The sequence below is a fragment of the Camelus bactrianus genome, chromosome 36, assembly GCF_048773025.1.
Source record: "Camelus bactrianus isolate YW-2024 breed Bactrian camel chromosome 36, ASM4877302v1, whole genome shotgun sequence".
Taxonomy (NCBI): Eukaryota; Metazoa; Chordata; class Mammalia; order Artiodactyla; family Camelidae; genus Camelus; species Camelus bactrianus.
The window spans coordinates 5,249,846-5,321,934 of record NC_133574.1 but is presented as its reverse complement, the minus strand read 5'-3'; the positions used below and the strand labels follow the sequence as shown (position 1 = coordinate 5,321,934).

The 72,089-nt window shown below is 41.3% G+C and overlaps 1 protein-coding gene across 1 annotated transcript; it reads right to left on the bottom strand.

Annotated features, from left to right (window-relative positions):
* Positions 1-41,862: 41,862 nt before the first annotated feature.
* On the bottom strand, positions 41,863-69,549 carry LOC141576070 (trafficking protein particle complex subunit 9-like). Its single transcript, XM_074358555.1, has 3 exons — positions 69,080-69,549; positions 68,654-68,777; positions 41,863-46,084 (listed from the first exon to the last, which is right to left on the bottom strand). The coding sequence occupies exons 2-3, from the start codon at positions 68,768-68,770 to the stop codon at positions 45,836-45,838; spliced, it is 366 nt and encodes a 121-aa protein (XP_074214656.1). The 5' UTR covers positions 68,771-68,777; positions 69,080-69,549; the 3' UTR covers positions 41,863-45,835.
* Positions 69,550-72,089: the final 2,540 nt, after the last annotated feature.

The window sequence follows — 72,089 nt, the reverse complement described above, 5'->3', positions numbered from 1 at the left end:
AAACCAGAGTAAAAGTTTCTCCTGCAACCCGTTCCCTTGGTGCTAGATGAACGAACGTCTCTAAACATGCTCAGTTCTGAGAGATATGTGTGTGTGAAAGTCGTCCTTCATCTAGCTTTTTGGGAACACAAAGCTACTTTTCAGTTGCAAACTCCACTCCATACATATATATGGGGAGGTACTAGCTCCAACTCGGTTTTACAGTGAAAACTGCAGGAAATTCAAACCGCACTAGGAAACAGACTGAGAAACCAGAGTAAATGTTTCTCCTGCAACCCGTTCCCTTGGTGCTAGATGATCGAACGTCTCTCCACATGCTCAGTTCTGAGAGATAAGTGTGTGTCAAAGCCGTCTTTCACCTAGCTTGTTGGGAACACAAAGTTTCTTTTCAGTTGCAAACTCCATTCCATTCATATATATGGGGATGTACTAACTCCAACTCGGATTTTCTCTGAAACCTGCAGGAAATTCAAACCGGCACTAGGAAACAGACTGAGAAACCAGAGTAAAATTTTTTCCTGCAACCCATTCCTTGGTGCTACATGAACGAACGTCTCTCCACATGCTAAGTTCTGTGAGATATTTGTGTGTGGAAGCCGTCCTTCACCTAGCTTGTTGGGAACACAAAGTTTCTTTTCAGTTGCAAACTCCACTCCATACATATATATGGGGAGATACTAGCTCCAACTCGGTTTTACAGTGAAAACTGCAGGAACTTCAAACCGGCACTAGGAAACAGACTGAGAAACCAGAGTAAAAGTTTCTCCGGCAACCCATTCCCTTGGTGCTAGATGAACGAACGTCTCTCCACTTGCTCAGTTCTGAGAGATAATTGTGTGTGGAAGCCGTCCTTCACCTAGCTTGTTGGGAACACCAAGTTCCTTTTCAGTTGCAAACCCCTCTCCATACATATATATGGGGAGGTACTAGCTCCAACTCGGTTTTACAGTGAAAACTGCAGGAACCTCAAACGGGCACTAGGAAACAGACTGAGAAACCAGAGTAAAAGTTTCTTCTGCAACCGGTTCCCTTGGTGCTAGATGAACGAACGTCTCTCCACAAGCTCAGTTCTGAGAGATAATTGTGAGTGAAAGCCATCCTTCACCTAGCTTGTTGGGAACACAAAGTTTCTTTTCAGTTGCAATCTCCAATCCATACATATATATCGGGAGGTACTAGCTCCAACTCGGTTTTACAGTGAAAACTGCAGGAACTTCAAACCGGCACTAGGAAACAGACTGAGAAACCAGAGTAAAAGTTTCTCCTGCAACCCGTTCCCTTGGTGCTAGATGAACGAACGTCTCTCCACATGGTCAGTTCTGAGAGATAAGTGTGTGTGAAAGCCGTCCTTCACCTAGCTTGTTGGGAACACAAAGTTTCTTTTCAGTTGCAAACTCCACTCCATACATATATATGGGGAGGTACTAGCTCCAACTCGGTTTTACAGTGAAAACTGCAGGAAATTAAACCGGCACTAGGAAACAGACTGAGAAACCAGAGTAAAATTTTCTCCTGCAACCCGTTCCCTTGGTGCTACATGAACGAAAGTCTCTCCACATGTTAAGTTCTGAGAGATATGTGAGTTTGAAAGCCGTCCTTCACTTAGCTTGTTGGGAACACAAAGTTTCTTTTCAGTTGCAAACTCCACTCCATACTTATATATATAGGGAGGTCCTAGCTCCAAATCGTTTTTACAGTGAAAACTGCAGGAACTTCAAACCGGCACTAGGAAACAGACTGAGAAACCAGAGTAAACGTTTCCCTGCAACCCGTTCCCTTGGTGCTAGATGAACGAACGTCTCTCCAAATGCTCAGTTCTGAGAGATAAGTGTGTGTGAAAGCCGTCCTCCACCTAGCTTGTTGGGAACACAAAGTTTTTTTCAGTTGCAAACTCCACTCCATACATATATATGGGGAGGTACTATCTCCAACTCTATTTTACAGTGAATACTGCAGGAAATTCAAACCGCACTAGGAAACAGACTGAGAAACCAGAGTAAATGTTTCTCCTGCAACCCGTTCCCATGGTGCTAGATGAACGAGCGTCTCTCCACATGCTCAGTTCTGAGAGATAAGTGTGTGTGAAAGCCGTCCTTCACCTAGCTTGTTGGGAACACAAAGTTTCTTTTCAGTTGCAAACTCCACTCCATACATATATATGGGGAGGTACTAGCTCCAACTCGGTTTTACAATGAAAACTGCAGGAAATTCAAACCGGCACTAGGAAACAGACTGAGAAACCAGAGTAAAAGTTTCCCCTGCAACCCGTTCCCTTGGTGCTAGATGAACGAACGTCTCTCCACATGCTCAGTTCTGAGAGATAATTGTGTGTGAAGGCCGTCCTTCACCTAGCTTGTTTGGAAAACAAAGTTTCTTTTTAGTTGCACACTCCACTCCATACATATATATGGGGAGGTACTAGCTCCAACTCGGTTTTACAGTGAAAACTGCAGGAACTTCAAACCGGCACTAGGAAACAGACTGAGAAAGCAGAGTAAAAGTTTCTCCGACAACCCGTTCCCTTGGTGCTAGATGAACGAACGTCTCTCCACTTGCTCAGTTCTGAGTGAGAAGTGTGTGTGAAAGCCGTCCTTCACCTAGGTTGGTGGGAACACAAAGTTTCTTTTCTGTTGCAAACTGCACTCCATACATATATATCGGAAAGTACTAGCTCCAACAATGTTTTACATTGAAAATTGTATTAGCTTCAAAACGGTACTATAAAACAGACTGAGAGACCAGTGTAAAAGATTCTCCTGCAACCCGTTCCATTTGTGCTAGATGAAGGAACGTCTCGCCACAGGCTCAGTTCTGAGAGATAATTGAGTGTGAAAGCCGTCCATCACATAGCTTGTTGGAAACACAAAGTTTATTTTCTGTTGCATACTACAATCCATACATATATATGGGGAGGTATGACATCAAACTAGGTTTTACAGTGAAAACTGCAGAAGTTTCAAATCGACACTAGGAAACAGACTGAGAAACCAGAGTGAAATTTCTCCTGCAACCCGTTCCCTTTGTGCAAGATGAACGAACGTCTCTCCACATGCTCACTTCTGAGAGATAAGTGTGTGTGAAAGCCGTCATTCAACTAGCTTGTTGGGAACACAATGTTTCTTTTCTGTTGCATACGACAATCTATATATATATATGGGGGGGTACTAGCTCCAACTCGGTTTTACAGTGAACACTGCAGGAACTTCAAACCGGCAATAGGAAACAGACTGAGAAACCAGAGTAAAAGTTTCTCCTGCAAACCGTTTCCTTTGTGCTAGATGAACGAACGTCTCTCCACATGCTCAGTTCTGAGAGATAAGTGTGTGTTAAAGCCGTTCTTCACATAGTATGGTGGGAACACAAAGTTTCTTTCCAGGTGCAAACTACACGGCATACATATATATAGTAAAGTACTAGCTCCAACTCGGTTTTACAGTGAAATCTTCAGGAATTTCAAACTGGCACTAGAAGACAGACTGACAAATCTGAGTATAAGTTTTTCCTGCAACCCGTTCCCTTTTTGCTAGATGAACGAACGTCTCTCCACTGGCTTAGTTCTGAGAGAACAGTGTGTGTTAAAACCTTCCTTCAACTAGCTTGTTGGGAACACAAAGTTTCTTTCCATTTGCGAACTACAATCCATACATATATATGGAAGGAACTAGCTCCTACTCGGTTTTACAATGAAAACTGCAGGTACTTCAAAACGGCACTAGGAATCAGACTGAGAAACCAGAGTAAAAGTTTCACCTGCAAGCTGTTCCCTTTGTGCTAGATGAACGAACGTCTCTAAACATGCTCAGATCTGAGAGATAAGTGTATGTGAAAGCCGTCCTTCATGTAGCTTGTTGGGAACACAGAGTTTCTTTTAGGTTGCATAATGCTATTCATATATATATATGGGGAAGTACTAGCTGCAACTCGGTTTTCCAGTGAAAACTGCATGAACTTCAAACAGGCACTAGGAAACTGACTGAGATACCAGAGTAACAGTTTTCCTGCAACCTGTTCCCTTTGTGCTAGATGACGGAAATTCTATCCACATGTTCAGTTCTGAGAGTTAATCTGTGTGAAAGCCTTCTTTCACCTAGCTGTTTGGGAACCCAAAGTTTGTTTTGGTTGCAAACTGTACTCCATAAGTATATATATGGGGAGGTACAAGCTCCAACTCGGTTTTACAGTGAAAACTGCAGGAACTTCAAACCGGCACTAGGAAACAGAGTGAGAAACAACAGTAAAATTTTCTCCTGCAACCTGTTCCCTTTGTGCTTGATGAACGAACGTCTCTCCACATGCTCAGTTCTGAGAGATAATTTTGTGTGAAAGCCGTCCTTCACCTAGCTTGTTGGGAACACAAAGTTTCTTTTCAGTTGCAAACTTCACTCCATACATATATATGGGGAGGTACTAGCTCCAACTCGGTTTTACAGTGAAAACTGCAGGAACTTCAAACCGGCACTAGGAAACAGACTGAGAAACCAGAGTAAAAGTTTCCCCTGCAACCCTTTCCCTTGGTGCTTGATGAACGAACGTCTCTCCACATGCTCAGTTCTGAGAGATATGTGTGGGTGAAAGCCATCCTTCACCTAAGTTGTTGGGAACACAGTTTCTTTTCAGTTGCAATCTCCACTCCATACATATATTCGTGGAGGTACTAGCTCCAACTCGGTTTTACAGTGAAAACTGCAGGAACTTCAAACCGGCACTGGGAAACAGACTGAGAAACCAGAGTAAAAGTTTCTTCTGCAACCCGTTCCCTTGGTGCTAGATGAAGGAACGTCTCTCCACATGCTCAGTTCTGAGAGATAAGTGTGTGTGAAAGCCGTCCTTCACCTAGCTTGTTGGGAACACAAAGTTTCTTTTCAGTTGCAAACTCCACTCCATACATATATATGGGGAGGTACTAGCTCCAACTCGGTTTTACAGTGAAAACTGCAGGAACTTCAAACCGGCACTAGGAAACAGACTGAGAAACCAGAGTGAAATTTCTCCTGCAATCCGTTCCCTTTGTGCAAGATGAACGAACGTCTCTCCACATGCTCACTTCTGAGAGATAAGTGTGTGTGAAAGCCGTCCTTCACCTAGCTTTTTGGGAACACATAGTTTCTTTTAGGTTGCAAACTGCAGTCCATAAGTATATATATGGGCATGTACAATCTCCAACTCGGTTTTACAGTGAAAACTGCAGGAACTTCAAACCGGCACTAGGAAACACACTGAGAAACCAGTGTAAAAATTTGTCTTGCAAACCGTTCCGCTTCTGCTAAATGTACGAACGCCTCTACATGCTCAGTTCTTAGAAATATATCTGTGTGAAAGCTCTCCTTCACCCAGCTTGTTGGGAACACAAAGTTTATATTCAGTTGCCTACTACACTCCATACATATACATGGGGAGGTACTACTTCCAACCGATATTACAGTGAAAACTGCAGGAGCTTAATACCGGTACTATTAAACAGACTGAGAAACCAGAGTAAAAGTTTAGCCTGCAAACATTTCCCTTTGTGCTAGATGAACGAACGTCTCTCCACATGCTCAGTTCTGAGAGATAAGTGTGTGTGAAAGCCGTCCTTTACCTATGTTGTTGGGAACACAATGTTTCTTTTCAGTTGCAAACTGCACTCCACGCATATATAATGGGTGTTACTAGCTCCAACTTGGTTTTTACCGTGAAAACTGCAGGAGCTTCAAACCGGCACTAGGAAACAGACTGAGAAACCAGAGTAAAAGTTACTCCTGCAAACTTTTCCCTTCATGCTACATGAACGAATGTCTCTCCACATGCTCAGTTCTGAGAGATAAGTGTGCGTGAAATCCGTCGTTCAAATATCTTGTTGGGAACACAAAGTTTATTTTAACTTGCAAACTACATTCCATATATATATATGGGGAGGTACTAACTTCAACTCGGTTTTACAGTGAAAACTGCAGGAACTTCAAACCAGCACTAGGAAACAGACTGAGAAACCACAGTAAAAGTTTCTCCTGCAACACGTTCCATTTGTGCTAGATGAACGAATGTCTCTCCACAGGATTAGTACTGAGAAATAAATGGGTATGAAAGCCGTTCTTCACATAGCATGTTGGGAACACAAAGTTTCTTTCCGGGTGCAAACTACACTGCATATATATATATGGGGAGGTACTAGCTCCAACAAGGTGTTACAGTGAAAAATGCAGGAATATCAAACAGGCACTAGGAGACAGACTCACAAACCAGAGTAAAAATTTCTCTTGCAACCTTTTCCCTTTGCTAGATGTACGAACTTCTCTCCACATGCTCAGTTCTGTGAGATAAGTGAGTGTGAAATCCGTCCTTCACATATCTTGTTGGGAACACAAAGTTATTTTCACTTGCATACTACAATCCATATATATGTATGGAGAGGAACTAGTTTCAACTCGGTTTTACAGTGAAAACTGCAGGAACTTCAAACTGGCACTAGGAAACAGACTAGAAACAAGAGTAAAAGATTCTCCTGCATACTGTTCCCTTTGTGCTTGATGAAGGAACGTCTCTCCACATGCTCAGTTCTGAGAGATAAGTGTGTGTTAAAGCCGTCCTTCACCTAGGTTGTTGGGAACACAAAGGTTCTTTTCAGTTGCAAACTGCACTCCATATATATATATGGAGAGGTACTAGCTCAAATTCAGTTGTACTGTGAATACTGCAGGAAATTCAAACCGGCACTTGAATACAGATTCAGAAACCAGAGTAAAAGATTGTCCTGCAAAATTTTCCCTTTGTGCTACATGAAGGAACGTCTCTCCACATGCTCAGTTCTGAGAGATAATGTGTGTGAAAGCCTTCCTTCACATAGCTTGTTGGGAACACAAAGTATATTTTCAGTTGCATACTACTATCCGTATATATATATGGGGAGGTACTAGCTCCAACTCGGTTTTACATTGAAAATAGTTTTAGCTTCAAAACCGTACTATTAAACAGACTGTGAAACCAGAGTAAAATTTTCTCCTGCAAAAATTTCCCTTTGTGCTAGATGAACGAATACTCTCCACATGCTCAGTTCTGAGAGAAAAGTGTCTGTGAAAGCCGTCCTTCACCTAGGTTGCTGGGAAGAAAAATTTTCTTTTCTGTTGCAAACTGCTCTCCATACATATATATGGGAAGGTACAAGCTCAAACTAGGTTTTACAGTGAAAAATGCAGGAATTTCAAACAGGCACTAGGAGACAGACTGACAAATCTGAGTAAAAGTTTCCCTTGCAACCCGTATCCTTTTTGCTAGATGAACGAACGTCTCTCCACATGCTCAGATCTGAGAGATAATTGTATGTGAAAGCCGTCCTTCACCTAGCATGTTGGGAACACAAATTTTCTTTTGAGTTGCCAACAACACTGCATACATTTATATGGCGAGGTTCTAGCTACAACTCGGTTTTTCAGAGAAAACTACAGGAACTTCAAACCGGCACTAGGGAACAGACTGAGAGACCAGAGAAAAAGTTTCTCCTGCAACCCGTTCCATTTTTGCTAGATGAACGAACGTATCTCCACATGCTCAGTTCTGAGAGATATGTGTGGGTGAAAGCCGTCCTTCCCCTAGGTTGTAGTTAACACAAAGTTTCTTTTCCGTTGCATACTACAATCCATATATATATATGGGGAGGTACTAGCTCCAACTCGGTTTTACATGGAAAATTGTATTAGCTTCAAAACGGTACTATTAAACAGACTGAGAAACCAGAGAAATAGTTTCTCCTGCAAAAACTTCCCTTTCTGCTAGATGAACGAATTCTCTCCACATGCTCAGTTCTGAGATAAAAGGGTGTGTTAAAGCCGTCCTTCACCTAGGTTGCTAGGGAGACAAAGATTCTTTTCTGTTGCAAACTGCCCTCCATACATATATATCGGAAGGTACTAGCTCCAACAGGATTTTACACAGAAAACTGCAGGAATTTCAAACAGGCACTATGAGACAGACTTACAAACCTGAGTAAAATTTTCTCTTGCAACCCGTATACCTTTTGCTAGATGAACGAACGTCTCTCCACATGCTCAGGTCTGAGAGATAATTGTATGTGAAAGCCGTCCTTCACCTAGCATGTTGGGAACAACAAGTTTCTTTTCAGTTGCAAACAACAGTCCATAAATTTATATGGGGAGGTTCTAGTTACAACACGGTTTTACAGAGAAAACTGCAGGAACTTCAAACCGGCACTAGGAAACAGACTGAGAGACCAGAGGAAAAATTTCTCCTAAAACCTGTTCCATTTGTGCTAGATAAACGAACGTCTCACCACATGCTCAGTCCTAAGACATATGTTTGTGTGAAAGCCGTCCTTCCCGTAGGTTGTTCGGAACACAAAGATTCTTGTCAGTTGCAAACTACACCCCATAAATATATATGGGGACGTACTAGCCCCAACTCTCTATTACAGTGAATACTGCAGGAACAGCAAACCGGCACTATTAAACCAACTGAGAAACCAGAGTAAAAGTTATTCCTGCAAACCGTTCCCTTCCTGCTTCATGAACGAAAGTCTCTCCACATGCTCAGTTCTGAGAGATAAGTGTGTGTGAAATCCGTACTTCACATATCTTGTTGGGAACACAAAGTTTATTTTCACTTGCATACTACAATCCATAAATATATATGGAGAGGTACTAGCTTCAACTCGGTTTTAAGGTGAAACTGCAGGAACTTCAAAACGGCACTAGGAAATAGACTGAGAAACCCGAGTAAAAGTTTCTCCTGCAACCCGTTCCCTTTGTGCTAGATGAACGAACGTCTCACCAATAGCTCAGTTCGGAGAGATAATTGTGTGTGATTGCCGTCCTTCACCTAGGTTTTTGGGAACACAAAGTTTCTTTCCAGTTCCCAACTGCTCTCTGTACATATATATTTGGAGGTACTAGCTCAAACTCTGTTTTACAGTGAAAACTACAGAAAATTCAAACCGACACTAGGAAACAGACTGAGAAACCAGAGTAAAAGTTTCTCCTGCAAATTGTTCCCTTGTTTCTAGATGAAAGAAAGTCTATCCACATGCTCAGTTCAGAGACATAAGTGTGTGTGAAAGCCGTCCTTCACATAGCTTGTTGGGAACACAAAGTATATTTTCAGTTGCATACCACAATCCATATATATATATGGGGAGGTACTAGCTACAACTCGGTTTTACTGTGAAAACTGCAGTAAATTCAAACCGGCACTAAGAAACAGACTGAGAGACCAGAGTAAAAGTTTCTCCTGCAACATATTCCCTTTGTGCTTGATGAACGAACGTCTCTCCACATGCTCAGTTCTGAGAGATAAGTGTGTGTGAAAGCCGTCCTTCACCTAGGTTGTTGGGAAAACAAAGTTACTTTTCAGTTGCAAACTAGTCTCCATACATATATAAGTGGAGGTACTAGTTCCAACGCTGTTTTACATTGAAAAATGCAGGAATTGCAAAACGGCCCTAGGAAATTGACTGAGAACCAGAGAAAAAATTTCTCCTGCATGAAGTTCCCTTGGTGCTAGATGAACGAACGTCCCTCCACATGCTCAGTTCTGGGAGATAAGTGTGTGTGAAAGCCGTCCTTCACATAGCTTGTTGGGAACACAAAGTATATTTTCAGTTGCATACTACAATCCATATATATATATGGGAAGGTACTAGCTCCAACTCAGTTTTACTGTGAAAACTGCAGTAAATTCAAACCGGCACTAGGAAACAGACTGAGAAACCAGAGTAAACGTTTCTTCTGCAACCCGTTCCCTTTGTGCTAGATGAATGATGGTCTCTCCACATGCTCAGTTCTGAGTGATAAGTGTGTGTGAAAGCCGTCCTTCACCTAGGTTGCTGGGAACACAAAGTTTCTTTTCTGTTGCAAACTGCACTCCATACATATATATCGGAAAGTACTAGCACCAACAAGGTTTGACATTGAAAATTGTATTAGCTTCAAAACGGTACTATAAAACAGACTGAGAGACCAGAGTAAAAGTTTCTCCTGCAACCCGTTCCATTTGTGCTAGATGAAGGAACGTCTCGCCACAGGCTCAGTTCTGAGAGATAATTGAGTGTGAAAGCCGTCCATCACATAGCTTGTTGGAAACACAAAGTTTATTTTCTGTTGCATACTACAATTCATACATATATATGGTGAGGTATGAGATCAAACTAGGTTTTACAGTGAAAACTGCAGAAGTTTCAAACCGGCACTAGGAAACAGACTGAGAAACCAGAGTGAAATTCCTCCTGCAACCCGTTCTCTTTGTGCAAGATGAACGGACGTCTCACCAATAGCTCAGTTCGGAGAGATAATTGTGTGTGATTGCCGTCCTTCACCTAGGTTTTTGGGAACACAAAGTTTCTTTCCATTTCCCAACTGCTCTCTGTACATATATATTTGGAGGTACTAGCTCAAACTCTGTTTTACAGTGAAAACTACAGAAAATTCAAACCGACACTAGGAAACAAACTGAGAAACCAGAGTAAAAGTTTCTTCTGCAAATTGTTCCCTTGTTTCTAGATGAAAGAAAGTCTATCCACATGCTCAGTTCAGAGACATAAGTGTGTGTGAAAGCCGTCCTTCACCTAGGTTGTTGGGAACACAAAGTTTCTTTTCACTTGCAAACTGCACTCCATAAATATATATGGAGAGGTACTAGCTCAAACTCTGTTTTAGTGTGAAAACTGCAGGAAATTCAAACCGGCACTTGGAAACAGATTGAGAAACCAGAGTAAAAGTTTCTCCTGCAACCCGTTCCTTTGGTCTAGATGAACAAACGTCTCTCCACATGCTCACTTCTGAGAGATAAGTGTGTGTGAAAGCCGTCCTTCACCTAGCTTTTTGGGAACACATAGTTTCTTTTAGGTTGCAAACTGCAGTCCATAAGTATATATATGGGCATGTACAATCTCCAACTCGGTTTTACAGTGAAAACTGCAGGAACTTCAAACCGGCACTAGGAAACACACTGAGAAACCAGTGTAAAAATTTGTCTTGCAAACCGTTCCGCTTCTGCTAAATGTACGAACGCCTCTACATGCTCAGTTCTTAGAAATATATCTGTGTGAAAGCTCTCCTTCACCCAGCTTGTTGGGAACACAAAGTTTATATTCAGTTGCCTACTACACTCCATACATATACATGGGGAGGTACTACTTCCAACCGATATTACAGTGAAAACTGCAGGAGCTTAATACCGGTACTATTAAACAGACTGAGAAACCAGAGTAAAAGTTTAGCCTGCAAACATTTCCCTTTGTGCTAGATGAACGAACGTCTCTCCACATGCTCAGTTCTGAGAGATAAGTGTGTGTGAAAGCCGTCCTTTACCTATGTTGTTGGGAACACAATGTTTCTTTTCAGTTGCAAACTGCACTCCACGCATATATAATGGGTGTTACTAGCTCCAACTTGGTTTTTACCGTGAAAACTGCAGGAGCTTCAAACCGGCACTAGGAAACAGACTGAGAAACCAGAGTAAAAGTTACTCCTGCAAACTTTTCCCTTCATGCTACATGAACGAATGTCTCTCCACATGCTCAGTTCTGAGAGATAAGTGTGCGTGAAATCCGTCGTTCAAATATCTTGTTGGGAACACAAAGTTTATTTTAACTTGCAAACTACATTCCATATATATATATGGGGAGGTACTAACTTCAACTCGGTTTTACAGTGAAAACTGCAGGAACTTCAAACCAGCACTAGGAAACAGACTGAGAAACCACAGTAAAAGTTTCTCCTGCAACACGTTCCATTTGTGCTAGATGAACGAATGTCTCTCCACAGGATTAGTACTGAGAAATAAATGGGTATGAAAGCCGTTCTTCACATAGCATGTTGGGAACACAAAGTTTCTTTCCGGGTGCAAACTACACTGCATATATATATATGGGGAGGTACTAGCTCCAACAAGGTGTTACAGTGAAAAATGCAGGAATATCAAACAGGCACTAGGAGACAGACTCACAAACCAGAGTAAAAATTTCTCTTGCAACCTTTTCCCTTTGCTAGATGTACGAACTTCTCTCCACATGCTCAGTTCTGTGAGATAAGTGAGTGTGAAATCCGTCCTTCACATATCTTGTTGGGAACACAAAGTTATTTTCACTTGCATACTACAATCCATATATATGTATGGAGAGGAACTAGTTTCAACTCGGTTTTACAGTGAAAACTGCAGGAACTTCAAACTGGCACTAGGAAACAGACTAGAAACAAGAGTAAAAGATTCTCCTGCATACTGTTCCCTTTGTGCTTGATGAAGGAACGTCTCTCCACATGCTCAGTTCTGAGAGATAAGTGTGTGTTAAAGCCGTCCTTCACCTAGGTTGTTGGGAACACAAAGGTTCTTTTCAGTTGCAAACTGCACTCCATATATATATATGGAGAGGTACTAGCTCAAATTCAGTTGTACTGTGAATACTGCAGGAAATTCAAACCGGCACTTGAATACAGATTCAGAAACCAGAGTAAAAGATTGTCCTGCAAAATTTTCCCTTTGTGCTACATGAAGGAACGTCTCTCCACATGCTCAGTTCTGAGAGATAATGTGTGTGAAAGCCTTCCTTCACATAGCTTGTTGGGAACACAAAGTATATTTTCAGTTGCATACTACTATCCGTATATATATATGGGGAGGTACTAGCTCCAACTCGGTTTTACATTGAAAATAGTTTTAGCTTCAAAACCGTACTATTAAACAGACTGTGAAACCAGAGTAAAATTTTCTCCTGCAAAAATTTCCCTTTGTGCTAGATGAACGAATACTCTCCACATGCTCAGTTCTGAGAGAAAAGTGTCTGTGAAAGCCGTCCTTCACCTAGGTTGCTGGGAAGAAAAATTTTCTTTTCTGTTGCAAACTGCTCTCCATACATATATATGGGAAGGTACAAGCTCAAACTAGGTTTTACAGTGAAAAATGCAGGAATTTCAAACAGGCACTAGGAGACAGACTGACAAATCTGAGTAAAAGTTTCCCTTGCAACCCGTATCCTTTTTGCTAGATGAACGAACGTCTCTCCACATGCTCAGATCTGAGAGATAATTGTATGTGAAAGCCGTCCTTCACCTAGCATGTTGGGAACACAAATTTTCTTTTGAGTTGCCAACAACACTGCATACATTTATATGGCGAGGTTCTAGCTACAACTCGGTTTTTCAGAGAAAACTACAGGAACTTCAAACCGGCACTAGGGAACAGACTGAGAGACCAGAGAAAAAGTTTCTCCTGCAACCCGTTCCATTTTTGCTAGATGAACGAACGTATCTCCACATGCTCAGTTCTGAGAGATATGTGTGGGTGAAAGCCGTCCTTCCCCTAGGTTGTAGTTAACACAAAGTTTCTTTTCCGTTGCATACTACAATCCATATATATATATGGGGAGGTACTAGCTCCAACTCGGTTTTACATGGAAAATTGTATTAGCTTCAAAACGGTACTATTAAACAGACTGAGAAACCAGAGAAATAGTTTCTCCTGCAAAAACTTCCCTTTCTGCTAGATGAACGAATTCTCTCCACATGCTCAGTTCTGAGATAAAAGGGTGTGTTAAAGCCGTCCTTCACCTAGGTTGCTAGGGAGACAAAGATTCTTTTCTGTTGCAAACTGCCCTCCATACATATATATCGGAAGGTACTAGCTCCAACAGGATTTTACACAGAAAACTGCAGGAATTTCAAACAGGCACTATGAGACAGACTTACAAACCTGAGTAAAATTTTCTCTTGCAACCCGTATACCTTTTGCTAGATGAACGAACGTCTCTCCACATGCTCAGGTCTGAGAGATAATTGTATGTGAAAGCCGTCCTTCACCTAGCATGTTGGGAACAACAAGTTTCTTTTCAGTTGCAAACAACAGTCCATAAATTTATATGGGGAGGTTCTAGTTACAACACGGTTTTACAGAGAAAACTGCAGGAACTTCAAACCGGCACTAGGAAACAGACTGAGAGACCAGAGGAAAAATTTCTCCTAAAACCTGTTCCATTTGTGCTAGATAAACGAACGTCTCACCACATGCTCAGTCCTAAGACATATGTTTGTGTGAAAGCCGTCCTTCCCGTAGGTTGTTCGGAACACAAAGATTCTTGTCAGTTGCAAACTACACCCCATAAATATATATGGGGACGTACTAGCCCCAACTCTCTATTACAGTGAATACTGCAGGAACAGCAAACCGGCACTATTAAACCAACTGAGAAACCAGAGTAAAAGTTATTCCTGCAAACCGTTCCCTTCCTGCTTCATGAACGAAAGTCTCTCCACATGCTCAGTTCTGAGAGATAAGTGTGTGTGAAATCCGTACTTCACATATCTTGTTGGGAACACAAAGTTTATTTTCACTTGCATACTACAATCCATAAATATATATGGAGAGGTACTAGCTTCAACTCGGTTTTAAGGTGAAACTGCAGGAACTTCAAAACGGCACTAGGAAATAGACTGAGAAACCCGAGTAAAAGTTTCTCCTGCAACCCGTTCCCTTTGTGCTAGATGAACGAACGTCTCACCAATAGCTCAGTTCGGAGAGATAATTGTGTGTGATTGCCGTCCTTCACCTAGGTTTTTGGGAACACAAAGTTTCTTTCCAGTTCCCAACTGCTCTCTGTACATATATATTTGGAGGTACTAGCTCAAACTCTGTTTTACAGTGAAAACTACAGAAAATTCAAACCGACACTAGGAAACAGACTGAGAAACCAGAGTAAAAGTTTCTCCTGCAAATTGTTCCCTTGTTTCTAGATGAAAGAAAGTCTATCCACATGCTCAGTTCAGAGACATAAGTGTGTGTGAAAGCCGTCCTTCACATAGCTTGTTGGGAACACAAAGTATATTTTCAGTTGCATACCACAATCCATATATATATATGGGGAGGTACTAGCTACAACTCGGTTTTACTGTGAAAACTGCAGTAAATTCAAACCGGCACTAAGAAACAGACTGAGAGACCAGAGTAAAAGTTTCTCCTGCAACATATTCCCTTTGTGCTTGATGAACGAACGTCTCTCCACATGCTCAGTTCTGAGAGATAAGTGTGTGTGAAAGCCGTCCTTCACCTAGGTTGTTGGGAACACAAAGTTTCTTTTCACTTGCAAACTGCACTCCATAAATATATATGGAGAGGTACTAGCTCAAACTCCGTTTTAGTGTGAAAACTGCAGGAACTTCAAACCGGCACTTGGAAACAGATTGAGAAACCAGTGTAAAAGTTTCTCCTGCAACCCGTTCTCTTTTTTGCTAGATGAATGACTGTCTCTCCACATGCTCACTTCTGAGAGACAATTTTGTGTGAAATCTGTCCTTAACCTAGCTTGTTGGGAACACAAAGTATATTTTCAGTTGCATACTACAATCCATATATATATATGGGAAGGTACTAGCTCCAACTCAGTTTTACTGTGAAAACTGCAGTAAATTCAAACCGGCACTAGGAAACAGAGTGAGAAACAACAGTAAAATTTTCTCCTGCAACCTGTTCCCTTTGTGCTTGATCAACGAACGTCTCTCCACATGCTCAGTTCTGAGAGATAATTTTGTGTGAACGCCGTCCTTCCCCTAGGTTGTTGGGAACACAAAGTTTCTTTTCAGTTGTAAACTGCAATCCATACATATATATGGAGAGGTACTAGCTCAAAGTCCGTTTTAGTGTGAAAACTACAGGAAATTCAAACCGGCACTTGGAAACAGATTGAGAAACCAGAGTAAAAGTTTCTCCTGCAAATTGTTCCCTTGTTTCTAGATGAACGAAATTCTATCCACATGCTCAGTTCAGAGACATAAGTGTGTGTGAAAGCCGTACTTCAACTAGGTTGGTGGGAAAACAAAGTTACTTTTCAGTTGCAAACTAGTCTCCATACATATATAAGTGGAGGTACTAGTTCCAACGCTGTTTTACATTGAAAAATGCAGGAATTGCAAAACGGCCCTAGGAAATTGACTGAGAACCAGAGAAAAAATTTCTCCTGCATGAAGTTCCCTTGGTGCTAGATGAACGAACGTCCCTCCACATGCTCAGTTCTGGGAGATAAGTGTGTGTGAAAGCCGTCCTTCACATAGCTTGTTGGGAACACAAAGTATATTTTCAGTTGCATACTACAATCCATATATATATATGGGAAGGTACTAGCTCCAACTCAGTTTTACTGTGAAAACTGCAGTAAATTCAAACCGGCACTAGGAAACAGACTGAGAAACCAGAGTAAACGTTTCTTCTGCAACCCGTTCCCTTTGTGCTAGATGAATGATGGTCTCTCCACATGCTCAGTTCTGAGTGATAAGTGTGTGTGAAAGCCGTCCTTCACCTAGGTTGCTGGGAACACAAAGTTTCTTTTCTGTTGCAAACTGCACTCCATACATATATATCGGAAAGTACTAGCACCAACAAGGTTTTACATTGAAAATTGTATTAGCTTCAAAACGGTACTATAAAACAGACTGAGAGACCAGAGTAAAAGTTTCACTGCAGCCCGTTCCATTTGTACTAGATGAAGGAACGTCTCGCCACAGGCTCAGTTCTGAGAGATAATTGAGTGTGAAAGCCGTCCATCACATAGCTTGTTGGAAACACAAAGTTTATTTTCTGTTGCATACTACAATTCATACATATATATGGTGAGGTATGAGATCAAACTAGGTTTTACAGTGAAAACTGCAGAAGTTTCAAACCGGCACTAGGAAACAGACTGAGAAACCAGAGTGAAATTCCTCCTGCAACCCGTTCTCTTTGTGCAAGATGAACGGACGTCTCACCAATAGCTCAGTTCGGAGAGATAATTGTGTGTGATTGCCGTCCTTCACCTAGGTTTTTGGGAACACAAAGTTTCTTTCCATTTCCCAACTGCTCTCTGTACATATATATTTGGAGGTACTAGCTCAAACTCTGTTTTACAGTGAAAACTACAGAAAATTCAAACCGACACTAGGAAACAAACTGAGAAACCAGAGTAAAAGTTTCTTCTGCAAATTGTTCCCTTGTTTCTATATGAAAGAAAGTCTATCCACATGCTCAGTTCAGAGACATAAGTGTGTGTGAAAGCCGTCCTTCACCTAGGTTGTTGGGAACACAAAGTTTCTTTTCACTTGCAAACTGCACTCCATAAATATATATGGAGAGGTACTAGCTCAAACTCCGTTTTAGTGTGAAAACTGCAGGAAATTCAAACCGGCACTTGGAAACAGATTGAGAAACCAGAGTAAAAGTTTCTCCTGCAACCCGTTCTCTTTTTTGCTAGATGAATGACTGTCTCTCCACATGCTCACTTCTGAGAGAAAATTTTGTGTGAAATCTGTCCTTCACATAGCTTGTTGGGAACACAAAGTTTCTTTTCAGTTGCAAACTACACTCCATATATGTATATGGGGAGGTACAAGCTCCAACTCGGTTTTACAGTGAAAACTGCAGGAACTTCAAACCGGCACTAGGAAACAGAGTGAGAAACAACAGTAAAATTTTCTCCTGCAACCTGTTCCCTTTGTGCTTGATCAACGAACGTCTCTCCACATGCTCAGTTCTGAGAGATAATTTTGTGTGAAAGCCGTCCTTCCCCTAAGTTGTTGGGAACACAAAGATTCTTTTCAGTTGTAAACTGCAATCCATACATATATATGGAGATGTACTAGCTCAAAGTCCGTTTTAGTGTGAAAACTGCAGGAAATTCAAACCGGCACTTGGAAACAGATTGAGAAACCAGAGTAAAAGTTTCTCCTGCAAATTGTTCCCTTGTTTCTAGATGAACGAAATTCTATCCACATGCTCAGTTCAGAGACATAAGTGTGTGTGAAAGCCGTACTTCAACTAGGTTGGTGGGAAAACAAAGTTACTTTTCAGTTGCAAACTAGTCTCCATACATATATAAGTGGAGGTACTAGTTCCAACGCTGTTTTACATTGAAAAATGCAGGAATTGCAAAACGGCCCTAGGAAATTGACTGAGAACCAGAGAAAAAATTTCTCCTGCATGAAGTTCCCTTGGTGCTAGATGAACGAACGTCCCTCCACATGCTCAGTTCTGGGAGATAAGTGTGTGTGAAAGCCGTCCTTCACATAGCTTGTTGGGAACACAAAGTATATTTTCAGTTGCATACTACAATCCATATATATATATGGGAAGGTACTAGCTCCAACTCAGTTTTACTGTGAAAACTGCAGTAAATTCAAACCGGCACTAGGAAACAGACTGAGAAACCAGAGTAAACGTTTCTTCTGCAACCCGTTCCCTTTGTGCTAGATGAATGATGGTCTCTCCACATGCTCAGTTCTGAGTGATAAGTGTGTGTGAAAGCCGTCCTTCACCTAGGTTGCTGGGAACACAAAGTTTCTTTTCTGTTGCAAACTGCACTCCATACATATATATCGGAAAGTACTAGCACCAACAAGGTTTTACATTGAAAATTGTATTAGCTTCAAAACGGTACTATAAAACAGACTGAGAGACCAGAGTAAAAGTTTCTCCTGCAACCCGTTCCATTTGTGCTAGATGAAGGAACGTCTCGCCACAGGCTCAGTTCTGAGAGATAATTGAGTGTGAAAGCCGTCCATCACATAGCTTGTTGGAAACACAAAGTTTATTTTCTGTTGCATACTACAATTCATACATATATATGGTGAGGTATGAGATCAAACTAGGTTTTACAGTGAAAACTGCAGAAGTTTCAAACCGGCACTAGGAAACAGACTGAGAAACCAGAGTGAAATTCCTCCTGCAACCCGTTCTCTTTGTGCAAGATGAACGGACGTCTCACCAATAGCTCAGTTCGGAGAGATAATTGTGTGTGATTGCCGTCCTTCACCTAGGTTTTTGGGAACACAAAGTTTCTTTCCATTTCCCAACTGCTCTCTGTACATATATATTTGGAGGTACTAGCTCAAACTCTGTTTTACAGTGAAAACTACAGAAAATTCAAACCGACACTAGGAAACAAACTGAGAAACCAGAGTAAAAGTTTCTTCTGCAAATTGTTCCCTTGTTTCTAGATGAAAGAAAGTCTATCCACATGCTCAGTTCAGAGACATAAGTGTGTGTGAAAGCCGTCCTTCACCTAGGTTGTTGGGAACACAAAGTTTCTTTTCACTTGCAAACTGCACTCCATAAATATATATGGAGAGGTACTAGCTCAAACTCTGTTTTAGTGTGAAAACTGCAGGAAATTCAAACCGGCACTTGGAAACAGATTGAGAAACCAGAGTAAAAGTTTCTCCTGCAACCCGTTCTCTTTTTTGCTAGATGAATGACTGTCTCTCCACATGCTCACTTCTGAGAGACAATTTTTTGTGAAATCTGTCCTTCACATAGCTTGTTGGGAACACAAAGTTTCTTTTCAGTTGCAAACTACACTCCATATATATATATGGGGAGGTACTAGCTCCAACTCGGTTTTACAGTGAAAACTGCAGGAACTTCAAACCCGCACTAGGAAACACACTGAGAAACCAGAGTAAAAATTTGTCCTGCAAACCGTTCCGCTTCTGCTAGATGAACGAATGCCTCTACATGCCCAATTCTGAGAAATATATGTGTGTGAAAGCTGTCCTTCTACCAGCTTGTTGGGAACACAAAGTTTCTTTTCAGTTGCATACTACACTCCATACATATACATGGGGAGGTACTACCTGAAACCGATATTACAGTGAAAACTGCAGGAACTTCAAACCGGCACTAGGAAACAGAGTGAGAAACCAGAGTGAAATTTCTCCTGCAACCCGTTCCCTTTGTGCAAGTTGAACGAACGTCTCTCCACATGCTCACTTCTGAGGGATAAGTGTGTTTGAAAGCCGTCATTCAACTAGCTTGTTGGGAACACAAAGATTCTTTTCCGTTGCATACTACAATCCATATATATATATGGGGGTGTACTAGCTCCAACTCGGTTTTACAGTGAAAACTGCAGGAACTTCAAACCGGCAATAGGAAACAGACTGAGAATCCAGAGTAAAAGTTTCTCCTGCAAACCGTTTCCTTTGTGCTAGATGAACGAACGTCTCTCCACATGCTCATTTCAGAGATATAAGTGTGTGTTAAAGCCGTTCTTCACATAGTATGTTGGGAACACAAAGTTTCTTTCCAGGTGCAAACTACACGGCATACATATATATAGTAAAGTACTAGCTCCAACTCGATTTGACAGTGAAAACTTCAGGAATTTCTAACTGGCACAAGGAGACAGACTGACAAATCTGAGTATAAGTTTTTCCTGCAAACCGTTCCCTTTTTACTAGATGAACGAACGTTTCTCCACTGGCTTAGTTCTGAGAGATAAGTGTGTGTGAAAGCCTTCCTTCAACTAGCTTGTTGGGAACACAAAGTTTCTTTCCATTTGCGAACTACAATCCATACATATATATGGAAGGAACTAGCTCCTACTCGGTTTTACAATGAAAACTGCAGGTACTTCAAAACGGCACTAGGAATCAGACTGAGAAACCAGAGTAAAAGTTTCAACTGTAAGCTGTTCCCTTTGTGCTAGATGAAAGAACGTCTCTCCACATGCTCAGATCTGAGAGATAAGTGTATGTTTAAGCTGTCCTTCATGTAGCTTGTTGGGAACACAGAGTTTCTTTTAGGTTGCATAATGCAATTCATATATATATATGGGGAAGTACTAGCTGCAACTCGGTTTTCCATTGAAAACTGCATGAACTTCAAACAGGCACTAGGAAACTGAGATACCAGAGTAATAGTTTTCCTGCAAATTGTTCCCTTTGTGCAAGATGACGGAACGTCTTTCCACATGTTCAGTTCTGAGAGTTAATCTGTGTGAAAGCCGTCTTTCACCTAGCTTTTTGGGAACGCAAAGTTTCTTTTGGTTTCAAACTGCACTCCATAAGTATATATATGGGGAGGTACAAGCTGCAACTCGGTTTTACAGTGAAAACTGCAGGAAATTCAAACCGGCACTAGGAAACAGAGTGAGAAACAACAGTAAAATTTTCTCCTGCAACCTGTTCCCTTTGTGCTTGATGAACGAACGTCTGTCTACATGCTCAGTTCTGAGAGATAATTTTGTGTGAAAGCCGTCCTTCCCCTAGGTTGTTGGGAACACAAAGTTTCTTTTCAGTTGTAAACTGCAATCCATACATATATATGGAGAGGTACTAGCTCAAAGTCCGTTTTTCTGTGAAAACTGCAGGAAATACAAACCGGCACTTGGAAACAGATTGAGAAACCGGAGTAAAAGTTTCTCCTGCAACCTGTTCCCTTTGTGCTTGATGAACGAACGTCTCTCCACATGCTCAGTTCTGAGAGACAATTTTGTGTGAAATCCGTCCTTCCCCTAGGTTGTTGGGAACACAAAGTTTCTTGTCAGTTGCAAACTACACTCCATAAATATTTATGGGGTGGTACATGCACCTACTCTGTTTTACAGTGAAAACTGCAGGAACAGCAAACCGGCCCTAGGAAATAGACTGAGACACCAGAGTAAAAGTTTCTCCTGCAACCTTTTCCTTTGTTGCTAAATGAACGAAAGTCTCTCCACATGCTCAGTTCTGACAGATATGTGTGTGTGAAAGCCGTCATTCTCCTAGGATTTTGGGAACACAAAGTTTCTTATCAGTTGCAAACTGCACTCCATACATATATATGGGGAGGTACTAGCTCCAACTCGGTTTTATAGTGAAAGCTGCAAGAACTTCAAACCGGCACTAGGAAACAAACTGAGAAACCAGAGTAAAAGTTTCTCCTGCAACCCGTTTCCTTTGTGCTAGATGACCGAAAGTGTCTCCACAGGTTTATTTCTGAGATAAAAGTGTGTGTGAAAGCCGTTCTTCACATAGCATTTTGGGAACACAAAGTTTCTTTCCAGGTGCAAACTACACTCCATATATATACATGGGGAGGTACTAGCTCCAACTCGGTTTTACAGTGAAAAGTGCAGGAATTTCAAACCGGCACTAGGAGACAGATTGACAAACATGAGTAAAAGTTTCTCCTGCAACCCGTTCCTTTTTGCTAGATGAACGAACGTCTCTCCACAGCCTTAGTTCTGAGAGATAATTGGGTGTGAAAACCGTCCTTCAAATAGCTTGTTTCGGAACACAAAGTTTCTTTCAATTTGCAAACTACAATCCATACATATATAAGGGATGTAAAAGCTCCAACTCGGTTTAACAATGAAAACTGCAGGAACGTCAAACCCGCACTAGGAAACAGACTGAGAAACCAGAGTAAAAGTTTCTCCTGCAACAGGTTCCCTTTGTGCTAGATGAACGAACGTCTCGCCGCATGCTCAGTTCTGAGAGATAATTGAGTGTGAAAGCCTTCCATCACTTAGCTTGTTGGGAACACAAAGTTTCTTTTCAGTTGCATACTACACTCCATATATATATATTTTGAGGTACTAGCTCCAACTCGATATTACAGTGAAAACTGCAGGAGCTTCAAACCGGCACTAGGAAAGAGAATAAGAAACCAGAGTACAAGTTTCCCTGCAAACTGATCCGTATGTGCTACTTGAACGAAACTCTCTCCACATGCTCAGTTCTGAGGGATAAGTGTGTGTGAAAGCCTTCCTTCAGCTAGGTTGGTGGGAACACAGAGTTTCTTTTCAGTTGCAAACTGCACTCCATACGTATAAAAGGGGAGGTACTAGCTCCAACTCGGTTTTACAGTGAAAACTGCAGGAACTTCAAACCGGCACTAGGAAACAGACTGAGAACCAGAGTAAAAGTTTCTCCTGCAACCCGTTCCCTTCGTGCTACATGAACGAACGTCTCTCCACATGCTCAGTTCTGAGAGATAAGTGTGTGTGAATGCCGTCCTTCACATAGCTTGTTGGGAACACAAACTTTCTTTTCAGTTGCAAACTCCACTCCATACATATATATGGGGAGGTACTAGCTCCAACTAAATTTTACAGTGATATCTGCAGAAACTTCCAACCGGCACTAGGAAACATACTGAGAAACCAGAGTAATAGTTTCTCCTGCAACCCGTTCCCTTTGTGCTACATGAAATATTGACTCTCCACATGCTCAGATCTGAGATAAGTGTGTGTGAAAGACATCCTTCAACTATCTTGTTGGAAACACAAAGTTTCTTGTCAGTTGCCAACAACTCTCCTTACATATATCTGGGGAGGTACTAGCTCCAACTCTATTTTACAGTGAAAACAGCAGGAACTTCAAACCGGCACTAGGAAACAGTCTGAGAAACCAGAGTAAAAGTTTCTCAAGCAAACCGTTCCCTTTGTACTAGATGAACGATCGTCTCTCCACATACTCATTTCTGAGAGATAATTGTGTTTCAAACCTTCCTTCAACCAGCTTGTTGGGAACACAAATTTTCGTTTCAGTTGCAAACTACAATCCATATATATATTTGGGGAGATACTTGCTCTAACTCCGTTTTACAGTGAAAACTGCAGGAACTTCAAACCGGCACTAGGAAACAGACTGAGTAACCAGAGTAAAAGTTTCTCCTGCAACCCTTCCCCTTGTGCTAGATGAACGAATTTCTCTCCACATACTCACTTCTGAGAGATAATTGTGTGTGAAAGCCGTCCTTCAACTAGCTTTTTGGGAATTCAAAGTTTCTTTTCAGTTTCAAACTACACTCCTTGCATATATATGGGGATTTACTAGCTCCAACTCTGTTTTATAGTGAAAACTGCAGGAACTTCAAACCGGCACTAGGAATCAGTCTGAGAAACCAGAGTAAAAGTTTCTCCTGCAACCCGTTCCTTTGGTCTAGATGAACAAACGTCTCTCCACATGCTCAGTTCTGAGAGATAAGTGTGTGTGAATTCCGTCCTTCACCCACAATGTTGGGAAAATCAAGTTTCTTTTCAGTTGCAAACCACAATCCATACATATATATGGGGATTTACTATCTTCAACTCTGTTTTATAGTGAAAACTCTTGGAAGTCCAAACTGCACTAGGAAAGAGGTTAAAAATCCGGAGTAATTGATTCTCCTGCATCGCATTCTCTTTGTGCTAGATGAACGAATGTCTCTCCTCATGGTCATTTCTAGAGATAAATATGTGTGAAAAACCTCCTTCACCGAGCTCCTTTGGAACATTAAGTTTCTTTTTAGTTCCTAAAACCCTAGATTCATTTATATTGGGAGGTATTTCCTGCTGTTTTGATTTACAATGATTCTGCATGAAGTTCAGACCGACAGTAGGAAAAATACTGAGAAAACAGAATAAGTGTTTCAACTGCAGACCATTACCTTTATGCTATTTGAACGAACGTCTCTCCTCCTGCTTATTTCTGAGAGTTAATTGTCCATGAAAGCCGTCTTTCACCTATCTTCCTGAGAACACAAATTTTCTTTTCTGTTGGAAACAACACTACATATATATTTATTGGGATGTATTAGCTCCTACTCGGTTTTGCTCTGAAAGCCACATGAACTTCAAACCAGCACTAGGAAACAGACTAAGAAACCATTATAAGTTTTTCTACTGAAACCACTCCCTTTTGCTAGATGAATGAACGTCTCTCTATATGTTGAATAGTGTGTGTTAAGTGTGTGGGAAATCTTAAATCTTCTAGGTTGTTGGGAACACATCTTTTTTCTGTTGTAAACTGCTCTACATACATATATATGGGGATTAAGAGCTCCAACTCTGCTTTACAGAAAAACTTCATGAAATTTACCCGGATCTAGGATAAGATATTGAGAAACCAGAGTAATTTTTTTCTACTACGGTCCATTCCATTTATACTGGATGATCGAACTTGTCTTCTCATTCTCAATTCTGACAGATAAATATTTGTGCATGGCATCGGAAACCTTACTTGTTGGGAAAACATTTTCTTTTCAGTGGGTAAATACACTACATGCGTATATATGGGGAGGTACTAGCTCCAACTCGGTTTTACAGTGAAAACTGCATGAACTTCAAAGCGGCACTCTGAATCATACTGTGAGTCCAGGGTAAGTGTTTCTATTTCAACCCTTTTCCTTTTTATAGGTGAACGAACTTCTCTCCACTTGCACAATTCTGAGTGTTAAGTGTGTGTGAAAGCCTTCAATCAAATTTCTTGTTGGGAACACACAGTTTCTTATGAGTGGGTAAATTCACTACAATTGTATAAATGTGGAGATACTACTTACAACTCCTATTTACAATGAAAACTGCATGAACTTCAAATCAGCACTAGGAAGCATAGTGAGAATCCAGTGTAGGTGTTTCTACTGCAAACCATTCCCTTTATTCTAGACAAATGAATGTCTCTCCACATTCTCAATATTCAGAACTGAATGAGTGTTGAAGCCATCCTTCACCTACCTTGTTGAAAACCCAGAGTTTCAGTCCAATGGAAATTACATTTCTTTCATATATATAAGAACTTTCTAGCACGGACTCAGTTTTATACTGCAAACCACTTTTATTTGAAACCAGCTTTGAGAAACATGCTGACAACTCAGAGAATCTGTTTCTGTATATCACTTAACCTTCAATGCTGGATGAAAAATCTCCTCTCCACAGGTTTACTTCTGACATCTAAATTTGTTTTGGAGACGACCTTCACCTAACTTGTTTGAAAACCAGAGGTTCTGTTATAGGGGAACTAAGCTACTTGCGTATCTAAGGGCAGGCGCTCACTCCAACGTGGTTTTCCACACTAAATCGCTTTTACATTGAAAACGGCGTTAGGAAACATGCTGAAATTTTAGAGAATGTGTGTCTGTAATACCTCTGCATTTTATTCTGCATGAAGGAACTCCTCTCAACATGCTCAATTTTCATAACTCTATGAGTTTGGAAGCTGTAATTCACCTAGCTTGTTGGAAACCCAGAGTTTCAGTCCAAGGCAAACTAAGCTGCTTCCATATATATAGGGATGTAACAGTACTAACTCAATTTTAAACTGCAAATCTCCTTTACTTGAAATCAGCTATGAGAAACATGCTGAGAAATCAGAGTAATTGTTTCTGTATGTCCCTTTACCTTCAATGCTGGATGAAGGAAAGCCACTCCACAAGCTCACTTTGGATATCTGAATGTGTTTTGGAGCTGTTCTTCAACTAACTTGTTGGAAACGCAGAGTTTCTGGTATAGAGGAGTTAAGCTGCTTACATACCTAAGGGGAGACACTCGCTCCAACGCGGTTTTCCACTGTAAACCGGTTTTACATTGAAAATGGCGGTAGGAATCCTGCTGAGAAATCACAGAGTGTGTGTGAAGAATACCTCTGCATTCTATGCTCTATGAAAAAACTTCTCTCCACATGCTCAATTTTCAGAGCTGTATGATTTTGGAAGCCGTACTTCACCTAGGTTGTTGGAAACGCTGAGTTACAGTTAAGGTAAACTAAGCTGCTTTCATATATATAGGGATGAACAAGCACGAACTCGGTTTTACACTGCAAACGGCTTTTAGTTGAAACCGGCCTTGAGAAGCATGCTGAGAAATCAGAGTAAATGTTTATGTATGTCACGTAACCTTTAATGCTGGATAAAAGAACGCCTCTTCACAAGCTCACTTCTGACATCTGTATTTGTGTTGGAGCCGTCCTTCCCCTAACTAGTTGGAAACCCAAAGTTTCTTGTATAGGGGAACTACTCTTCTTACATACGGAAGGAGAGGCACTTGCTCTAAAGCGGTTTTCCACAGCAAACCACTTTTACATTGAAAACAGTGTTAGGAAACATGGTGAGACATCACAGATTGTGTGTGTAGAGTACCTCTGCCTATTATGCTGCATGAAAGAATGCCTCTCAACATTCTCAATTTTCAGAAATATATGAGTATGGAAGCCGTACTTCTCCTAGCTTGTTGGAAAACCAGAGTTTCAGTCCAAGGTAAACTACGCTGCTTTCATATATATGGGGACGTACTGGCACCAACACGGTTTTTTATTGTAAACCACTTTTATTTGAAAACGGCTTTGAGAAACATGCTGAGAAATCAGAGTAATTATTTCTGTATGTCACTTAACCTTCAATGCTGGATGAAAGAACGCCTCTCCACAAGCTCAATTCTGACATCTGAGTTTGCGTTGGAGCCATCCTTCAGGTAACTTGTTGGAAATCCAGAGTTTCTGGTATAGGGGAACTACGCTACTTACATATCTAAGGAGAGACACTCGCTCCAACTCGGTTTTCCACAGCAAACTGGTTTTACATTGAAAAAGGCATTAGGAAACATGCTTAGAAATCAGAGAATTTGTGTCTAGAATACCTCTGCCTTTTATGCTGCATGAAGGAACGCCTCTCAACATGCCCAATTATCAGATCTGTACGAGTGTGAAAGCCGTTCTTCACCAAGCTTTTTGGAAACCCAGTGTTTCAGTCCAAGGTAAACTACACTGCTTTCCAATATATGGGGATGTACTAGCACGAACTCGATTTTTCACTGCAATCGGCTTTTACTTGAAACCGGCTTTGAGAAACATGCTGAGAAATCAGAGTACTTGTTTCTGTATGTAACTTAACCTTCAAGGCTGGATGAAAGAAGCTTCTCCACAAGCTCACTTTTGACATCTGAATTTCTCTTGGAGCTGTCCTTCACCTAACTTGTTGGAACTCCAGTGTTTCTTGTATAGGGGAACTACCCTACTTACATATGTAAGGGGGGGGCTCTCGCTCCAACTTCTTTTTCCAGATCAAACCGCTTTTACATTGAAACCGGCGTAAGAAACATGCTCAGAAATCAGAGAATGTGTGTCTAGAAGTCCCTCTGCCTTTTATGCTGGATGAAGGAACGCCTCTCCACATGCTCAATTTTCAGGAATGTAGGAGTGTGGAAGCCACCTTTCACCTAGCTTGTTGGAAACCCAGATTTTCAGTCCAAGGTAAACTTCACTGCTTTCATATATATGGGGACGTGCTAGCATGAACTCAGTTTTTCACTGCAAACCTCTTTTACTAGAAACCGGGTTTAAGAAACATACTGAGAAATCAGAGAACGTGTTTGTACATTTCACTCTGCCTTTTATGTTTACTGTGAAATGCTGGTTTGAAAGAAAAATCACTTTGCTTTGGTAAACTGCTTTGAATCGAGTTCCTCTGCTTTGATATGTAAATTGGGTAGTTCCAGTTTTCCAGAAGCTCTGGTTTTCCAATATGTTAGGAGAAGGACATCTCCAACACAAATTCAAATATCAGAAGTGATCTTGTGGAAAGGCGTTCTTTCATCCAGCATTGAAGGTTAAGTGACATACAGAAATACTTACTCTGAATTCTCAGCATGTTTCCTAATGCCAGTTTCTAAGGAAGAGTGGTTTGCTGTGGAAAACCGCTTTGGAGCGAGAGCCTCTGCTTAGATATGTAAGCAGCTTAGTTCCCCTAGACCAGAAACCCTTGTTTTCAAAGAAGTTATGTGAAGAATGGCTCCAACTCACATTTAGATGTCAGAAGTGAGCATATTGGGAGGCGTTCCTTCTTCCACCATTGAAGGTTAAGTGACATACTGAAACACTCACTCTGATTTCTTAGCATGTTTCTGAAATCCGTTTCAAGTGAAAACGTCTTGCAGTGGAAATGAGAGTTGGTGCTAGTTCGTTCGCATATATATGAAAGCAACGTTGTTTCCCTAGTCCAGAAACTGTTGGTTCCCAACGAGCTAGGTGAAGGATGGCTTCCATACTTATATAGATTTGAAAATAGACCATGTGTGGAGGCCTTATTTCACCCAGCATAAAAGGCAGAGTGACATGTAGAAACACATTCTCTGATTTCTCAGCATGTTTACTAACGCCGATTTCAAAGTAAAAGTAGTTAGCTGTGGAAATCCACGTTGAAGCGAGTGCCTCCCCTTAGACTTGTTTGTAGCGTAGTTCCCCTAGACCAGAAACAATGGGTTTACTGCAAGTTAGGTGAAGGACACCTCCAACACATATTAAAATGTCAGAAGTTATCATGTGGAGAGGCGTTCTTTCATCCAGCATTGACGGTTAAGTGACATACAGAAACACTTACTCTGATTTCTCAGTGTGTTTTTCAGAGCCGGTTGCAAGTAAACGTGGTTTGCAGTGAAAAACCGTTTTGGTACTAGTGCATCCCCATAGATATGTATGTAGCGTAGTTTCCCTACCCTAGAAACTGGGGGTTCCCAATTAGCTAGTTGAAGGACAGCTTCCAAACTCATACATTATCTAAAAATTGAGCATGTGGTGTGGAGTTCTTTCATACAGCATAAAAGGTGGAGTGACATATAGAAACACTAACTCTGATTTCTCAGCATGATTCTGAAAGCCGGTTTCAAGTAAAAGCTCTTTGGAATGGAAAAGCCAACTGGAGCTTGTGCCTCACCTTATATAAGTAAGTACCGTAATTCCCCGAGGCCAGAAACTGGGTTCTCAAAAACCTAGGTGAAAGTTGGCTTCCCCTCACATATGTTTCCAAAATGGAACAAGTGTAGAAGAATTCCTTTATCTCACTTAAACAGCAAGGCTAAATCTCAAGCACTTACCATGACTTCTCTGCATGTTTACTTGAGTAGATTTAAAGCTAAAAGCATTTTTCGCTCAGAAACCTAGTTAGAGCTTATTCCTGCTGTTATATATATTGGTCGGGCAGTGCCCCAACACCACAATTCTGTGTTTCCAGCAGTGTTGGTGAAGGATGGCTTCCACACACATTCGGTTTTCTCTCCTCCTCAGTCTTCTGCTTAGACATCAATGCAGGTTGTGTATTGTGGAAGCCAAGGAAATTTTTTTTCATTTAGGATCAGCCTCGGAGAAAACTGAGACCTGCTTCTACTTCTTTTCCCTGCTAGATTTCCTCTTGGTGTATTACCAATCCTGAAGAGTGAGTTCCTTTAACCAAGTAATTATTTCAAAAAAATAAGCAGGTTTCCATAGGGCCATTACTTCTTTTATATTCTTGCTTTTTAATACCTCTCTTCCATCTCTTTATCTCCAGGTGTCTTATTTCTATGTCCTTTGGTTTGGGCTGATGGCTAATCAGCATTAGTGTAGAAATTGTTGCTTGATATTACTGATCTATATTCTTTCCATGGATATTTGATTTATCATTGGATTTTAGGGAAGATACTTTCTTTAAAAAAATTTCTGATAAGTAACTTGTGGGGGACTCTGATTCTGTTGGTCTAGAACTATAATGCTTAATTTCTGAATAAGTGATACTTTCACAGAGCTCAAAATTCCAAAGGTTTGAGTGCCACCACTGTCCCGAAGACTTTCAAACTTTTCTTTGGGGGCACTCAGAACTGCGTGTGTCTCTGTGTGTGTGTGTGTGTGTGTGTGTGTGTGTGTGTGTGTGTGTGTGTGTGTGTGTGTGTGTCCTTCTGGACTTAGTTTAGCCTGAAATGAGCAAAGGCAAGTACCCCCCATTTTACACAATCAACAGACGACTTTCACAATTTGATAACTTTTAAAAATATATGAAATGTTATGTTGTAGAATTTTACAAGAGGCAGTGACCTTCAGGACTGTCAGCAATGGAGGCAGAACAGTTGGAGGGAAAGCAGGTCCTCATGCTCAGTGGCTGAAGTCACACAACATCCACGGCCACCTCTGGTTAATCTTATAGAGTCTGCAGGCTTTCAGGGCTGTGTCCCCCTCCCCACCAAACATATATATTAGGAAAAGTGGTGAGCCTCAGTATGAGAAGAAATAAAGGATTAGTAGGGGAAATTGAGTTTATTGTTTTTAAAAGAAAAAATAGCATCCAGGTAGTTTAATTTCAGCTCCTAATAGACTGATGTGTTGACATTCACAAGGATGCGTAAACACCTGCAAGATCATGGGGCAGGACCGGAGACTCTGAAGCAGCAATCACCACACACAACTTCCACTGCTGTCCTTGACAGCCTTATAGAATTACTTGATTAAGAAAAGGCCATAGATATTAAATATCATCATTTTGAGAAACCAGTTCTTTTGAAATCTTATATACTAATGTAACTGAATTGGATAAAGAAATGCTAAATGTGTAATAAAGTATCCAAAGAAGTAATGATTACTGAAAACACCACAAATTGAAGAGGACCACAGCATAATGTGCATATATATTTTAATGATCTGGAAGAATCAGCTCAGCAGTGTATTCAAGACATCTAGAGATGATGTCAAAAGTGGGTGTCCTTGGATAGCTTTTTGTGAATGTTAGAGTGAAGTCAGGGTCAAGTACACAAATTTAGTTTAAAAACAAAAGGTGAACCAGATTTCTTTTCAAAAATCTATTGTGTCTGGTTAGAAATCATCAAATCCAGGGTCAAGGGAAGGAAAAAAAAACCTAGTGACCACGTGACTGTTTCAGGAGCTGGTAGTAAAATGACAGTTGACAATTGTGTAAATTAGATATGATCTTGATGTCCAACTGACCCCAAGATTTTTAGTCCATGTGCCAAAAATATATCAAGGAATAAATAGTGATCTATGTTTTATCAGCTCTGTTATCCCCTCTTCATGCCTGCATTCTGATTGGGAAACTAAGAACTTCTACTGCAGGGAGGGGGATTTTCAAAAATGGAGTGTCCCCCAACCGAGAAAATAAAGAAAATATAGCCATACACTGTAGAGACACAGGGAGATCTGTTGAGCCAGATGACACTTGCTTTACTGTCAACTAGTAGGAGGTGCAGCTTTTTGATGACTTGGGTACCATGTTGCTGCCTTTCTCAAGGTATTGCCCATGGCTCTTGTGAAGTGATGAAGTGGGGCCAAGGAATTATCCTCCGAATGCCCTTTGCCATGGATGTTGTCTCTATTCTCCACTTTTAAGTTTTAGCTTAGACAAGTTGCCGTGTCTTGCCAAGTGAGGTACAGACAGTAAGTGAGTCTTGAAACACACGGCTCTTTCCTCCTCACTGCAGCAGAGAACCTCTGCTTTGGAGCATCCTGAGATGTCATCGATGGTCATATTTCATGTTAGGAATCAGTAAGGATGCTATGTCCACATGGATGAGGAGGGTAAGATTTCAGTCTCTAAAGTGGCAATGATGGGTTGACCTTTTCACTTAAAGAGCCTCACATCAACAAAGGCGTGTCTGTTCTGGACCAAGAAGAAACAAGTGTTTGAAAAAGAATAGCTTGAAAGGTCAGTGGGACATGTCAGGCATCTTCTTCATGTCCTCAAGTTCGGGTATCCAACATGATTTTCCTATCCTGAGTGATACTGACAATTTGCCGTGCTCTGTGCCTCATGTATACCAAAGGCTTTCCTAAATAAAATATCTAGAAATGGTAACATTCTTGATATGTGTTAAACCGGGGGAGGTGAAGGGTTTAAAATTAGTCCCTAATGTGCATTGATTTTTTTAAAGACATCAATTTTATAGAAACTTTTGAAGAATTAAAGTGACAGAAAATTATAAAGCACCTTTTCCTTCTGTTAAGAAAGGGTTCTGTATTCCTTTATTGATGAATCTAACATAGAATCAGTACTAATATTGTTTGTATTGTACTTAGTGTTTACAGAGTGATTCACAGATATTCTCCTATTTCATCTGTGCAATGACCTCTGGAAGATAAGATTTCCTAGTTATGCTTTTTAACGTCTATTTTTAACTCTGTCTAAAAGCAGATTGATTGAGCCCCATTTGCTCAATTTAGAAGGCTGGACTGATTAATTGTGTCAGAACATTCCAGAAGGCAGAGGAAAGGAAGAGACAGGGGTTCTACACGATGGAAGCTGCTCCTGAAATGATTTGACCAGCAGTCTTATCCATTTTTCCCAAGGCTGGAAACAAAACATAACCCAAGACAAGGAAAACAGGGAGCCCATGTGACTCCAGCCTTTGCACGTAGAGTCACGGCTGTCCTTCTGTGCCTTGGAGAGGAGGATGCTTTGGGTCTCTGTTCTGCAAACTCTGTTTTGCTTTATCTCCACAGTGTCTTGTTTTACTGGCATATGCTGAAACTTGAATTACATTTCATAGCATTAAAACAAAAATCAAGATCTCTTTATCATTTATTAACTATTTGGTAAATAGTTTTTGGTGAATATTTAACTTTATTATTAGGTCTTACCATGGCAATGCACAACACCTAGTTCCCCAGATAACAGCAGTGGCATAAACATGCTAAAATTGTATTTTCCTCTTACATAAAGAAGTCAAGCAATCGGTAGCCCAGGGCTGGTTTGCATGATGGCCCCGGGTCAGAGAACAAGATGCCTGTTATCTTCAGCCCATCAAACTGATGGCCCAAAGTGGCTGCCTGAGGGTCAACCATCAGGTCCACATTCCAGGCAGCAGAGAGGAGGGAAGAAACGTGCTTCAGTTCCCTTTTGGGATGGTTCTTTAAAGTCCCAGGTAGCTTTCCTGCTTTTATCTTGCTTTAGACAGAGGGCTGAGAGACAGCTTGCTATGAGGTAAGCTCAACTCAGCACCAGCCTTCTCCCTGGAGGGGAGGGGAGGGAGTGGGCGGGGAGGAACCGATCATCCTGCACATGGTGTAAGACACACGATGAGCCGCCGGGGGCCTCTGCAGTCCGCCCATTGCTTCGGGCTGCACTGAGCGGTTGGTAACGGTTGAGATTTTCACAAAGAGGTGCGTGTATGTTGAACAATTGCTCGGTTCATTTAAACTAGTGGCTACCAGAGCACGTTGGAGAACACATTTTTTCTCACCTTCTAGCCAGTGACCCTCCCACCAGGTTTCTGTCCTGCTGTTCATTTCCACATTATTTTCCAAGACTTCTGGAGGAAATGTAAGCAGCCTGATGCTCAAATGCTTTTCTGTGTGATTCCCCCCTTGTTCTTTGAAGGAACAACAAATTGCCTAGAGAAGAGTGGACAAAATTCCATCCCTCCATTTCTTTAACGCTCTCAGATTTGGTGTTAGGAAATAGAAGAAAATTCCAGAAACACCGTTAAGAAACATTATTTCTTTCAAATGTGATTTGGAACAGCAAAGGACAATATATTTTATAGAACAACTTTTAAGACAACTGAATTGGCAGTAAGTTCACATAATGAAACTTCCAACAAGTCTTTATATTTCTCCTGGAAATTCCTTGGCTCTTGGTGTAAATTATTAATTAATATCAGCTTTCTATTCTTTCTCTTCCTGTAGTTGTAGAGTTAACTTGAAAATAGCTTGTTGTGTCACTGAGAAAGCATCCTGGTCAGCCTTCTAGTTAAACAGCTTGTGTGCGTTTTGGTGGCAGGTGTGCCAAATAGTAGTTTTCAGGCACTTGGGGGATGCCCATCACACCAGCCCTGTGGGAGCCTATTTCTCACCCACGACCAGGTGAGACCCTCCTTTCCTCTGCTGCCTCACCCAGGCCCCAGCATTCTGGTTCTTTCTCACGACCCATTTTCATCAGGTTCAGCCCTGCACCAGCAGAGCAAGTCTTGGTTTCTCAAAGACCAGGATCCTAGTTCTAGGCTTTCTGTTAAAGGACAGTGTATAAAACCAGGCTAATTTATGTGTCTTCTGAGGCCTCGGGATCTCTGCAATTAAAACAAGAACTTGAGTTACAATACTATTCTTTTCCACTTCTGAATTTCTATAACTCCACACAATAGCTTTTTTATTAATTAGCTAAAAATTTTTCCAGAATATATTTTCCTAAGATTCACAAATATCTGTTACTTTATATTTAAAGATGCTATATTTAATAAATGGAATAATTATTTACTTTTAAAAAGTAATTTAAGTTAAGAAATGATTGATACTGAATGTTTACTATGAGTTCAAGTATGTAAGCTTAATTTTTGTGGTACTGTCGATAAACCACACAACGTGAGAGTTGTGGGTTAAGTTTTATCTGGGGCAAAATGAGGACCAGAGCCCAGGTGTCAGCATCTCAGAGAGCTCGGAGGAACTGCTCTGAAGTTGAGGGGGAGTTCAGCATTATATGAGATTTCATTGAAGGGGGACGTGCAGTCAAGTATACGTTAAGTCAGAAGCTGCAGCTAGTCGAGGAACAGGTGTCTCTGTTAATGATATTAGTGCTTTTCTAGATAGGAGGAGATGCAAGAATTTGGACTCATAAAATTTCCTGAAAATGTCTAACTATCTGAAAGATTTTCTGCCCATTTTCCCAGAGCACAGAGCGCCCCATTCCTGATCTCCACCCTGAACTACTTTCAGAGGGTGTTCAAGGTCAGCAGCTGCAGCGGCTCATGACTTAATCAAATCAGAGGCAGATGACAAGTGCCAATTTTTAGTTGACAATATGTATATATTGTAGGAAAAAATGTTACTTTCCAACCCTACCCCTGTTTTACTTTTAGTTAGAGCTCAACTGATAACTGTTAGATGACTTAAGTCAGATGAGGGGTGAAGGAGTCTTCTCATGAGCCGGCCAGTGCTCTATGTCAGCCTCCTTGATCACATTCAATTTTCTTTCTGTTCAAACAGCATGCATCTGATTTTATGAAGTTTGGAGCCTGTCCTGAGCACATGGGGTCTGGAGGTGGCCCTGTTCCTGTGGTCTTTGTTTATTCTGTGAATTATGGTGTGAATCTTTATGTGCCCAAGCTTCATCATAATTTCAAACTTTAAGTATTTAAATATGGGAGATGAATGCCAAGTTCTGGGAATAGATTTTCAAGATAACAGCCAGGATTGGTAAAAAGTAAGGAGAATGGATACAGCCTTTAAAAAAGAAAAGTTCTTTTACAATTTCTGGCAGATAAATTAAAGTCCTTGTTGGGATTCTATCAGGAATGTTTAATTGGGAGACCTACCTCCAATTTTCATGAAATGAAATAATTTTATTATTTGTTTAGTGCCTACTGTCTAACAAATAAGTATCCCCTTTGCATATAGTTTTATCATTTAATCTCTACAAAGATTCCCTGGAGAACACACGTGTATCAGGTGAAGGAACCAAGATCATCCAGGGTAAGTGGCTGGAAGGCAGATGGGCTGGAGGGCTTACCCTCCTTCAGGCTGAGACAGAGACACCAAGGTTTATTGACAAGCGTGTAGCTGAAGTGGTTTATTTAATACTTTGCTTCCTTGATGAATTGGATCTCTTGAAATTGTTTATGTCTGGCTTATCTTCCCCTCTCTCCTCTGCCTCAGGACTTCTTGTAAGTAGTATGAATTCAGCCTGAGCTGATTCAGGAAAATCAGAAAATAAAAAATTAGCCCACACAAATGACTGCTTAGTCCTTGTAATTCAGTACTTCCTAAAACTCTCAGAAATGCAAGGAAGGTGTGTTACCTCGGGGACTGAGTGCATTTGAAGAGTGAGAAATGTTAAGTGTGATCTGGTAAAGGCACAGGCTCTATAGACAAAGATCCAGGTTTGGATCCTGGCTCCATCAAGTACTGGAAACATGACCACCCAGAGCCTCAGTTTCTTCATGTGTTAAATGGGCTGATGGAGCTCACCTCCAAGTGGTCAGGTCAAAATGAGATGGTTCGAGTGACTCTCAGGCAGAATGCTTGGCAAAGTGCTAGTTGCTCTTGCTGCTTTATAATGTCCTCTTATGTAATTCCGTTGTCCATTGGCTTGAGAATACCTCCTCATTTGATTTAAGAAAAATAGCATGCCTTAAGAATTTTAAAATTAAGGAATGAAAATTTACTGATTAATGCTGGGTGTATTTTTATAGGTCATTTATTAAAAAAAAGTAGGAGTTCTCTAAAGAGAATTTATTCAGTGTGCCTAGAATATGATTCAGTTAAAAATGATTTTCCTTTAAATACTTTTCAGAAATTTTCTGTGATATTTTTCTTGAAAAGTACTTGAAGATTTCTGAGGAGGTTTTACATTTAGAAAAGTTTATTCTTGTAACAATTGACACATTAAATAAATGATTCATATCCCTGGACAGCATAAAGCCCTGGCTTTTTTTTTTTTAATATATATAATTTTGGTGGTTAGTTCTATGACATTTTATTGGGTAGAAGTATCTCCCATTTCCATTTTACAGGCAGAGAAGATGAGTCATATGATACTCACTATACAAGAGAAGCAGAGGCTGATTAATTTGGGCAGAAGAGTAAAAGGGTGTGGAAAAAAATCCTTGACTCGCAAACTGGACGCATTCTGTGGTGCTGTGCAGCTGAAACGGATTTGATTTTGCTTCAGGGTTGTCCTAGGTTTCGGCATATGTGCCTGGAAATTTCTCTCGGGCAAAGATGCTTATTTAAGAAGGTTGTCATTGTAAATGTTCTTAAGAGGATTAAACAAATTCCACAGCAAATAAATGAACATGTTTGGAAGGTTTTCCACCCTCATGTAATTTCCAGAAAACAGACATGATTCACTTGCTAAGCCAAACACACAGGTACAATAATGAGCCTGGCTCACATGACTGGACAGCACAGAGGGAGCCTCATCTATTGGCGTCGGTTCCGCTGCAGGAAGCACACCTGAAATTTTAACTAGAATTTATTTACAGCGAGTGCTGCTTCCGCGTTTTTCTCCCCAAAGTAAGGAAGAACCCTCCTTGCCTGGCCGTTAGTCTGCAGAGCCCCGCGGCTCACACACTCCCCTGCTCATCAGGAGGTTGATGGAGCCAGTTTGCTTAGACACACTTAGCTACACTCGCAGCGGGGATCATCAGTCTCTTCTGTGTGTTGACCTCCACGTGCAGGGGAGAAAATCGACTTTTGCTGCCGACAAACGCTAATTGACTACCAGTTGTTTCAGAGGGACTGTGATGTTGAAAACTGGTGTCCCATTCACTTTTATATGTTGGATGCTGACAAATTTCACGGCAACACCTGCACGGTAAGTACACCCACCAGGGAGGGTGTCGGAGTTTGAATCTGTGTGTTTTAGTATTCAGATCCTGGCACTGGTCAGTTTTCAGTGTTCTCACTGGGTTTGGGAGACTGTTTCTGGAGCAATTTCTTTGGTTTCCAATAAATTTGCACAGCCGTCTCCTTCAGTCGATTTCTGATGAGTTGAGTTGGGAGGGGCATGTGAAATTGGGGCGGGCAGAGGGGTGCAATGAAAACTAGCCACCATCTGGTTACCTTTCATTTTTTGTGGGCCAAAAATGCTTGTCTTCTTTTCTTTTCTCCTCCATCCATCCCTTCAGGTCAGGGAGTCGTCTTCAAGAATTTCTTCCTAAAATGTAAAGTAATGATGAAGGCAGTGTGTTTCTGTGGTTGATTTCATTTGATTTGCTTTCATTGTTAAAGATTTTCTGGTGAGGTTCTTATGAGCTCTTAAAAGCTGGAAGAGCAGCAATACCAAGGAGAGAAAGTCAGAGAAACGAGTCAGCGGCCCCTGTGAGGTCTGGGGGACGAGGGCAGGAGGTGGGGCGGAGGCAGCACCGTGGCCACCCCTGCAGCCCTGAGGGCAACGTGCGCATGTAAAGCCAGCGTCTCTTGTCACCATGTGTTCTACCAGGACTCCCACTAAAGGAATGCGAGGAGATTTGGGGAGGCCTTACCTTTTACCCTCTTGTCAAACATCTTTAATGCTGACTGTATTTATTCAAGATGACACAGAGATCACCTGCAGAGCGTGAGGGAGCAGTGCTTGCTTCCTGTCTTGCCCACCCCAGGCTCACTCATCAGACACCTGATTCTTGCAGGCACTGCAGTGCCCGTGGGGGGAGCTCTGCTCCTGGGGGTCTCTGCTCCTGTGGGGAGAGCTCTGCTCCTCTGGGAGCTGGGCACGGGAGTGCACACATTGGAGCCGGTCGCACCATCGCTGATCCCACTCCAAATGGTGAGATGAGCCCTTTGTGTAAGTAGTAGAGGTGGGATCCAGAGTCTTCCTGTGTCTACGGAGTTCTCCAGTAAAGCCAACTTGGAGGAAAGAAAGAAAATGCCTACTGTTCCATGACTGTGTCCTAAGGGTTTAAAGCTCACTGCGGAGCACACGTGAGATCTCATTCAGTAAATACTCTGGGGTCTTGACTCTGACTTGTCATGAATTTGGCATTCTCATAATGTTATTTCTCTTAAAATATGTCTAAGCAATCATTTTTGTGTGATGGTTATGTGTGCGTAAGTGTCCTGGAGAAACTGTTGTGGATGGAAGTGTGGGCATCAGTGGTACCAGAAGGGCTGGTGGCCCTGGGGGCTGCACGAGCTCCACACCATTTGTTACCAGCAGTCTTTCAGATTGCATCTTATTCTAGAGATCACCGGGGCTCCCATCTCTCACTACATGTCTTGAGAGAATATTTGTTCAGAGGGGAGGGGACGGGGTGCTTCCAAGTTTGGGTTCTGGGGTTCCCTGTCTAAAGGTTGCACTGGCACAAATCCTTTATTCATGGAGTAATGAAGCCCCCCAGTCTCGTGGCTAACTGGGCCTCCCTGTCCTTCTTCATGTTAGGAGCCGGAGGGCTTGGGTTAGGCCCCCAAACCTGTTTTTTGGTGAGCTTTCAGCCCTATCACACCACCTGGGTTGTCCCATTTCAGTCACATGACTTTTAGTTTTGCAGGTAGGTGTGAATCCTGGACAGTGCCTGGGACTTCCAGTTTTCCCCTACAGTAGGGACACTGAAGAAGGTTCACCCCATAAGGTGTGTTCGGGGGCCTTGAGTACAAGTAGGGACTCAGAGACAGATATCTTGACGGGTGGCAATCAGGCCTGAGTCTTGGAAGAACAGATTCTATTACTGTTTTAACAGTGAAATTGAGGGAGTAATTCTGGAAGGTCTGATGCAACTGAGATTAAAATTATTATATGGTTTTTATTGTTAGCAGTAGTGGTTTTTAACCCTTAGACCCAGTCCCACCTATTATAATAAATATTTTGTAACCTTTCTTTTCTGGTGCCCGGAAGTGAACGTCATAGAAAATGTAACCTAACTATAAATATGATAAACAAATAGACAGGTAGATGGAAAGATGTGGTGCCTAAATCATTATATTATGGGGTATTTTATATTCTATGCTAATTAGTGAACTCTCAGGACAAAAGGCACATACAAAGGGAGTCACTTCTAATAAACTGTTTTTCCAAGCCTTACCTAACTGGGAAACAAGTGGCTTCAGAATGTTAGAGCACCTCCCAGGTCCCCGGGGAAATCTCCTTGTCAGAGTTACACTTGCTGATGGTGTCCTGTGCCAAGTGCAAGCAAATGCGGTTGGGAAGCTGCCCGGGGGCTGACTCCGGGGATTCCTTCTCCGTCGCAGCTGTGAGGGAGCCTTGTCTTTCCTGACCACAACCACAGAGGCGATTTTGAATCTCCTAAAACTGCCATACCAGTGTATATCACAACCCTCACAAGATACGTTGAATAAAGTAGAAAACTTTAAGTGTCTCCTTTAGGATAGAAATAGGGTATAAAAGAAATAAATTAAAAAATTCTAGTGCCCGAATAAGTGCTACATTACACTGGCTGCATTATAAGGTTAGAAAACTTCATTACCGCTTTACATACCACATCTTGCAGTTAGATTTTATTTATTTTTTTTTTTCCCTAAAGAAAAAACAATCATTTGATGAGTTCTTGTGTCAGAGGTGACGAGCAGACAGCAAGTGTAAAACCGGGAATCGTGATGCTTGTCAGTCTAAGACCATCTCCGTCACCGCGCAGATCATCTTTACTCATTTTACTGCACTTTTTGGAATCACCTTCTCACTTGGAAAAACCCCTGTGTCAGTTGGATTTGCTAGTAAAACAATTATTTTTCTTACCTAGAACATCAGTGATGGGTTTTCAAGATGATAAAAAAAATTTGCCCATGGCATTTAAACAGTTGCTTGTTTTCATAATTCATGGCTCACGGTCTCGTATTTGTCACAATTGGAGAACTGTGTTTTCTTTGTGCAAATTCTCATTGCTTTGGTGACGCAGGGACACTTGTCCTTACTGGATGGAGTATGATAGTAGTTTTTTGCATTCTCTCCCTAAATCTGGAGTCCTGTGTTATGTTTCCTGTTAACTTAAAAAATAGGAATATTGTTATTTACCTAAATATCTGACCTCACACCAGTGGTGCATATCAAATTGGTCCAAATAGGAATTCCAATATTAAATGAGACAGTAATTTCACAACCCACTTTTCCAAAAATTTGCATTGATGGTTCAATTATACCAGGGACATTAACTGTTTTAATTGAATCAATCATTGCTTTCTTCAATAAAATTTTCCATTCCATCTGCTCTTTTGGTTTATTGTTCTTCAGTGTTTCATTTGCTTTCTTTCCCAAAAATATATGATTTTGGCTTTTGTCATTGAAAATCCTTGCTGGTTTTGCTACCTCATGCTGGGGAGGAAGGCTTGTGACTGTTTTATAGTTACTGGTTTCATGGTTGTATGAGTGCTTAATGCCACGTTGCAGGGGTGTGGAGACCTAATGAAGTGTGTACATAAAAGGCTTAGTCTACATTGAGAGCAGGGTTAGTGTTCACAGCCCATATCATCAGTATCATAATTAATCCATTACAATCATCCTCTATTAATCAGTGTTATCCTTCTAACGTCTCCAGGAGAGGAAATGTAGTAGTCTAAATGCAAATCTTTGCCAAACTTTCAGTCAATTCAAAACCTTTAAAGCTTTGCTGTAATAGGACTGTGTGCCTGCTATCCCTACTTCTGCTTCTCCTGACCCAGGACGCGGTCTCCACGGCTGATGATCCGTGAGACACTGGATTCTTGATCCCATGGCTCTGTGTGTTCTGAGACATCTGGGGACTCAGCACTGTTTTAGGGTCTTTGGGTCCCACCTCTTCATAACATTGCTGAGATGAGATCTGTGGGTTCACCCTCATTCTTGAGTGTATTGTGCATTTTTTCTAGAACCAACACACGCCACCGTGGCAGCACTGCTTTGACCACGTGCTGGGGCAGCGTGTGCTTCAGTTCTTGGGTTTAAATTTTCTGTTCTAATTTCTATAATGGGGTATATTGACAGATACACTCCATGTAAACAGAAGCTCTGTGGGGTTTTCAGCAACTTCTAAGAGCATAAATATTCCTGAAGCAGCTAACCTTCCTCCCAACAAGTGAGGAGCAAGCCAGCAAGTCCTGGGCGCCTGTGGCGGCCAAGCTGTGCAGCCCAGGCTGCTCACCGAGGAGCAAGGAGAAAACCTTAAAAACCTACTTCCATGCTGTCTTTCACAGAATCTCAGAAATGAACGTTTTAATATCTAAAGAGGGGTGATTTTTTAAAATAAATTTTTTATTTTTTTCGTTTTTCAGTATTATTAGGTAGAATTTTTACAGTTCAACTTCACATACACATATTGCATGTAAATACATGTATAGAGCATACTGCATTTTTTAGTTTACATATATGTACTAATTATTGTTTCTAAGAACAGATTAGAGCTTTAGATTTTTAAAATTAGTTACCAGAGGAATAAGGACATCTACAAAAGAATAAACAGAATATGGTAATCCAATCACAAAGGACAGTCAGATGTGCTTGCATATATTCAAGAAATCAAAACAATATTTAATTCATTTGTGGTCTTATTACTATTGCTATTAATTTTAGATTCCCCATAAATGAAGTCATATGGCATTTTTCTTTCTCTTTCCACCCCACTTCACTTAGAATGACAGTCTTCAGGTCCATCCATGTTGCTGCAAATGGCATCTTTTATGGCTGAGTAGTATTCCATTGTATATATGTATCACCTCGTCTTCATCCAGTCATGTGCTGATGGACATTTGTGTTGTTTACATGTTCCTTGTTCTATGTCCCTTCTGAAAACAATTACAGATTTTAAATATTTTCCACCTTAAAATCCTTCCTGAAGGAGATGTGGTAACTGGAATCAAAAACAGTTACAGCACAGGGTTGTGTGTGATGGGCCCTGGGGGCTTGGTAGAAAGGTTGGCAGAAAGGATTTCAGATTCTGATCAAATGAGTCCTCCTCTTGTAGCCCTGCTGACCGCCTCTCTCACGGCCTGCCCTATAAGTCTGACCAGTCCCTTCTGTGAATCCTACTGTATTGTGCACAAATTTTGTCCAATTGGTGTCACCCAGTAGGGACTTTAATTGAGGCACCCAAGCTCCTGTGTTGGTTTCTTCCATCAGCCCTTAACTTCCTTGGGAGCCAGGACTGTCTCATTGCCCCAAGGATCCCTAATGCCTAGTGAGATGCCTGATAAAGCTGGTAAACAGCACATGGGTCAAATGGAAAAACCTGATCAAAGATAAGGCCCTCATTTTTCAGACATGCCTACTTGAGCATATAGGGTAAAATGACATGTCTTCTTGGATTTGCTGTCAAATACTTCAACAAAGGACAAATAAAAGAACAAAAGTCTGAATAAAGGAAATATGGAAAAGTTTGTGAATTCCTTAATCTGGGTGATGGGCTGATTGTACTATACTTACTGATGTATACTTAAGTTAGTTTATAATTTTACTGTCATTAGCTGAATAGCAAGTATTAATACGTATAAATTGAAATCCTTAGAACTGACCAAACTTACCCCACACAAAATCCTTAATATGCTAGTAATTTGTCTTTCAGAAATCTTTTCCCACAAAGACAGGAAAAAAGGGAAAGGCAGATCCATGCAGTATTTCCACGTTGTCAAAAGACCAAAGGCCGATACAAAAGTAGAGATTGTAAAAAAGATAAAGAGGCTGAAATCAATGTCCGGAAAACCTAGCTAACAATCCTAAATGGCCCAACTTAACTCACCTCAACACTACTGCATCAAGAATGGGGCAAATAGCACCTAGTGGATTTTTTTTTAATAAATAAATAATGATCCAGTTCCTACTACAGGCACTAACACCAACTAGTGTACAAATCATAATTTCTACTTGATTCAAACTGCTTCTTCTATAAAATTTGAATCTTTTTATTCTTAAGACAGATTTGTGGCCTATGACCTAGTGATAAAATTTTCAACTGGCTTGTATTAAAAAAGTTCACCATAGTGAGAGTTTATTACATCAAGTATTCCTTTTTGGGAAACCCATGTGCCTTGTCACACTCTTTCATAAGATTTCCTGTGGAAAATTCAATCCTTCATTCAGGAAAAGGCTGAGCAATATATCTCATGGAAAACCTTCATAAACTGCAACACAAGAAAATGAAAATGACAGTGAGCAGCCCGTGAAGCCAGCAGACACACACAGCGCATGGCTGTGTTCCCGCCTCGACTTTCTGTAACCAGCAGGGAAAATGTGCATTTCAAGAAATAGACATAAACACTTTTCAGGACCTGAGCACACAATTTCCCTTTCAGGGTTTAGTGGGCTTCCATTTAATTCTATGAGAAATGTTTAAAACAACAGAACAACAGCTGAGATAGGGTTTAAAGTAACTTTTATGTCTTAGTGAAAATAAAGCCAACTGATAGTTATCATTTTTGCTTTATTTGATCTCACTCTCTTACTTTACCTCCCCAACCTCCTCCACAAAATGATGGTGAATATCCCCTCCTGGGTCAGAAGGCTAAGTAGAAAGTACCAATCAAAAGGAGGTGTGCTTTGTTGTTTTATTTTTCAAAACAAACAAGTTTCATTCATGTGATATAATAATTAAGATCAGAAACAAAGTCTACTCAATAAATGGTAGACAACACATGTCATCATAGCTGCTCATCAGGTTTGGCCCCACGTTACACACTTTTACATGGACATGTGCCATGTGCTGTCATGGAAAACGGTGAGTGGGGACAGGGCCTCTGCTCTCACAGGGCACACAGCCTGGTGGTGGAGGCGGTGTTCAATCATTGCCCCTTTTTTTTTAATGTACTTACAAATTATGGGAAATGCTATTTAAAAAGAACAAAATGAGTCAATGAAAGTGAAAAATACAAGGACAGTATTTAGGCTGAGGGAAGACAGGGAACCTCTTTGAAGAGCTGACACTCCACTGAGACCCAAAGGACAACTCTGGTGCTGCAGGTGAAGGGCAGGGACACACTGAAAAAGGGCTGATATCCAGAATATACCAAAATCTCTTTAAACTCAACAAGAAGGATGAACAACCTGATTAAAAAATGAGCAAAATGCCTGAACACACACCTCATCAAAGAAGAAATCTAGATGCCAAAGAAGTCTATGGAAAGATGCTCCACAGCATCTGTCATCAAGGGGCAGCAGACTGAAACAGCGAGGTACCACTGCACACCTGTCAGAACTGCCAAAACGCAGAACACTGACAGCACCGAATGCTGGTGAGGATGTGGAGCGTCAGGAATTCTCATGCATTGCTGTTGGGAATGTAAAATGTTCCAGATATTTTGGAAGACGGTCTGGGAATATTTTACAAAACTAAACGTACACCTAACATATGATCCGGCAACTGTGCTCCTTGGTGTTTACTCTACGAAATGGAAACTTGTGTCCACACACAAATCTGCATACAGATGTTAATAGCAGCTTTTTTCGTAATCACTGGAAATCAGAAGCAACTAAGCTGTTCTTCAGTAGGTGAATGGATTAACTGTGGTCCAGCCAGAAAATGGACTATTATTTGGTGCTAAAATGAAATGAGTTATCAAGGCACGGAAAGACATGGAGGAACCTTAAATGCTTATTACTAAGTGAAAGAAGCCAATCTGTGAAGGTTCTGCAACTGTCTGATTCCAACTGTATGGTGTTCTGGGATAGGGAAAACCACAGAGACTAAAAGATTAGTGGCTGTCAGAGTCTAGAGGGGAAGGAGCAATGAATGAGGTGCAGCACGGAGCATTTTAAGGTCACTAAGACACACTACTCTGTATGATGCTGTGACGGTGGATACATGTCATTGCACATCTGTCCAAACCCACAGAGTGCACACCACCAAGTGTAAATCCTAGTGTCAAGTCTGGGCTCTGGGTGATGATGACGTGTCAGTGCAGGTTCACCCATTGTCGCAAATGCACGCTCTGGTGCAGGCGTCAATAGTGAGGAGGCTGTGGGGACAAACTGCAGTTCATACACCGAATCCAGCCCCAGCCACCGCTGTTAATAATGCTCTGTAGGTGTGTGGACTGTCCGGCTGCTCTGACGTCTGAACAGCAGAGCTGAGCAGCTGCAACAGAGATCAGGAGGTTTGCAGACCCTGAAATACTTACTCCCAATACCTTGACAGAAAAATTCTGCTGAGCCCTGTTCTAAACGAATCAGAATTCACACTGATGAGACAGGACAGCAGGGCCCAAACCAGGCATGGTTAATGGGACTGAAGCAATGTTTTAGTTCCAACACCTTTGCTGAAGTCCTGCAGGTCCAGCGACAGACTGTAGCCAGGAAGCGTCTGCACAAGGAGTCGGTAGCAGGCCTTCCCACCAGGCTCCGGGATGCTGGGGGCCTCGCGCTGCAAGGGGGCCACCCGCTTGAAGAAGGCGGACTTGCAGTGGAAGCCGATCAACTCATAGAGCTCGGAGAGGATGCTGCACTGCTGAATTCTCTCCTCGGAATGCTGAAGCACAGGGAGAAAAGCAACAAGCATCTGAACGAAACATGTAAGTGAAAAAAGAAACAAAAAATTTTCCCTTAAAACAGAGACCCAATGACACAGGAAGGAAGAGGAAGGCTGACTTCGTGCACTGATGGGACCGGATGCAGAAACGCAGGGAAGCAGCGCTGTGCAGATGCTCCAGGCCCCCTCTGGGCCCCACCTCTCTGCGTTCCACCTCTCCTTTTACTAGAAAGGCCCGTATTCCCTGAAACAGAGGAATCTGCTACCTAAACATGGGACACAGAGAAGGGAAAGAGGAAAAGGAAGGGAAAGTAAAGGAACAACAGTTCATCTAGACCCTAGGGTTTGGGCGGGACTTTCACCAAACACACATCTTCTCAAAGCACAGAGCACACACTGAGAGGCTGACAGAGTGACTGCGACTTCTGCTCCTTAAACACCAGCTACCTGCCAGCACACGCTGTGCCCCTTACTGAATTATTACAATCATCTCAGAAACTATTACTACCCCGGCTCACAGGCAAGGAAATCTGAAACTCGGTGAGGAATTATTATCATCCTGGACAAAGTCCCACGGCCCAGAAGTGTCAGAGCCTCCGGCAGACCTTGGACTAAAATGCTCCTCATCACCACGGGCCCTGAGCCTCAGGCTGAGGCCACGTCAGGTCTGCATGGGCCCAAAGCATGAGTCTGTGGGACAGGGAGTGGTCCCACTCGAAGTGCCAGGCCCAGGCCCTCAGGAACCTATGAAATGAAACCAAATCCCCAAACTCATTTCCAACGCACTGCCCTGTCCGGGAGGACTGCTCGGCACATCTGGCTTATCACCTGTGCACAGGCTGTGCAAGGGGCCCAGACATTGACGTGACGTCCCCATGGAAGTGGCTCGGAGACCGCTTCATCACAGGACAGACTCTCCCGGCTTCCAACGTTAACTCTCCATTCCATTTCCAACTGGAAAGTAAGTTTAGACTTGTTTTCCTCTCCAGAAACAAAGAGAGTGGTAACATCAGCGGGAAACTCAAGACTGAGGAAGAGTCTCCTGGCCATCTGGAAGGATAGGTCGGGGAGGGAACAGAGACAGGGATCAGAAAGACCCGTGTTCCAGTCCAAAGTCTGCACGTCACTCACTTTGACAGTTTCCTTATTAATACAGGTGATAAAATCTAATTATGATTGTTGGGAAAACTAAATGAAATAACGTATGCCACTAGCATAGGTGTAAAATCCTCCATAAGTGTTCCAGAAATGGACGTGACCGTGGTTAGATACTGTCTGCCAAGTCTTGGGTGCTAAGCTCACATCAGCAAGCCAGAGATGTGCCAGAGAATGCCTCAACAGCCAGCAGCCTTCTCCAACTTGGAAACTCACAGTGTCCGAAGAACAGGCAGTGGTGGATGCTTTGGGACACTCTGGAGGTAGCACTCCAGTGATGACTTTAAAAAGCTGGAGAGAATTTAGGGGACCATACAGTTCAAATACAGAAAACTCATTCCATGTCTACAAATATTCATCTCGAGCCATGATGATTCAGAGAGGAAATACATATTCAAACGTACATCATTTTCCCAAATAAGTACATCTAAACAATTTGGAAAGAATGTAACTTTCTTCTCTAGATCACACAGCGGGGATTACAAGGTTTGTACTGAAAGCCCTATGTGTAAATCATCTGCAAACTTAACTGGGTCCACTATCAGTCATCACCATTCAAAGGGAAGGATGGAAAAGAACAAAGCCAAGCTAATACGCTCCGGTACTTTGTTGGGTTACGATGTCACAGAGGAGACGGACAGGTCATCAAGGAACCACTCTGCCGTGATCACGGAGCCGGGGAACGGGGTGGGCGGCAAGATGTATGACGCAGCCGTAGCTGTGCCCGCGCTTCTAGGCAGGTACCCAGTCACTCCGACAAGGTGTCAAAAGTGTATGCCCAAGTCCTTATCACCTGTCGTGTATTAAAGAGAAATGGAAACCTATAAACGGCCAATACCCTCGGTGGGCACACTGTCCAAAGAGCAAAGTCACAGTTTGACAACTGGCCATCTCGGTTCCCTGGGATTCATTCTTGGAGAACCTTAGAAGCCACTCCTCTGTCCTCAAGAAGTGCTGCCTACTTGTCCGATCTTTGGCTCAGGGATACAGCACGTTCACGTGGACTTTAATGTCTGCACAGATTTGACTGTCTTTCTCCAGGTTCACTTGTCCATTCTGAAGAGGCCTGAGTTAAGTCCAAATTCCATAAGATCAATTCCGTCCAGTGACAACGAGTCTGCAATTACAAACCAATTGAACAGGACCGTCCTCAGCTAAAAATGTCACCCACCCTTCACTGTTTTCTTAATCTCCTCTCCTGGCTAATTGCAACAGACTAACACCACCCTCCACCAAGTTCCCCAACTATGTCAAATAGAAAGTAAGGTCCATAAAAGAGGAGACAACTCCATAGTCACCTCTGAATTCCTAGCATATATTAATGTCAATAAATAGAACTATGATTATGGCTTCTTTCCTTTAAAACCTTTCTGGTTATTTAAATGAGACCATGGAAGGGAGGTGTTTGGGTCCAGTATCTTGATCCAGAAGACTCTGGAGACCTTTTTCGGAATGGCTGCCCACTGATTCATTCAAAACACAACTTCTCTTTCCGGGAGGAGCTGTGATTTTCTGCCAGGAATTTGTTGTCACTCTCATGCCAGAACAGATTTAAACTAAATACTTACATTGGATATGTTATTTTTCCCCCGCTTCCAAAAAAATTGACTTTCCTTACTTCCTTGCCTTGAGGAATGCTTTTTTACTTTTCTTTCTAATTCACCCTTTTATAAAGCAGGATTCTCAGGATGTGCTTGGCCTTACATAAGAACAGCCATCCAACTCCCAGTGTGAGAGGCCTGGGGCTCACCTCCTGCCCTCCTGTCAAGGCAACTGAAACTCAGTTCAGGAGCCAACCGGCCCCCCAGGGATTCTAAGGCTCGCGAATCTCCCAGAATCCTTGCTTTCAGGTTTGTCTTGGCTTCTGAGGATTTCCCCTCACTTTCTTGACAATTAGCTGTGCAGCTTGAAAGATGAGGAAGGAAGGTCTTTTTTCTTAATCAGCATTTTAAGGAACTTATGTAATGAAGGTTTTCAAGAGTTTCTAGAACCCTCCATTGTCGAGACAGAAAACACAATAGATATTTTCTAAATTTAGCTATCATGTGCATTTTTTCTTTGCTTTTGTTTTCTTAACTGCTAACAGACATTTTTTAATTAAAAAATAAAATAAGGCCCCAAATAGGATAGAACATTGAAGAGGAAACAAAATTAAAGGGAAAAGACAGAAAAATGATAAGTACACTACAAAGTTAATAGAAAACATACACTATGGATCAGATCAGCAATTCTCAGTAACAGCTAATTGAAACCTGACCATGAGGTAAAATGTCTCTCCTGTCAGGAGACGGCCAACAGAAAAGAGAATTAAATCAACAAACTAAAATTCTAAGTCTGGTGAGGTAGAGAAGTCTACCAGCTAAATGTGTTTTCTTCTGGAAAAGAGGGAGGCTCACAAGATCTTTCTGTGGAGCCTGAGACCAGGTGAGGACGGTGAAGTGAGCTCTGTAAGTACCCAATTAGCAAAGTGAGTGATGAATAAAGAGACGTGAGCTTTGATGACAGAGAAGATACTACTATTCACTTGTCCTGTAAGTATGTCTTCACGTTCAATGATCAATACCTCGGCATCCTCAGGGATTGAGATTATAGGAAAATGCACAGCCTGGGCCCAGACCTCCTCTTTGAGCTCGTGACACTGCACTTAGATGTCTCAAGGGCACCTCCAACTCCACCTGCAAAGAGCTGACTTCACGGTTCTCCTCCCATAGCCGTCGTGCCCAGGGCCCTTGGCTGGGGAGCAAGGTCTCTCTGCCTCTCCCAGTTCAGGCCCATCACTCACGGATGTGACTGGACCCCTCCTTCAGGGCCCAATTTCCTCAGTCAACGAGTCCCACCACCCACACCTCACCTACCAGGTTCTCACTGGCACTTCCTCAGCACTGACTCTGTGCTGGGGACCACGCTGCACACTGCGCACACGTAATCTCACTGGATCTCCACAGCAGTCCTGGGAAGTCGGTATATCACTGCTTCAATTAATAAGATAAATTGTTTCACTTCCTTGAGTGTGTCATCCAAAGTGACACGGCTACTGAGCCACAAACCTGGGACTGAAAACCACTTGAAAACTGAACACTGCTACACCTCGCAGCCACCCTACTCTGACTCATCACATCACCTCCTGCAGAGCCTTCTAAATGTTTCTAAGCATCCTACAAGACAAAAGTGATCTACGAGAGCACCCCACTCCCCTACTTAAAATCTGACAATGATGTTCCACATCCCTTAGGAGAAAGCCCCACCAGGCCTGAGCACAGCCCAACGGCCCGGCATCCACGTTCCCAGCACGGCCGCGCCGCCTCACCCAGCACGCAGCCCTACACGTGCCGTGTCCAGGACAGGGATGCTGACTCCGTACAACCCGGGGCTCGTCTCACTCAAACAATGATCACCCTCTTCAGTGCTGACTCTCAGAAAAATGTTTTCTCTGGATGAATCAATATCTTTTTCCTTACAACTTCCCATCATTGATAATGAGCTCCCCCCAAAAGAGAGAAGACCTAATCCTCAGACTCCTTATCTGTAAAGTGCGAATAACAAGGAAATATGAGAGGTTTTAAGCAAAATAATATTCATGTGAGGCTGAGGGACAATTCCCAACATACACAATATGTGCTTACTTAATATTAATAAAATAGATTCCATTCTAGCAACTTTAAATCAATGCTTTATGGCTTTGTCCAAAAGACTACCGACAAACTATTGGACGAACCCCTTTGAGCAGATCCGCCCAAGCGTACTGGGATAGGTAAGCCTTGACTCCAGTTACAGCTGCAGCCACCCAGCACTACGGGGCGGGGGCAGTTTGCTCAAACTCTTACATGTTGTTTGAGCATTTAGTTGTAGTTATTGAATAAAGAGAGCTATTATATAGTCAAAGCTCCTGAAACATAAATCTTCAAAGATTGATGCAAATTAGGTTTCAAGTACAACATTCTCACTAGAAATTATTTGAAAATTATAGTCTTAGCTTCTCCACACATCAAAAGGGCATGTTCTTAATGTATTTGACTATATACACTGAGAGGATTGTTTAAAAGAAACTAAGATGAAGCCATCCTGAATAAGCTTTCAGTATAATCTGCACAAAGCCCCACCCAAGGGTCTCACTTCTCACTTCCACATAGGTGTTCAGGTAGCTTAACCTGGGACTTGGTTTCTTATGACATGGGGGTGGGAAGAATTGTGGATAGATTTATGTAGCAAATATAAATCTAGGGTATTTGCTGTGTAGGAATCCTAGAAATAAATAAATTGATATATAGTCCCACCCTTAGGAAGCTCAGCCTTTCCAATTACAACAGCATTAAAAATAAAATGAGTGATACATTTAACAAAATTTTACAAGATTTGCACATTGAACATTTTGAAGTATCACCAAAAAAAATTTAAAAGATCTACATATATGGAAGGCATCCCATGTTCATGGAATGGTAGGCAATATTGTTAAAAATGTTAAGACTCCCCAAAGTGATCTACAAATTTAATGGAATCCCTATCAAAATTCCAGCTGACTTCTTTGCAAAAATTGAAAAACTGATGCCAAAATTCATGTGGAAGTGCAAGGGACCCAGGTCAGCCAAAACAATCTTGAAAAAGAAGAGCAAAGTTGGAGGACTCACTCAAAGGTTACTACAAATCTATAGTACTCAAGTCATTATGGCACTGGCATAAGTTTGGATGCATAAATCTATGAGACAAAATAAAAAATCCAGGGGGGAAACTTACATTTACAGTCATTTTTCCAGAAATGTGCAAACAACACTCCATTAAAAGAATAGTCTATTCAACAAATGGTGCAGAGACACCTGGGTATCTGAAGGCAAAAGAATGAATCTGGAATCTGGACCCCCATATTTTATATAACAAATAAAATATTAATTCAAAATGGATCATAGACAGAAACGTAAAAAATAAATGTATAAACTTTCTAAAAGAAGACATAGTTTAAATCTTTGTGGTCCTAGGATAGGCTATGGCTTCCTAGATACAATACCAAGAGCACAAGTGAAAAAAAAGAAAGATAAAATGGACTTCATGAAAATTAAAACCATTTGTTACAAAGGACATCATCAAGAAAGTGAAATGAAAGGGGAAGGGGGTAGCTCAAGTGATAGAGTGCGTGCTTAGCAATAAAAATAAAATGAATAAATCTAATTACCTCCCCTAGAAAGAAATTGTTTTAATGTTTAAAAAAAGTAAAGTGAAACGACAATCTGCAGAATAGGAGAAAAATTTTGTAAAGCATATATCTAATAAGAGACTAGTATCCAGGATATAAAACAAATGCTTACAACTGACCAATACAAAGAAAATTGACCCAATTTTTAAATATGCCAAGCATTTAAATAGATACACAATTGGCCAATAAGCATATGAAAAGATGCTCAGCATCACTAGCGAAATCAACATCAAAATGAGATCTGATTTTACACTCACTAGGATGGTTATAATTAAAACATGGACAATAACATGTGTCGGTCAGGAGGCAAAGAAATGGGAACCCTCAATACGCAGCCGTTGGAAAGGGGCAATGGTGCAGCTTCTTTGGAAAAGCCTGGTGTTTCCTCAAAAGGTTAGAGTTATATGGCACAGCAATTCCACTCCTACATATAGAGCCATCCCTCAGTATCCTTGGGGGGTTCATTTCAGGAAACCCCCACCCTGGATACCATAATCCAAGGATGTTTGAGTCACTTTACAATCAGCCATCTGGATCCATGAAGTGGAAACTACAGATATGGCGGGCCAACTGTACAGCCAACAGAATGAAAATATATTCTCACAAAAACTTGCACATCAATATTCATGGCAGTATCATTCAGAGTAGCCAAAGGTTACAAACAATATCCATCCATCAATGAACGGATAAACAAAATTACCAAGAATAGTCCCACAAACTTTTGGTCATTGAATCTTTGACAAAGGAGGTGAGAACGTACAATGGAGTAAAGACAGCCTCTTCAGCAAATGGTGTAGGGAAAACTGGGTAGCTGCATGTAAATCAATGAAGTTAGACTACTCCCTCACAGCATACACAAAAATAAATTAAAAATGGCTTAAAGACTTAAACATGTAGACAAGACACTATAAACCTCTTAGAAGAAAACATAGGCAAAACATCTGACATACATCTCAAAAATGTTTTCCTAGAGCAGTCTACTCAAGCAATAGAAATACAAGCAAAATAATACAAGTGGGATCTAATTAAACTTACAAGCTTTTGCACAGAAAAGGAAACAAAAAGCAAAACAAAAAGACAATCTATGGAATGGGAGAAAATAGTTGCAATAAATGAAACTGACAAGGGCTTAATTCCCAGAATATGTAAACAGCTTTTACACTTAATAAGAAAGAAAAACAAACAATTCAATTCAAAAATGGGCAGAAGTCCTAAAGAAACATTTCTCCAATGAAGACAATGGCCAATAGTCACATGAAAAAAATGCTCAATATCATTATCAGAGAAATGCAAATCAAAACTGCAATCAAGTCTCACCTATCACCAGTCAGAATAGCCATCATTCAGAAGTTAACAGACAGTATATGCTGGAGAGGCTGCGGAGAATTGGGAACCCTCCTACACTGTGGTGGGAATGCAGTTTGGTGGAGCCATTGTGGAAAACTGTATAGAGGTTCCTCAAAAGACAAAAAATTGACCTCCCATATGACCCAGCAATCCCACTCCTGGATATATATCCAGAAGGATCCGTAATTCAAAAAGACACTTTCACCCAAATGTTCACAGCATCACTATTTACAATAGCAAGACATGGAAACAACCTAAATGTCCACTGAAAGATGACTGGATAAAGAGACTGTAGTATATTTCTCCAATAGACTACTATTCAGCTATAAAATAATAATAAACTAATGCCATTTGCAGCAACATGAATGGATCTGGAGAATATCATTCTAAGAGAAGTAAGCCAGAAAGAGAAAGAAAAATACCATATGAGATCACTCACATGTGGAATCTAAAAAAAAAAAAAAAATCAAAAAACAAAGACACAAAAAGATAAACTTATCTACAGAACAGAAACAGACACAGAGACATAGAAACCAAACTATGGTTACCAGAGGGGAGAGGGTGTGGGAAGGAATAAATTGGGAGTTCAAGATTTGCAGATACTGAGTATGTATAGAATATACCGCAAGTTTATACTGTATAGCACAGGAGAATATATTTAATATCTTATAGTAACTTATGTTTAAAAAGAATATGAAAATGAATACAGGTATGTTCCTATATAACTGAAGCGTTGTGCTGTACACAAGAAACTGACACAACATTATAAACTGACTAGACTTCAATGAAAATATTTTTAAATAGACCAATAATGAAAAAAAAGAAAAAGGATATTATGAAACCAAAAGAATAAAGTACTGATTCAGGCTACAGTATGGATGAACCTTTAAACTTTATGCTAAAATAAGCCAAACACAAAAGGACAAATAGTGCCCTTTTAGGTGAACTGTATCTAAGCGTTTACTGTACTACTCCTGTAAATTTTCCGGAGGTTTGAAGTCTATCAATATCAAAATAAAATGTATTATTCATTAAAAACATAAAAGGATTCCTCACAGGAGGGCTTTATTATTAAATGCAGAAGTGCAAGTAAAGCTCCTGGAACAACACTTTGCACGTCCACAGACAGTCACTGCTGTCACTGCCACTCAGAGGGTTGTGCCAGCGCTGATGAGGGCTGCCTCCACTAGCTGCCCTGCAGAGAGGTGTGAGAGCCTGGGCTCTGACAGGCAGGGTGACTGTGACCCTGGGTCAGACACAGCCATGCCCCAGACTCTGCAATAACCAACTTTCTTATACAAACTCCTCCATGTAACATAAACACGCTACAGGGATGTAACTTACAACACAGGGAATACAGCCAATGTTTACAGTAACTATAAATGGAGCATCTATTGTACACCTGAAACATATCATATTTTAAATCAGCTATATCTTTGTAAAAAATTAAAAAATAATTTAAAAATGTTATCACTTTAATATTCAATTCTGTTTTTAAGTAACTACTAAACAGCTTAGAATGTATAAAAGCATTTAAGTGTGATGTTTGTTTACATATTTATTTACTTTCAGCCTCCTGCTAAAAGAGAAATTAAACAATTTTTTTAAACACACCTTAACAACCATAACAACAAAAAGGCAAAACTGAGAGTGAAGAGAAATTGGAGATTCAATACTTAAATGAAACCAGGGGGAGGTAAGTCATAAAAATGGATTCGCTGGAGTCAGGGCAAGTGTTAAAGGCCGACTAGAAATTCAGCTGTAAGATTCTTGGCAGCTAAAGGAAAAAGAAAAGATCATGGGGGGGTGGTAGAGCGTGTGCTTAGCATGCACGGGGTCCCGGATTCAAGCCCCAGGGCCTCCACTAACAGATAAATACACCTAATATTACCTACACCCCCAAATAAAGCCGCAAAGAAAAGAAAAAGAGAAATTTCTTTCCAAAAAAAAAAAAAAACCCTGATATTAAATTTGGATTAAATACTTAAAAAAAAAAGAGAAATATAGAAAAGATGAGTGACACTTTGAAGGAAAAGCCCAGCTGGGCTAACGAGCTAAGTCACAAATCTAAGTGTGATAAGTGTCGGTTTACTGATCTAAGTTTGCTGGGCTAACTCGTAAATCTGAAGTTTAGTGTCAGTTTACTGGGCTAATAAGCTTACTCGTAAATCCAAGGTCAACAATTGTCAGTAAAGTGATCTGTTCCAAATTGATAAGCTCCAGTGTACTGATTCCTTGCTTTTTGTTGTTTAAGCCTTATTGGCTAATAGCCCCATACTTGTAATTAACCCTATAGAACCTCAGGTGCAGGTCTTGGAGGTGCTCAGAGCTTCGGAACAGAAGACCCTCTGAGCCCGCCGGCATAATAAATCTCAGTGCTTGTTTCTTGGCTGGCCTGTTGTTTCCGTAACAACACAAGCTATAATGCCCGTGAGATAAATCTGTGATGGCTGATGGCAGGTCCTCATGTCTCACGTGGGAAAATCTGAAACATCCTTCTCACCACTCAGAGTCATCATAAGCCCACCCTACACCTCCTGCTGTTAAATGCAGGAGCACAGGCAGGGCCCGGCCTTTGCTCTCTCTGTGTCATCACAGTGAGACAGGATGGAAGGGGGCAGGGCACAGCCATTCAAGGAAGGCTACAGCAATTAACATCAAAATGGTGAAGGATTCAACCCCCAGTAGGCCTAGAGGCTCAGGATGAAGAGATTTAACTTCTAGCAGAGCTTGAGCTTCATTATACACCCATTGTAATAGTAACATGGTGAATAACATGCCCCAGGCACCATGGCAGTCCCAAGGCTAGCCACAAAAGGTCACAGGGTGGGAAATGGCCAACTCCCTGGGAATCCCAGCCCCTTGCCCTTAGGCAGGTCCTTCTACATATTAGCATATGAAACCACCAAGCCCATGAAAACCAGCAACACAGCGCCACCTCACGGTCACCACTCTCTCTCCCTCTTCAGAGAAGGCCCACACTCTGTCTGTGGAGTGTGTACTTTCTTTTAATCTGAGCATCCAACCCCCGCACCTCGTGGCCTTTCTCTTGCCTTTCAATGTGTCTCTGTGAATAAATCTACCTTTACTCAACACTGGCTTCCTCTTGAATCCTTTACTGCACGAAGCAGAGGAACAACATCTAGCGGGGCACATCCCAGGGGCTCAACAAAAGCCTGGGACACAGCCCTTCTCATGCCTCACGTTTTTTTTCTTGTATCAACAGGACTGGGTTGTGAATGGAGCTCTGAGGCCCCAGTTAAGGGACAAAAGCAGCCCCCAGGGCTCGAATTGGCGGGCAGCCTCTTCCCCAGCAGGGGCCTTGGGGTCTGCCCGGTTCTCTGTGTTTCTCTGTTGTGCTGACTCCCCAGCCACAGAGCGTTCTCCCTAAGCCTGTCCCCACAAAACCCTTCTCTCCAAAATACAAGCACATCATGTCACACTCCTCTTGTTCAACCAGGAAATGTTCAGCCCACTTTTTCCTTCCCCAGTAAAAACCTAACTGTTTTCCCTCCCATCCCACCTCTTCTTTCTTTGTGAGAACCCTGCTCTCCACACACCATCCTGAACGCAGGTGCCCTGCTGGCTGGGACCGAGATGTTTCAGTCTCACACAGCCTGCGTCCTTTCACTTTCCCCTTGTTACCTTAAAAAAGCCTTTCCTGAGTCACCCACAAATCTGATTCTGAACTTCATAAAGTGCTGAGGTTGCCGTCACTGTGTGCACACCTCCCAGGTTTTGACTAAGTTTCCTTCGCAAGATCTTCATTAAGGAGCTGCATCAAGAATTTGAAAGAGGCTATTCTTACATCTGAGTGGAGGAGCCTGCAAAAAATTTAAATGGCTTTGAAGAGAGAGTTAACCAGGGACTGAGGCCGCATGTCCCAGTCAACAGTGTCATGAGGCAAAATGTTCTTCAAAGGCTCAGAGTGGCTTCTGAATGCAGAGTCGGCAGGGAGAAGGTGACCGCAGTGAGTGGGGTGAGTGACACAGGGTACGCTCCCCCAGCTGGGGAAGAATTGGATTTTTTTCTAGTTTTCCAAACAATTTCTTACTACCTTTTTCTCTTATTGTCACATACCATTTCCTACTAATTAAGAATATCAATGTCAGTCATTTGGGCCGCTTGGGAGAAGCAACACGATGCCATTCACAGGGCTGGGACATGACAGCCACACCAGTCTAGGTTGAAAGACCAGTGGGGGTATTTCCAAGGTGATCACGGGCATGCAGCAAACTCCCCAGGTTCAATTACCTCATCTCAAAAGTGGGGCAATAAAACTACCAAGAAAAGTGCGTGATGATTATGGAAGACATCTGTTTACTAGGTAAGTGCCCGTGACAGCTGCAGCTTAATGGGGAATGAGTATGACCAATGAGGCCCTGTCTACCTGGCCACACGCTCCCTGCCTTCCTGCCTTGGTGCAGCAGCAGAGTTTGTTTAGCTGAGATGAACGCCCCCAGAGCAGCCCCGACGGGAAAGCTCACAGCTCTGCATGGCGAGATGTGTTCCTTTCCTTCTCAGAGCTGATCACAGTTTGCTGTCATCTGTTTTTATGTTTATCCCTTTTGTAACTGCCTCTCCTCCTGAGTTTTTGCTCAAGCAGCACAGGGCCAGGTGTGTCTTGCGGCCTGCCAGATATTCTGGGCTGGGAACCAACAGACCACACATCTGGCTCTGGTGCTGAACGGAGAGGGCATAAGGCCCTGGGGCCCATGCTGAACCGAGGCCCATGCACCCAAAATTATGGTCTGACTTTGGGCAAATTACACAGTCTTCTTTACCCTGAGATTCCTCATCTGTCCATGAAAATAACTGCCCATGGCACACAGAGTTACCAAGATTAAAGGAAATCACCAAATTCACAACCTATTCAAGGGGCCACCAGTGCATCCTCAACAGACAAATGCTGCCTTTACGGCTCTGACACACGCCAAGCGGGGCTGCCACACACAGTGAACACTGCTAAGTGCCAGTGTGTTAAGTGCTTCATGTGGGCTACAATACTCTTTAGAACTTACAACAACCCCTGGAAGAAACGAATATTATCATGCCCATTTCACAGATTCACCAACAGGTTAAGAGAGGTTACATTCTAGTCCAAGGCCGTATGGTGAGGAAATGGCAATTTAAACCGGAATCTGGGCCCAGGCCTAGGCTCCATCTCTCTCCCATCCACCTGACCACTTGCCTATGAATTCCACCTGTCCAATACACAAGTTTGCAGGCGGCCAGCTCTTAAATGCAATGTGTGCCACCGTTTGACAATGTTGGTTAATTACCATAAACTGTTCTCAGAAACCCAGTGGAGACGTCCCGAGTGTGTTCAAGTTGAAAGACACTGGGTTCAGGGCTGAGTGGTTAGGTAAGAGGTTGGTCTAATGTTTTTCTCAATTTGGTTACCTCCATTGAATTTTTCAGGATAAAAGTAAAACTCTTATGAGGAACCTTTCAACTCCAAAAATGGGACCCTCCTCCTGGCTGGTAACAGCTTTCTCTGGTGACAGAGAATCTTGCAGGAGTGGTAGAGGCAAAGACTTCATGCCATAGAGTTGTCCCTGAGGGAAATCTTACTAGCAAATTTATTCTGAGAAACCGACCTTATAATGGGGAATAGATCTTTCAAAAAAAATAAAAAACAGAAAAGAAAAGAAAAAGAAATGACAGACTGCCAGCCTCCAACTATTACCCCAGCCAGGTTTATGTACGTACAAAACTTACAGCATTAATTGGGAATTAGAAAAAAAAAAAAAAAAAACTCACTCTGAAAGTAACTAACCATGTCTGATAAAAACATTTTTTTGAAATTCTGAACTTATAAAAACAAAATCCCCGTTAGGGGGAACTTGGATTTCTCTTCCTGTGTCCTTGAAATGTAAATGTTTTATATTTCTCTGGGAGTTTTAAGAGTGTTTTTGTATGTATATATATGTTTAGTTTTTTTTTTAAAGGAAACCTTGGACTCTACCATACAAAATGTTCAAATATTGTGTACATATGGTAGCCACGCAAATAAATTGGGATTCTAAGCAATTCTTTGATTGTACCAATTGTCAGATATTTTGCCATCTTAAACTTTGTTTCATCAGCCTGGACCACAAAGGCCTTTAGCTTTTGGAGAGTAAACCTTTGAATTTTATTTAGGCAACACCCCCACTCTCATGTGGAAGAGCCTCTTCATCTTATTGGTTTAAAATCACTATATATATATATTATATATGTTATATATATATATATATATATAAATTGATGGCCATATGATGGATCCTTTAATTTGGAAAAACTTTTAAATTGGTGAAAGTTGAAAGAGATCTCATTATAAACAGCTGTTTTATTGGTACCTATTAAAATCAATCTTAAAGGTAGAAAAATATATTTAATGGTTAACCTAAGAACTTAGTGAAAAAAATAAAACTGGTTTGAAAAGCTACATTTGTGTTTTTCCTTTCCGATAAATGGTTCTAGAGATGCTAATAAAAACTTAGAATAATTAATGTTAATTAGGTTGAATAACTGGAAAAAGGATTGTTAAAATGTCAAAAAAAAAAAAAAAGATAAGGGGCTTATACCAAGTGGATAAATATTTTTATATGGTTATTTTGAATGAGATAAATAAAATGGACATTTTTGGATTTAGGTACAAGGTTTTGATACTACACTACATAAAGTAAAAAAAAGGGCCAAAGAGTTCACCTACTGCCCCCCAACATTAAAGTTCAAACAAGTCCGTTTTATTTGCCACAGTTTAAAATATATGTATATATAGACTGAAATACTTGATCAATGATTGGGACAACAGACCAATTAATCAAATTAAAAATTGAGAAGGGTCTAAGCTCTTTGGCTGAAACTTGGGCATCCTAGAGACTTTTCTATAAAATTAGATACAATGCACAAAAAAAAAAAAAAAAAAAGGCTTCTGGCACTCCTTCTAGAAATAAGAATTATTGATTAAAACATAAATATAAAAATTAAAGGTATAAGATTTAAGAAAATTGAGATAAAAGTTTGTAAAATTGATATATTTAAATGGTCTTTATATACAACTTTTGCTTCATTATGTTGTGGGATAGATCTGTTTCAATGGAAAAACGCTTCCTCTTCTTGGTATTATAAGGCTGGGCACAAATCTGTCCCTCAGAAAATATTAATTGAACAAAGTAAAAGAAACCAATAGAGTTACATGAGCCGTCCAGTATAACGTAAAACTAAAAACTAATATTCAGTGGCTAATAAAAAAATATAATAAGAGGTTTACCCTGGGTTTAACTTATAACTCAAGGAAAAGAGACCTTACTAAATGCCTTATGCAAGCTTTGGAAAACATGATAAAGTAAACCTTAAAGTGTTAAAACACGGAATTCTTTGTTTACAGCTCTTCTCACTGATAAAAAAATGCCAATTAAGGAGATAAAATTGGGTCTGGGTGACAGAGCAGTTCTCTGGGGAATTGGAAGAGTGTGTCTTTGTCTTGCAGATCAGAAATGTATATACAGCAAACAGTGACCTAGGACTGAGCCTAATTAGCTCAATGAAATAAAACTTAAGGCCAAGAAATTTTTGGCATTTTAGAACTCAGAACTCTGACGGGTCCTTCAGACTTTGTCAAGAAATTTTAAATGTCTGTTTCATAAATAGTAAGCCTTAGTGATTTGAGCAAGCAAATTCACTTTACTCCAACTATTATTATACCTATCTTATAAGTAAGTTTTAAAGTGAAGCTATGAGATCTCTAGCTTTTGTCTGTTTATAAGACTGCGTACACATTATAGATGTGAGATATTTCTACAGCTAAAAAAAAATCAAAGTCAAAGAGATCTGCTTAATTGATGTAAAACATAAGAGCTTAAAAATTAAGTATTTTTAAAATAAAAACTGAACAAATTGACTTTCAGCGTCATGTGAACTGGAAAATATTCAATATTAAGATAAAATTTGATATTGTTTAGTTTAAGAATATTCTAATTAATATAGACATCTTTAAAGTCATCAATATTAAGTATAATACCTTTACTGTACCTAGGTTTAATGAAAGTCAAATAAGATCCTGTTATATCTGTTGCAGATTTGTCAAGAAAAAAAAAACAGTAATGTGGTGTGGTAAAATTTTAAGTAAATTAAATGCAAATGAGATGAGAGCTTTGGGTAAATTTTTAAAATATATTTTTAAAATGTATGCTTAAGATAATCTCTAAATGTTTGGTATCTTTAAATTCTAGAGTTGTGCTAAATTAAGTCAAATGATAGGATTTTATTAAATAGCTATGCCATATTCAGATAAAATAAGATTGAAATATGAATTACTTAACATGTAACTTCCTCTTACAGAGAAAATAAAGGTGTTTAGAAATACTAATAAATGAATGATGCCACCCTGAAATAGTCTCTATTATTAAGGGAATGATCTCAGTATCTTAGGAAAGTAAGATAAATGTGTAAAGGAAGATATAAGAATGGAATTATATTTTGTTAATGAAAAATAGTGAATTTCTCCTGAAGCTGGTTACTTCTGAATGGAAGAGAAAATAAGGGACACACTAATATGAGTATAGAAAGCTATGGAATGCTTGCGGAAGAGGAACCCTGAGGAAAGTGTTTCAGAAGTGGTCGGAATTGGCTAAGTTTAGAATCAACTTGGGCAAAGTAAATGAATCTTAAAGTAAGCAAGTACAAGACTAGATTTGGTTCTCTCGCTGTTAAGAGGAAAAAATTTTCTTAAAATGTTAATCCACCTTCAGTAACAGATTGTAAAACTTCTTATACCACTTAACTGATCTGTTCTGCCATTACCTTTGACGCATTTTCTTGTTAATGAATTAGTACTACGTTACAGTGATCTATATGTTTATCTGACCAAGTGTTCTGAAATCTTTTAACAAGCTCCCCAAATATCAATTTCTAATTAAAGTTCTTTTAATCTCCAGTTAAGTTTGGGATGCTACAGAGGGCCCCTGAAACATCCCAAAGAGAGATTTTAATCTAGTAAATTTCATTTGGCATGTTAAATAACACGGTATTGTCAAATGAATAATAAATCTTCTAAGGTTATATTGTATGAGAAAATATTATTAATATAGATATTGTAGAAATTATATGGACTCCCTAAAATTCTGGTATATCTGAAATGTTACCAGTGATAATTCTGGGTATAATGACCAGGTTTCTTTATCGATTATAGTGTAACGGTGTTTAACCATGATTTTAAATCTTTTGTCATTTATAGACAGTTAATGGTTGTCTTCTGATGGTTTTGCAAAATGCTTGCTCTTCAAGGAAATTTACTGATTTCTAATAAATTTCAAACTATAACAGTGAACTAAACTGGGTAAGAAATTTTAAAGTTCCAATGAAAACTGTGATTAAAAGAATTAGTTACATGGGACTGAGTAAACTGGTGAATATGGTTATAATTTTTTATTTTGTTTAAAATACTACTGGCCTTTAACCTGTTTCCCAGACATAAAGAATCTCTTCTCTTTAAGCTAGTTATGATTCACAGCAATTTGATAAATTATACCTATGTAATCAGACTTGGAACAGTTATCTTTTCTCTCTATCTGATCCCTCAATCGACTAAAAACTCTTAGGTCCCCAGTGGCTCTATCAGACAAATGAGGAAGATCAACTCCTAACAGATATAGGAATCTCAAGGTATTTTAAGGATTTTAAAGAGAAAAGAATTTACCTAAATCTGTAAGGCAGAAATCCATGACAAGCCCTTGACGGGGCTTTCCTGGCCTTAGCAAACCTTATTAACATTCTACCCTGAGACTCCTAATTAAAAGTTCCAACACAGCCAATTTAAAAAAGCCTATATGATCAAATAATCAGACAACTTGTAAACATATTAATCTTGACATGGCTTTATTTGAGAAAAATGAGGATAACTTTAGAGAGAAAAAATATTATATTTTAGTGGATATTAAATTCTAGTTTTGTTAATTGATGTCCGTATTTACTAAGTCACTTCCCACATCATTCCTTGCTGTTATGTCACATTGCTGTACAGTTTAACTGAATTATTAATAGGATACTCTAGCTTTGTTTCTGAAGCTCAGTAATGTATCCTTGGGTAAAGTTCCAATGCCCCATGACCTGCAGCCAGGGGATTATACAAACTGGAACAGGCATGACTTAAAGAACTGTCTCCAACCTGAATGGAAGGACCCTTTATCAGGTACTCTTAAATAGACCATACACACCAAAGCTGAAGGAAATGGACTTTCGTGTTCATTTCTTATCAGAAATAGCCCCTGCAGTGCACTGGCCTATAGAGCACTGCTCACCTTAAAACAATGCCCAAATGGAGAAAAAGCTACCAGGCCAGGATGAGAAGACGATATCTGAAGTAGACAGCTGACCCAAGACACCGGACCAGGCCTGCATAACAATTACTGTGATAATTTCTCCTACCTTTGATTATGAACTACTCCAATTGTTAAGTTTATGGTAAATTACCTATGTCTAGTACTTCTGTGTTACCTTGGTGGGTTTCCCTACTCCAAGGCTCTAACTAGATAGCCCTCAGAAACGTTATTCTAAAAAGAAATTATAGTTCTGTTTAGGCCACTGTTGATCTTACAAGGTGGGAGACCTCACCTGGCCAATTAATACCTGCTCTGACCCTGACCATAAATAAGAAATTTTTCATAAGATCACTCAAACTCAATCAGAAACACAAGCAAAATTTTAACCCCAAAATACAACTTCTCGACTATTAAATTCTTACTCGTGACTTTATTAACGTTACTAGCTGTATTACTTATATCCTGTCTATTTTATAAAATTGTCTGTGACATTTCCCAAAGTGTAACTAGGCCTACAAAATTGATGATGGCTAAACATCTTGAAGAAATAGATAAAATTTATAACCCTGAATAAAGTAATTGTAATAGTGTGATTCTAGGTATGGGAATGAGCAATGAAGGATAAACACTTCCTGGATCATAACAAACTAGTAAGACAGGTGATCCAGAGAATTTTTAGTATCAACAGGGACTGAAAAAAAAAACTAACACCTTGAATGGCAACTCAGAAGATTCTTCACCTGAACTAGGATTGAGCCATCCTAGCACCATGGGACAAAATTGGTCATGAAATGTCTCTCAAAATATTGGCAGAATTTAGGACCAAGGGGGAGCACTGTGAATGAAAATACTGCAAACATGTCAGTAAACAAAGAATGCTGAAACCAAGTCATCAGCGGCTGCTGCCACTCCCCAGCGAGTGCATGCCTGCAGCCCAGCCTCTCAGCCACTCACAGAGGTGCCCTCTGAGTGGACTCAGAGTAAGAAAGGACAGGATACTGGCCCTAGATACCTAGGTACTTGCCAAAGGAATGAATTCAATGACACAAATGTTTTCTTCCTCCCATACATAGAAAAGCACTAAATACTTGATCTTGAGATATCTGGTTTTCTTTAGATAACAAGCAATATTTTATTGTTCCAACTACCTGGTTTTTCTTGTAAAACTTCTATATATCCTAGCTCCTCCCCTACCTCTTGGGAGCAGTCCCTCAGAGTGATCTGAGAGGTTACCATCCCATCTCGAGTCCTTCAGCCAAATAAAACATAACTCTTAACATTTAGGCTGAACGTTTATTTCAATGAAGTCCCAGAATAGACACAACTCATCAATTCTGTAATGGAACACACTGGATCAGTAAACAAAAGCCTGTTTTAGTCTGGAAAAACTACGGTTTCCTCTTTCTTCCTGTCATTATACAATCCCACCAGAACTCATTAATTTGCTGTCTGCTCATCTGGCAACCAAACTCAGAGAAGAGTCAACTCAGCAGAGTGCTGTACTCGGGAGAACACCCCGCAGCAGCACTGCAGGCTACCTGCCCTCCCACATGCTCTGCTGACCCTTGGTGTCCTCCGTGACGACCAGGACAACAGAGCTGTTCCCAACAGCTGCGAAGTCCCACACGTTAAATAAATCATTTTATTTTATATGATATTTTACGTATATACCCACCTCTGAAAACAGCTTTGCCAGAAGCCCAAATCTTCAGCATCAATCTGCAAAGGAAAATCCGGTCCGCAAGGGAAAACAAGACTTAAGACGAAGCTAAGGCGTCCAAAGTCCTCTCCACGACCTAAGGCCTCCAAAGTCCCCTGCAGGACCTTCAACCAAACTGCCTGCAGGCCTGCAGCTGCAGGCGGCAACATGTCTGCTTTTAAAGCAACCCCTTCCTGCCCTCGGGCGCTACACTGTCTCTCTACGCCCTCCCATCTCAGGGTAAGAGCAGCCGCTGCAGAACCTCACAGGTCAGCACTGACAGGACTGGACAAAGAGGATCAGAGCTAAACTAAGCCTTCTGATGACACGAGCTTGTCACTCTGTCACTTTACAGATGAAGATATATATATAGAGAGGCGGGGTGATCTTGCTCAAAGTCACAGAGCTAATAAGTGGCAAAGTTTATAACTCTGCTCCTCCCTCCGGCGTGACGCCCCATCTGGGACGCCCACAGGTTTCTCTCGTGCCTGCCTGACCAGTCCTTTACTGTCACTCATAAAACACCACAGGGTCTGACCCTAGCCTACCTTTTCAGCATCTTTTCCCTGCAGTCTCACAGGAACAAGGCGGTTCGGGCCACTGTATGACTTCCAGCTCCCAGAAGCCTCCGTGCTCAGGCTGGTCTTGCCTGTGCATCCGGCCCCCTGCTCAGAGGCTCTTCCTCCCCTGCAGGAACACGTTCCCACTCTCCGCATGACACCCCCTCAGGGAAGCCCTCTTCTCGCCCTCAGCATGGCAGGTGTCCCAGGCCACATCCCGAGCTGCCCCATTAGGACTGCGGGTGCCCAGGTCTGCTAGTCAGACCAGGAGCCTCAGACCCAGGGATTATGCCCGGGTCACCCTGCAAACCTACTGCCCGCCTCGCAGCCCCCAGCCAGCAGGTCACCAGGAAGTCACAGCAAGTGCCCCACCCAATCCCGAAGTCTCTTCATTTGCCAGCACTGCTGATGACTGGTCTCCAACCTTTGGTCAGTTTCACACAAAACAGCAGCTTCCACTGTGAAGCAGGGGGTTTTCTCTTCTGCTCCCAATCCTTACTGGAAACATCAAGGGAAATGAAAAGGCCGTTTCTCAACCCTTTTCTGAGGACACCCTCCCACCCACAATACTCACATGCTCAAGAGCTTGGGTCCACGTGGTTTCGTTTCCCTTATGCTAAGCGGCTCAAAACACGGCGGGATTCTTTCTCTTTTGAGGGTATTTGTACTCAGTTTATCGGCTTTAATCTGTTTTTGTCTCTCTCTTCAATATCCTTAAAAGTTGCCACTTCTTATTCCCTTCAGCAGCCTCCCTCCCAACATCTAGTCTAGGAAATCAGCTGTGATGAGGGGCCCGGGGGCAGTCACAGAAGATGCAACTAAGGCACAGAGAGGTGACATAATTTGCCCGAGAAGATCAGCTTCAAGCCCCAACACTGTGTGTCACGTCCCTCTGTTTAACTCTTATGCTAAGCAAGCTAACTTTTTGTAGATTATGGTTATAAACAGATGAGGTATCAAAATACATACAAGCACACACATCAACTATAAGATATTCATTAACTCCACTATTTTGTTTCTATTTATTTTATTTCTATTAAAAAATTAAGAACATCTGCAGTCAATATAGCAAAAAGTTACAGGGCTTTAAATCCAGAATATAGAGGTGTTAAGTGTGTCATTGCTCACAATTATTTGTATGTTCACAAGACAAAATGATTTGAAGGTCTCTCTTCCCTCCCCCTACTCACTACTGGCTCTCATCTGAGCTCCCAGACAACACATCTAACAGCCTTTCACTTTACCCACAGCTGAACTCATCAGATTTTCCCCAGAACTCCCTCTACAGCTTTCCCTCCTCAGAGCACAGCAGGACCATCATTTACCTCATTAATCCACCCAGAAACCTGTTCCTTACTCCATCCTACCTTCAAAGACAGCATTCATCCTTTCATTTTTACCATCTAAACATGCCTTCACTCTGTTCGCTTTTACCCACTGACCATCCCACCGCTCAAGTGGAAGCCACCAACATTGCCCACCTAGACTCACGAGTCTCCCAAGTGGCCCCAAAGCCACTCTCTCCTACTTGAGACAAATGGGATTGTGTCACTCCCACGCTTTTAGGATTGTTTTCAAACGCACTGTTCTTAGAAGAAACTCCAAGTTCTTCACCTGATGAAGGTTTTTGCCATCAAAATGTCAGCTCAGGGAGGGCAGGACACGCCCTCTCCCCTAGGACCCGCCCTCTGGCAGAGCATCAGCTTGGAAGGACCTGCTGAGCTACACCAGCCTGTATTCTAACCATGGTCTTGAGTTCTTAGCAAACTGCTTCAATTATCCATACAAATCCAAGGTAGATTAGAAAGATTTTAGATGTTGAGCTAGACTATTGATTTGGGGATTTTGCACTAGCAACCTGCAAGTACATGTTCTAATGATTCTGTCTTCTAAAAACCACACCCAGGTTTAAGTAGTACTTGTGGAATATCTTCGGAGTAAAAGGGACTGTACTTTAACAGACTTTATGTTTTATAACATGAACAACCCGGACAGGGTCACAAGTGGAACTGCCTCACAAGTGACAGAAGACAGGTGACATGCATATAGCAACAGGCCACAAAGATGGTAAGAGCAAAGTTGTTTCTCCAACCCCCCAAAAATTTTTGAAAGAACCAAAAACTCTGAATTTTGAAAGTAAAATACTATCATATAAAGAAATAAAATAATCCTCTTCATCAGAGTTTCAAGATCTGACTCCAGAATTTTCAGCAGGCCATACTGAATCCTAGCACGGAAAAATCAGATGGACTAGTGGTGAGTAAGTTCCAGGAAAACTGCAGTAATTCCTCCACTTGTAAGAGGACATAAACTCACCTGTCGAAGGTGAATGTAAACCGCATTCTGGAGAAATTCGGAAGCTCCCAGGCTCCGCTTCTGGATGGCAAGGACATGGACAGCTTCGAAGCATGCTTCTAACTCAGTCACCAGCATTCTTACACTGCAGGGGGAAACGGAGGCCCTCAGTCAAGAGCAGAGGTTTTCCTGTAGTGTCTCGCAGGCCGCGCCTCGGGGACTCAGTGCCCTGCAGCAGCCCGGCCCCAGGCGAGGACCCGCAGCGTGGCCCCCCAAAGCAGGAGTGGCACTGTGCTTGAGAAAGCCCATCCCTGATGGGGGCAAGAGTGGCTGGTGGGTTTGAGTGAACATATAAATTCCCATAGAAATATGCCTGCATTCATTCAAGTGATACAAGCAACAGTAGCAGGCTATTTAACAAAATTTCAACTGTCAGTGGAAATTTACCATTCCTTTCCACTTGTCCCCTGCACTCTGAGACAGGCTTAGGCTCTCTCACACCGGCAGCTCTGATGCAATAGTTGTGAAGTCGTTTTACTTTGCTGCAAGTGTCCTCGCTCCCCGTGTGGCTGTGACTGTCGTCTCTTAACACAGTCAGATTTCTTCCTGAATCTCTCCCTGCGTTCCTTGCTCCTGCTCCTCAGATCCTAAGATAAAGGGCAAGTGAACACACATGACCAGAAAAGGCACCGTGGACTTGAATGAAGTCCTCAGTGATCCCCTAGGTGAGTGCTGCCCACCCCTTACCTTCGATTCTCAAGGTTCTGCCCAGGGTGACATCCAGACAGGAGAGCGTCCTGGGCCAATTAAAAGCTGTGTGACTTGGGCCCTGGGACAGGTGCAGGAGCTGGTTCCAGAGCCGTGCCCCTCCCCACCTCTGCTCCCCTCTCTCCCAAGGACCCACTGCCAAGCCCCCAGGTTCCCTGATATTCCGTCCTTCTCTTCTAATCTAATCCAAGCCCTTTTCCTCTTCCTTTATTCCCTAATTATCACCAGCTGAAGTGGTTTTTCAGTCACAGTATCTGAAAAAATTTCCGGCAGCTAAAAAAGAGGTTTCCAGAGGTCAATGCCCATATGCTGGTTCCTGAAGAGAGCCCCTGGTTATGGGGTCCCTCACCAACACCCATGGGGCATCAGACATGTTGCAGAGTCGACCACCCCCAACAAGAGTTTGCTGTGACCCCAATGCCTGCACAGCATCCCTGCTCTCATAAATGTATTTGGCCCACTTATCTGTTACTAAGAAGCAAAAGTAAAAAAATTGCTCATGTTTCTTACTAAAATTATTTATGAGGTGGAAAAAGAAACTGTAATAGAAAAGAATAAATTTGACTGCATGTTAGATCTGTTCCTTTGGCTTTAAACCTTTGCTGCTTTCTAGGCTCAGACTTGGTAGCTCTGTACCTTTTGTAAAAGAAAGTTGCCTTTAGCCTGAAATATTCAGGAGAGCCTATTCTCCGGGCTCTGATCTTTCACGATGTTAACTCTTCTGCACTTATGTAGAGATGGCAAGTTGCAAAATAGAGAATCAACTTTGTTTTTTTTTTTGGAGGTTTTAGAGGGGCACCATGATTTGACCCACATGGACAGCTGCAAGAACAAAGAATTCCAAGGAGAAACAATTCGTACCGCAAGAAGTTTGCAACAACCAACCACATCCCCGCCCCTTTTTAGTATAAAAGCGGACTGATTTCTGACTTGGGGGAGACGGTTCTCCAGCATGTCATTCTGCCATCTTCTGGGTCTGCCAGCTTTTCAAATAAAGTCACTATTCCTTGCTCCAACACCTCAATCTCCCGATTTATTGGCCTGTCATGCAGCAAGCAGTACGAGTTTCGACTTGGTAACAAGATGACTGCATTGGAGGTAGTAAGTCTCCAATCTTTCCTCGTTTCCAATATGTAACATGCACATCATTTATGATCTAGTGCAAATAATTCATCAAAGACAACCACAAAAAGAAACTACACTCACATAGCTATCAACACTGAAGTCACAACCTATCAATTTTATATGCTGTTTAACAACACAACTAAAAAACCTAACATAGGGAATTGATTCCACAGAAATAAAATTATTTCTACTTCAAAACCTTTTTTTCTTTTCTATTTTATTTTGTTTTGCATATTGAAAAGAAAATAAAAGACAAATCATTTTATTTCACGTATTTTGTTATAGCTACGTAATTTAAATACTACAAAGAGATTTAAATTTCAATAAAAAATTGTTCATATATTGTACAAAGATATATACACAATCAATGTGGATAAGGAAAGGAATGGACATTTACTAAAAATCCACTGCACATCCAGTCTTTTACAAGCATATCCTGGAATATAAGCTCTATGATCCCGGGGTCCCCCACCTGCATTCTCACTGCTGAGTCCCTTAGTAATCTTCTACCAAGGCACCAGCATAGAACCACGTGATCAGTATTTTAGGTATAAATGAGGGAATTAGCTCATTCAATTCTAAAACAAAAACCCTAAAGTAAATACTGAACTTATTTACAGATAAAGAAAATTGGACACAAACAAGTACAGTTTCTTCCCCAAGTTCACAAAGCTAATAACTGGTAAAGGCAAGATTTGAACTCACCTGTCTGATTCTAAAAACTAAGGTGGAAATCCTTTTCGACTGGGGAGGGTCCAGCAGCACAGCCTATCACCCTATCTTTGTTCAGATCTAGCCTTAGACAGCCTGAGACAGCACCCCATTCCTATGGAACTTGAGGGCAAATGATAACAATAAGGATTTTATATCCAGTAGTTTCTTAGGTATCATTTATATAAACTGTCAGCAGGACAGCAGAAAAACTCTCGGAAATATGAGTGGGTCCAGGGCTTTTTGCTGATTAGAAACTCAGTCTATCAGGACAGAGTGACCTTCCCATGAGAGGCCACATGGACCTAAACTAAAGGCAGCTGAGCAATGAAAACTAGCAAGACCCTGGAACTCAAGCAAGAAGGATCCCTGCCATCTCCCGCCCTGTTGCTTCTTCATCCACGTGGACACGAAGACAGAAGACCTAGGTTCTTGTCCAAGTTACACTATCATGAATTCTCACCCATAAAATGTTACGACTCTATGCTGTCCTAAGTCCTTTCCAACTCAAATATGTTGACACCAATATCTCAGCAGAATGTCTATGTCTCCACATCCTCTCTTCTATAAGGAGAATAGTTCTATGGCCACAAAGCAGAAATCCAATTAAAAACACCATGCACTAAGCAAGGTGAAAGTCTGCGTAAGAGACTTTGCTCTCACGCTCAGTGAATGAAAACTCAGAAATATTGGTCCTTCTCCCTCAGCAAGTGGGAGGTAAGCTGATTGTGTGTGTGGGTGGGTGTGCGTGTGTGTGTGTAAATCAAATACAATGAACTCTGGGATGTGTACAGATTTCTTTTAAGTTACTGTTATTTCATGAGGATGAGACACCCTTTAAAGTAATTTGAAT

What these genes read in the sequence shown, in the direction of transcription:
- LOC141576070 (XM_074358555.1), bottom strand. Translation starts at nt 68,770, where the DNA reads ATGCTGGTGACTGAGTTAGAAGCATGCTTCGAAGCTGTCCATGTCCTT. An exon ending in TTTACATTCACCTTCGACAG is followed by an intron (nt 46,085 to 68,653) that starts GTGAGTTTATGT and finishes CCTGTGCTTCAG; the next exon opens with CATTCCGAGGAGAGAATTCA.